The 65,199-nt window shown below is 37.0% G+C and overlaps 2 protein-coding genes across 2 annotated transcripts; both read right to left on the bottom strand.

Annotated features, from left to right (window-relative positions):
- Positions 1 to 4,456: 4,456 nt before the first annotated feature.
- Positions 4,457 to 42,098, bottom strand: LOC139113966 (pro-epidermal growth factor-like). Its single transcript, XM_070675440.1, has 10 exons — positions 41,836 to 42,098; positions 41,571 to 41,724; positions 22,068 to 22,205; positions 21,599 to 21,734; positions 21,330 to 21,471; positions 18,957 to 19,103; positions 17,113 to 17,214; positions 15,721 to 15,864; positions 15,315 to 15,402; positions 4,457 to 4,799 (listed from the first exon to the last, which is right to left on the bottom strand). Exons 1-10 carry the CDS (start codon positions 42,074 to 42,076, stop codon positions 4,457 to 4,459), a joined length of 1,635 nt encoding a protein of 544 aa, XP_070531541.1. The 5' UTR covers positions 42,077 to 42,098.
- On the bottom strand, positions 32,677 to 34,746 carry LOC139115006 (low-density lipoprotein receptor-related protein 2-like). Its single transcript, XM_070676915.1, has 4 exons — positions 34,618 to 34,746; positions 34,363 to 34,504; positions 33,555 to 33,650; positions 32,677 to 33,145 (listed from the first exon to the last, which is right to left on the bottom strand). Exons 1-4 carry the CDS (start codon positions 34,711 to 34,713, stop codon positions 32,937 to 32,939), a joined length of 543 nt encoding a protein of 180 aa, XP_070533016.1. The 5' UTR covers positions 34,714 to 34,746; the 3' UTR covers positions 32,677 to 32,936.
- Positions 42,099 to 65,199: the final 23,101 nt, after the last annotated feature.

Genomic DNA, 65,199 nt, shown 5'->3' with positions numbered 1-65,199 from the left:
CAATTTTCAAATGGTTTTATCATCTTGATTATTAACTTTTAGGCCTACTTCTAAATTTAAAATCTTTGGGCTGAGATTGAAATATAGGAAACAGGTGTATACTGCTGTGAGGATGGCACTTTACGGCCATTCAAATTTCCCTCTGACAGACTCTATTTCCAACAATTTGTATTTCCATTTTTTCAATTTCCAATATACCAAATGTCCGAGTATCTTTTCATACTATGGCGGAAATAACTGTATCGAATCGGAGTTAAGGTGTAACATTTATCTCAGTGTGACCAAATGTATTTGGGGCGGGGCTTGGTTACGATAATTGGCACAAGATACTTTTAAAAATTAACGGGAATGAGGGACTGGTCAGTTTCTTCGGCCTAGGAGGCCCGTGGATTCATGGGGGTCACCCTGTTTTTCACTTTGGTGATGGGGTCACCTATTTTGAAATGCCCAATAAGGGGGTCAGTGTGTTTTTAAATTTCGACACGGGCTCATACTTGCCTAAAATGCATCAAATGCATCGTGCTAGCCATGAATTTCATCATTCAGTTTCATTTTTCGGCGGGCCTTCGGCGCGTAACTTTACTAATATGAGGTTATTACAAAAGTACCGCAAAGGATGCACGAGGACATTGGCGCAGCGTATCGCTCGACGCGGAGCGGAGGGTGATGCACGGCGCCAATGTCGTAGTGCATCCTTTGCGGTATTTTCGTGATAACCTTATTATTATACATCTTACATTCTTCACTGGGACATCAAATTGTCTAGCTGTGGAAACGCAGCTATCTGTTGGCGGGTAAGGCGTGGCTATGCAGGTCATCAAAAGGTCAACCCCGCCTTTTGTGCCCGCATAGCGGCGCACGCTACCCCGCCAACAATAGCTGCGTTTCCACAGCTACAAATTGTCTGAGTAGCTATATAGTGACCGTTTTAGTGCAATGTCAACAATTTTTCTTCCGATTTATAGTGCAAATGTAGAACGCTATCTCAGACGGCTTCTGCAAGCTCTAAGGGACTGGTCAGTTTCTTCGGCCTGGGGGGGGGGGGGGCGGTGGATTATTTTTTGCCGACGTCAAAAAGTGGCTGACCCCCCCTATTCCAAATTTTGAAAACAGGGTGACCCCTATTCCAAATTTCTAAAACAGGGTGACCCCCCCCCCGGGCGCGACAAAGGTAAAACAAAGATGGACATAAATTATATATATATATATATATATATATATATATATATATATATATATATATATATATATATATATATATATATATATATATATATATATATTATATTTTACATTTTACATATATTTATATTTTAAATAGTCATTCTATGTTTTAGTGAAAATGTTGACATGTCAGTTGTAAGATAGGAATTTCAAAGTGTCAATCTTAAAGTTTAAATACAGTACATTTTGAATGAGCTGTATTTGAATGAGCTGTGAATGTATTTCACACTTTCTCTGCTTAACCAGATGTCCTGAACTGTTGTACAGAAATGGATGTCAATCATTATATCAAAGAGGAAAAAGCAGTGGATCAAAAACTTTGTTGGGTGTTAAGACTTGCCAACCATCCAATTAAATCTACTGAGGAGCCATAGAGAGCTTTTTTAGCCAAATCTGATGTGTACAGTGTCTGAGAGGACCTTTTCTTGTGTAACATTGAAACCATAAAAGCACAGCTAATAATGACAAAAACTGCCTTTTTTAACTGCAGTGTTATTTTGTTCATAAAAAGCATCTTTCTACAGAAAACCTATGAAACAAAGGAAAATAATTGCATCAATGAGAAGGAAAGATATCTTGTCATTTTTCTATCTCTAAAATAAGTCACTGTATCAAAATATATGTGAAATATTTGTGCATGTTGCTTTCTCATACTGAATTCTCACAGAGAGAACAGAAAAGTATCAGGAATTTGTCATCCTTTTCATATGAAATGCAGATTTCATAATGGTACACTTTCACTTAGCAAACATCAAGATATCTCTGAAAGTATGGCGCCCGAAGGGCGCGCCAAAAAATATGAAACATCCTGATATCTCTGATATATATGCCTTGTATATTAAAGTCATGCACCTGAAGGGCATGCTGAAAGATGTATGATATATTAAAGTAATGAGCTTGAAGAGCACGCTGAAAAATATTGAACATACAGATATCTCTGATGTATGTATGCTTGATATGTTAAAGTTGGGCGTGCTGAAAAATATGACTGATTATTAAAGTTACGCGCCCGAAGGGCGCGCCGAAAAATACAACTGAATGATGAATTTTGTGGCTGACACTAGCATTTTAGGCAATGATGAGCCTGTGTCAAAATTCAAAAAACACACTGACTCCCCCTATTGGGCATTTCAAAAACATGGTGACCCCCCCTATCACCAAAGTCAAAAACAGGGTGACCCCCCCCATGAATCCACCGCACCCCCAGGCTGAAGAAACTGACCAGTCCCTAAAGTGTGTGTACTACACACGTACGTACAGAGCGCGCGAGGCTGAACAAACTATGACCAGTCCCTAACATCGTCTCACATACTGGAAGACAAGAAAAAAACTATTTTACGCGCTATCCATCAATGTCGCAAACTTGTACGGTGTAAAAATTGTGACAGCCATCAGCCAAATCAGAGTGCGGCATCCACATTTAATTTTATCTGATTAAATTTATTCATGATCAGCTGTCAATCTTTGTACGCAATGGTGTTCTCGATACAATGATCTGGGTACCCCGTCATAGTTTTTAAACCGTATGCCGGCCAACTTTATGAATTGCATACACAACCCTATCCAAATCTTGACCTTGAAGGCGATGATATCATGTTTGAGACAGTATCGTCTTACACGTCGTTCCCCGATTAAATCATTATGACAGTAGAGGGGGACTCCCCCTCCACTGTCTATGATTAAATAGGCGCAATTTGTGGCGCAATAAGCAACATCGCGCCAACGGAAACAAAAATTTTGCTACGTGCTATCACGCCAAACGGAGTTTGGTGATGCTATGAATGATAGGGTCGGCAGCTTGGCGGTCCATCGCGATTTTTCAATTTAGTACAGAATAGCAATCAAATTACTTGTCAGCTTGAAAGAAAAAAGTGTGATGTTGGCTTAGTGTGAAATACGTTCAAATTATGAATAGAAATGAAGTTTATGAAATCGAATTTAGGACGATCGGTGCTTGGTGGTCTCCGTTTTTAAAGTGAACCATTCCTAGTCTGCCCTGCGTTCAGTGATACCGAGAGGCGACATCGGACCTGTGCCCCTGCAACTTTCAGTGACCTTTCAAGAGTACACCCCTCACAAAACAAAGTCTATCGCTCTAAATACATCGTTATCATTGTACATTATACCATATAACGAGAATAAAAATTCGGGCATGACATCTGTGATTTAATTTCAAACTTCAAACTTATACGCATGGAAAGAACGGTAAAATTTCGCACTTGGTTGCAAACACATCTTTGTGGTAAATCACAGTGATATTGGGGAAAGGGTGACGGACATCGTTTTCATTACCAGAAAGTCGCAATGAAATGTTACCGTGGTAAAAGAGTGTTGGTAGACAAGTTTGCTACAGATGGGGACATGTGGATGCGCCATCGAATCATGCGATCTCTAAGTCGGAAGCAATCACACTCAAAGTCCAAGCCGAAATGACTAAATAAAATATTATTTGCTGATAATTGTGTGCAATTATCGTTACCGAGCCCGCTCCAGTACATTTGGTCACGCGGAGACAAATGTTAAACCTTAATTCCAACTCGATACAACTATTTACGCCATAGTATCCAAAGATGCTGCAGCCACGCCACAAATGAAAGGGAAAAATTGGTTATTTGGTATATTGGAAATCGAGAAAACGGAAATAGTGCATTGTTGGAAATAGAGTTTGTCAGAGGGAAATTTTGATGGCCGCAAAGTAGCATCCTCACCGAATATATCCTATTTCCTACACTTCAATCTCAGACCAAAGATTTTAAATTTGAAAATGGGCCTAAAAGTTAATAATCAAGATGATGAAACCATTTGAAAATTGAAAATTAGCTCCATTTCGATTTTCTTTTCTAAAGGTGAAAATTGGTTTATTGGTTGGCCGAAATGTGCCACGGATCCACACTCAAGTCTCGCTGTCTAAATACGCAGCAGGGATGAAGGTATCGTTGCATGTACTTTGCCTAGTTAGATCGCAACAAAATATTCAGGAGAGGAATCATCTATCCCGATGCATCTGCTGGTGTCTTTTATGCTAGGTGGTGTTGTTTCAGTAGCCAATGGCTCCCCGAGCGGTTTGTCTTCTTTGGTGCTGGCATCAGACATCAAAGCTAGAGTCATATAGTCATCGTGTGCCACCTGAAATTTCACCAAAGTATAGCCATTAGTAGCATCTCCGTCTCTCTCTTCCATACCTCTGTTCTTGATACCGTTGGCGAATATTTCAATAGGTGTGGCATAATCGTCATGTTAATCGTATCTGACAGAACGTCATGGGTTTGACAGTCAGTTGCAGCTGCCATGTTGGGATGGTGGTGGTAAGCTGAGAATACATTCTTGACATTGGGTCATAAGCAACCAAATTCAACTGTTGTGGTCTCTCGATACTTCGAATTTTGAGTTCAAGGTTCATCTGTCGTCCACTCTGCATATGGGCGGCTGAAGCGGACGCTGGGGACGCTCTAGGTGCGGCTGGAGCTGACGTTGGTGGCGCTATAGGAGCACCAGAGTATGCGTTCGATGATTTGTTTCTCAAGAAAATATCATCGAATGGGGTCTCAGAGTATCCAGATTTTCGTAAGATCTTTCTGAAGAACAAAATAAGACAAAAACACGATTTCGAAGCTGACGTGCATTACAGATACAACTTGCCGGGATTAAAACTACGTCTATTGTTTATTCTTACAGGCTCAAATCAATCTTTTGAAATGGTAATGCTCAGGTCTATTCTCGTTTTTGTGCTTTAGTGTCAGAGATGGTGTTTTGCAATCTACAAAATTTTTTTTCACATTCATGTTGTCAATGCAGAATTCGCCACGAAAGTAAAAGACAAATTTTGCTGTAACCTTTTTCCATCAAAACTTTCAATTTTCGTTTCCAAATAAAGATACTATATAACACTTATGTGGGATAACTCATGAGACAAATTAAAAATATGCTTGAAAAATTATTTCTGATCTATACAAAATTAATTCTAACACACTAAAATTAACGGAAAACATAATTTTGACCCCAATTGCCCCAATATACATTATCTTTATTATTCTTCCTAGAATGAAGGCAAAGAAATTACAATTACTTTTATCATAGAACAAATGTTAAAAGTTGTCACTTAGAAATCCATAAAATAAATAAAAAACAGTGAATTATGTTGTAAATAAAAAAAACTGTTCTTACCAAAATAGTTACCACGGCAACATAAAACAAAAATGAACATGGAATTCATGCTGTGATAAATACACTTAGGAGAGCATTTGCATAGTAACTGAGATTACTATTAATGGAATTCGGACAAAACTAAAATTTAAACGCACATAGGCTGGCCCAAAATATCCCTGTCGTGTAATATTTCTGTTGATCACTGGATTTTTACACAAGATATTTGGTTTTTCTAACTTAAAATATCCCTTTGATATAACACATTCTGTTGATTATGGACTGGATTTTAGGTGGAATCTTAAAGAAATGGTAATTTTACTCTTGAATGATTGCTATGGAAAGATCTCACATTAAAATGATTGTGACTTTTTTGGTGTGCCAGCCAGAAAAACCCTTATGCTCAAAATTTTACATCAATCAATAGTTATAAAATAGGAATTAGGGGAAAGATAAATTTTCAATCTCAAACTAGTTACCATTGCAACTTGAAACATTGAAATAAGTCTGGTAGATCCATCCTGTTTTTCACTTCTTGCACAAAATGAGCCACAGAAAAATTGATTTCATCGTTTGCCATTTGAAGTAAAGACGGTGTTATAACGTGTAAATTTCCCCTTTCAACTTCGCCTTCCAAAATACTCTTATTCCTTTCGTTTCTTCATCTCTCAAATAACTGTGCAGACCACTGCATCTTTTTCATGGTGTTTGCAGGCATGCTTTCAGCATAAATGTTCAACAAATCCGAGTCCGAAACTAGTGCACTGACGCGTTAAGTCTTATCGATCACTTTTGCCTTCACATTCAAGATTTTACTTTTTGGCCACCAGCCATTAATTCATCGCTATAAACAGACTGAAAAGCGTCGAATTCATGCAAAAATCTCTTCGAAGAAAACCCAAACATATCGTCATTAACAGAAGCGTTATTTGACTCGACAGGCCCTATATTTTGAGTCTTTTTATCATTTTCATTGGATTTCATTACCGCTTTTGCAAGTAGTGAGTTCAGCTAATATCAAAAACTAAACACTTTCTAGGGCCATAAATGCAATGTAGCATAATTATCCTTTCTTTTGAATATTGTCGCTTCAATAGGGTTTCTTACACAGATCCATCAAGTTGTGTCTTATGGTGGAGTGTACTTCAAGCCCCACTAATGCATAGTAGTTGTGCGATAGAAAACAACCAAGGCCCCATGCTATGTATCCCAGCAAAGAAATGACAACCTACGACAAACACTTTAATTTTACGTTCTTTGAAGTCATCGCCACACTTCAACGGGACGTTTCCGTGCGGTTGGTATGCTGTTTCGTCAGTAGGTCTTAATAATCCCACGAAAATTGCCACGTCATGATTTCTGTTGATTCCCCTTTAATCTGATTTTTGTCTTTAGGGCGCATTCCATACAATCAGTGAAAGAAGATGTTCCATATGTGTTGCACATGATGGGAATACACCACCCGCTGAAAAGTGTAAGGCACTAGAAAATATCGTACAGGTAATGTTTCTCTCGGGGTATGCCATGGTTTTTAATATGTGTTTGTGTATTTCGTATTAAATTGCCGAAATTTGTGCTTTTGGAGAGATGCATTTTACGCGGAGTATAAATATACAAATACCACCAGCTAACAGCTTGTTAGTTTGTTTGTATGTTTGTGTGTTTAATGTCTATTATTTACATTTGATTATGTGATACGCTGTTTTCAATTGTGTCTTCATGATATGCAGAGTGGGTCAAAGTCTAATGCAATAGTGGATAAGATATATATATATATATATATATATATATATATATATATATATATATATATAAGAGTCTTTTCATCATTTTTCTTGGATGTTTAGCCCAGCATTCCGCTCCTAATCTGTGAAATCAAACATTTCGATGTGACAAAGGGTTTCTTTGCCTCCTGAGCTTTACTTATATATTGGGTGCCAGGGTTTGTTATCAAAGGAAATGAACTGCAGCACTTCAAATGATGTAGCAATATAAAGATGTAGTAACAAATGGGTTCGTAGTTCTTTGTATGTTTTTGCACTGAAAATATAATCGACGTAATCTACGGCACTTTTAGGGTTAACATAAAAATCAGTAGGCGCTAAAATATAATGAGAGCATCCGAGATTTAAGATGTGGCATCTGTTTCCTCTCACGGGGTTTAAATTGAATTTTTAGCCGTTTCTATTTCCTTAATAAACCACAGAACATACCCGCCCGCCAACAGCAAACAAAGATTATTTATTGTTTATGAAAGGCACCTTGAAATGAAAAAAGCCGGGTCGGGTGAACCCCTCACGCCGAATGGACACCCGGGCCGTTGGAACTGACCAGACCTGAGGACAAAGTACCAACAAGTGCAGTTCTCTTTGTAATTTTCTGGCTGAACGAGCAATTCGACCGACGCGCCTCCGATCCCGTGTCTGATATGCGCGGGACGCCAAATCCAATTTGGTGGACTGCAATGAAGTAAGTTTTGGATGGGTATTGACTCTGTTCAAGTAGGTGAATAAATGTTCGTCTCGATCGTTTAAAATATATGTCGTTCGTATTTTGGTTTTACTCGGCTATTCATGATGCACATGTCTGCTTTCTGTTACCAACAGGAAAGCAATCGAGAAGTTTGAAAAATATTCTCGGCGTCTGTGGAATGGAATGAGATAAGCGAAACAAATAATCCAACTCAACAACAAGCCTTCCTGATATTAATTTAATGCAAGTTAATAAAAATACAAAAGGTTAGGACAAAAATACATAGCTGAATATTGCTCAATGTCTCGCTAAAGAAGTTATCATATCTCGGTTACAAGGTGGTTAACCTCAGAGTCTCACATTTTGTACTCTTGTTTTGGTGTAGTTTATTGATGTTAATTAAAGTTAGCATCTTATCCTCGAGGTAATCTTCCCCTAAAAGCTAAAAATTTACAACTTTGACACAACTTAACTTTAAACAAGAAAACTTTAAGTCATTCTGTTTGAAATTCACTAAGAATTAAAAAGCAAAATTTGCTATTGAAGAAAGAAATAGCAATATTTGAAATTTCAATAACCACTAACCCCAATAACGGCCCTTTGAGGAAAAGTTAGTATTTGAATGTCCTCCATTATTATCAAAGTAGAGAAAGTGGTACCAAAGTCGCCATCGAGCGACACTTGATAATTGATTTTAATATACTAAATTAGACTAAGGTGGTTTCCAGTGCATGTGTGTGCAAGAAATTTGATTTTGGAATTTCACCAAAATGTTGACATACTATACATGACAGCCTATGAGAAAACTATGAATATTTTTTCAAAGTACAAAACTAGCCAAATATGTGTATTCATAGACGTTTTATTATTGATAGTGATGTACTTAATTAGACTAGGGGGATTAACAGTGCATGTATGTGCAACAAATTTCATTCTTGAATTTCATCCAAATGTTGTGACTCACTATAAATTGTAGCAAAACAAACCAGAACTGTAAAAACAATTCTCGTCTAATGCGGAAGAAAATGTGATAAGCAAACACAAATCCTTCAACTCGTTACCTACTCAGCTCTTGATACCCGTTTCGCAAAAACTTTACTGAAAAGCAAACTGGATTAAAATACATAACGCGAAAAACTGACAGGACAGTATTGTCATCTTTGACACCTTAATTAAAACACGGATATCTTCCAACTTATATTGTAGTTAGTAATAGTAAATACATTCAGACTCGTCTTCGATAATTACAGTGTGAAATATTGTGAAAATACCAATCTCCAGGATATTACTTCCAGACATCATCTCTGATAGACTTAGTCTGCTTGTTTAAATAAGAGCACGGATATCTTGCCAGGTATGATATATGAAGTTAATAGGTACATTCAGATTCTTACTTAGTGTAGAAATCTAGAAGGCGACAACCCTTACAAGGCGGCCCATGATGAAATAACAAAGAGATTACATTTCTGTATATTTTTGGTTGAAAACTATAGTCATTACAGCTGTTTATATATTCTAACTGTGCCACTCTCTTCACGAAATTACGATGTCATGGGTACAATATACGAATGTCTGCTTATGCATTTTTATATGTAGCTGGAGTTAAAATATACTGTTCTCTACAAAATGTTGTAAAATACATCCATAACTAAAGTCGTCATACAACGAGAACCATCATTAAGCATGATTTAATTACCAGACTTCAGTATTTATTTGAGTTTCTAACTCTTGCAAAATGCTATCGTGCAGCTACCTTGTACTAACTAGAAAGGACTAGTTAACTGAAAAGACAAATCAAGGTTTTCCCTTCTCATTACCTTCTCATTAATCCTTAATTAGTGATTTCTGAAATAAACATACAAAAGAAGTGTATAAGAGATATAAAGCGCGATAATTGTATAACATGAACCTAGTATTTTAGTAAGGTTTAATATAATAAAAAAAAACCCTATAATACTTACTGTATTAGCATGGATTATTGCCTGTATTTTAGCTTAAGAGTGCATATATAGATGATAACAGTCACGAATCCATTTCTTGTATTCAGCAAGCCTGTATTCATGTGGATTCATGTGAATTCACGTGTATTATTCTATAATACAGGCAACTCATTAATGTGAATTTATCTGAATTATTGCGTTTTCATATAATAAAAAAAAGCGCAACGGTAAATTTGACAATAACATCTTCATTAGTATTTAGCAATAACATTTAGTGACTTCATGATGTCGACTCAAAGACATTTCAGCCACTGGTGTACCTATTTTGAGGTTATCCCATCAGCATTATTATCGACACGATCGTTTTCAACACTGAGCTGAAGTACGTTATCCGCAATCGAGAAAGCCTTGTTATCGAATGATGCAGCCGCTATCTTAGCAATTAGTCTTGACCTCCGCAAAATTCTTTCAGCGATGTTTCAATGTTCGATGACTCCATCAGACGTCACGTGGCGAGATGTTGTCGTGGTCAGATAAGGAGAGCTGCATCCTGGCTTAGCTGTTGCTGTCATTTACGCTCGGAAACAGTTTCGGCACTAGCTGGCTGTAATTACCCCCGCCGGCGTAACCTTTACACTGATAAACTGGCATCATGTAGTCGCGGTCTGCTTCTTGAGATTTCATAGAAGTGTGATCACCATTACTATACTGTCTGTCTCGTCCATACCTTCGTTCTCAACACCGTCTGCGAATATTTCAGCTGGTGTGTGATAATCGCCATTCTTTGCTGTAGCTGATAGCAAGTCATAGGTATGGGGATCTGGCAAGACTGTCATATAACAATCGGAATCTGCCAAGATTGTCATCTGAACGACGCCATAATTTCATTGTACATGCTGCGGCCCCTCGATGTGTTGAACTTTCAGCTCAGCAGGAGTAAGGAGTGCTTGGTGGGAAGGTGCTGCTGGTACGGACGCTTGGGGCGCTGAAGAGGCACCGGCGTAAGCGTTCTCATCCGATTTGTTTCCCGTGAAGACCTCATCCAATCACGGGCATTCAGTTGTTCTTAAATGATGGTGTATAAGCGTTTGATTCGGTATTATAGTTTCTGTTGCCGCTGGAGAACTTACATCGTGATTTAAAAAAATAATAGCCTCGACAGAAATGAGGTATCATTAATACAAAAGGGAATAGAAACAGTCGCATTCTGCTGGTTCATCCAATCGATTATTCTTTCTCTCACACCGGTCATTCTCCACCGCCGAACGCATGGCGGAGTTCTTACCAGCGCGTATTTACCGCAATGGGCCAAACCCGGAATTCGAATCGACCACGGTACAAACAAAGCCATGTGCGCAAACGCGCACAGACGTACGTGTATTTCCATACGCGTTCAGTACACATGTGGGTTTGTTTGTACCGGCATCACGTGATTATTTGGGCGTACTGAGTATGTAGAACGGCGTACGCATCGCGTCCTTTTTATTCCGGAGTAGAACCATTATGAAGCGCGTATTCGAAGTGCGGCGGAGAATGACGATGGTAAGTTGCTATGACTGCCGTGTACATGAGCTCGGTGGCTGGAATGGAACGTGCACGCGACGACAGCCGTGCACGCGAGTGCCTCTGAACTGCCATCTGCTGTCCCGGCCTCAGAAATGTTAAATATACAAGGGTATGCTCATATGAACATGGAATCTGACGATTTGCGTTACAAAAAAGGGGGACAGGTGGGACAAATACTAATATTATATAGGGCCCAGTCCTTGGTGTCGCGCCAGGGGTTATTAGATTAGAAATATTATTTGTATTATTTCATAATTAGTAATAGTAAGAGATAAAATAGAATTAATTGTCACTTGCTTTGTACGTTTGAACGGCAACAATGCCCAGTTTACCCAAGTCTACCCTCTGATACAAACAGTTCATTTACACATACCCTGCATGATCTTATGTTTAACGTTTAAAAATGTTGGACATAATAATTTTTATCATGATAACTCCCTATTGTGTTTAACAAAGGACGTATTGTGCCATCATTATCATTGCAAGAGAAACTGCACTGCCCAACTTCCACTTGCAAGCCAGCTGAAAACTGGCAATTTTTGCATCTAGTTATTGACAAAGAGGACACGTTCCAAAATTCAATCCCGGCATACTTTGCGTATGTCCTCGTTTATATGCACGACAGTTTTTCTCTTTTTCTCCGTTTGTCTGTTTTTAGGCGTGATAGTTACTTAAGCAATAAAGCACAACTAGCGACGGTTTACCACGAGATTTTGACCAGTTCACGACATATATGCACGAGCGATAGCGAGTGCATATATGGAGTGAACTAGTCAAAATCGAGCGAGCAAGCGTACGTACCCGTACATGTGCATGCGTCGTTCCGCCGCGTTTAGCATCGAAAGAATGCGGTCGATGTGGTCGCTTGTGACGTTCACGTAGACGCGGTCCGACCTTGATCTGATATTGTAGATAAGTCGGCATTTCAATCTGAGCGGCATTATGTTATAAATTTCTTACATAGTTATCATAAAACTTATCATCAAAGTTCGCATTTACATATAAGCTGCTTGATTTATCCAGACTATCAATTCAGAACAAAAGAGCGCCCGTGATCCAATGGGGCGTCAGAGTTTCTGCAGGCACTGAAGATCTTTCTGAAAAAGAAAATCAGACACACTTATAATGTGAAAGTCTAACTTCATCCCTTCAGACACTCAGAGATTACGGCAATCAAATTATAAAATTGGCATAATAAGATATTTGGATAATTTTGATTTATAATTACTGACCGAGATATGTTGATTAGCCATCCTAAGGCAAATTGAATCATACGCAAAACTATATCAATCAGTGAAAACGTCAACTGTATTGTAAAAACAAACGAAAATAACCTCCCGCATGTAAATAAGAGAAAGGATTTGAAAAAACATTAGAGACCGAATATTCTGTCTTAAGGTTCCAAGACAAGAAATTGACCTCTTTAATCTAACAATTCTCTAGTCGTTAATAAGCTAAGAACCCCAGGAATTTGCATTTTCTGAAAGCCTAGATATAGGGAAACATTTTGGTAACCACAATGTCACCATTGTTTACATAGCTATCACGTGACAGGTAATTTGCATAAACTTTCAAAAATCGGTTTTCCCTATGTTTTGTCTCAACACTTCAAAATATCTTACTTAAACTTGCAGGAATGGAAGCTGTTGTGTAATAAAGGGAAAGTGGCTTCACACATCACTCATCTCGTCTTGTATGTGCTTTGGTGTGTTTAGTGTCTGAAATGTTTTGGCTGTTAGTGTGAAAATTAACAAACGAATCGTTAATTTTAAAATAAGCCATGGCGAGACGTGGGCGTAGTCAGATGTGTCTTTGACAACCTTGATTCTTTTTTTTATTCCCACGTTTCGAAACCAGAGCGGTCTCTTCCTCAGTCGCCTAAGATATATGTATATCTTTTTTGTTTTATGTCACGTCGATATTGTTGATCTCCTGTTCTTCTAGCAATGAAGCCAGAATATTTATGTTTGGATCGTCATGTGTTCGTTCGTTCATTGACTTGTTCCTAATACAAAAATGCCGTGGACTTTGGCCTGTATCAGTATATCGCTAATGTTTGGATTTCTTTGTATGCGATGATCGGTTGTTGTGGAAATATTTCATTCAGGCTTAGTGTTTCGTCCTTGTCTATGTGTTCCCAGTTTTCGCACATTGCTGTTTTATAGCTTGTGTTCTTATATATGTTGCTGCTATAATTTTCGTTGTGAAGACTAGTGTTTTCTTTGTTTCTTCGTTTGTTCGCTTGTGTTCTATTGCGTAATTCGTGCGGCGAACTGTGCTTGCGATGTGACTGGACATTTCCTGTTGTTTTAGCCACGTTCGATTAATCTTGCATAAAGTGCATTGACCTTTGAAACAAAGTCATTTTTGTGTTGCAAGTTCTGATGTATCTTAGTGTTTCGCCTTTGATCAGGCTTTTAAAGCGTAGATTTCAGGTGGCCTGATGTTTTATGTAAGAATTAAAATCTGTCGCGATTTGTGTTTTTAGTTGTATGTTGAGTCCATCGAGACTTGTGTTTGAATTTGTCTTTTTTTGGTCAATTTGTGTCGCATAATGTATTGGATTTTCCTTCTCCTAATGTTTGCGTCTTGTATGAGATGAACTCTGTGAGGACGATTTGGTGTTGGGATGAATTTCAACCCTTACCCAGTGCATTGATTTTTGCTGTTGTTAACTTGTGTAATGATAGATTTTGATGAATCTAAGATTCGTGTTGTTATTTATGTTTATGCTATGTTCGGCATTTGTACGGAGTTTCATTGTGTTTGAGATAATATGGTGTCTCCTCTTGTACCGTCTTTTTCTGGCAATTTTGTTGTTTTTCCTTTTTCTGTGTTTGGTGACACAGTATTGTGTAAATTTGTATTTTGCATTTTTTCAGATTTTTTATATCTAGCTCAGTTTTTATTTGAGCACAATTCACCCCTCTAGAAGTTTTTCTGGCATAAAAATTGTTTAAAATAGTTTTAAAAAATTCTGAGACACATTTTGAAAGATCCTTAAAACAGCTTGCGCTCACACAGATTTCAGCCACATCTCAAAGCATAGAAACAAAACTTAAGGAAAACCGATTTTTGAAAGGTTATGCAAATTACCTGTCACATGATAGTTGTGTGAACAATGGTGACATGGTAAGCAAAAGTTTCCTCTATATCTAGGCTTTCCGAAAATATATAATTTCGGTGGTTCTGAGCTTATTAACCACTAGAGAATTGTTAGCTTAAGAAGGTCAATTTCGTGTCTTGGAAACTTAAGACCGGGCGAATTAAAGGTATAGAGTCACCTGTAATCTAAATATGCCCATATATGGTCAACGTCATTCCTTGGTATTCAAAATGCCCATATGAGGGCGCTGTTTTTAAAAAGCGGCCACCCGCTTAAAATCTGTGATTGGTTAGATTTTCCCTTTCATGGTAACTGTGGCAAAATTGGAACAGGTGACAGTATACCTTTAACTCCAAGCGCAATGACAATCGCGAATAGACTCGTTTACGATACTTTTTGATACCAAACATATTGCATTAAATGACAAGCATACTCTGAGTAGATTCTTCGGTTTAATGGAGATATTGAATTATAATGTCGAGCAGACTAGCATGAAAGCGTTCTGACCGTCAATTCAAATACATTTTACCCTCTGATTTGCACATGCGAGGAAAAAGTACCTGTCACAAATTTACAAAGTAGAATGACTTGAAATGTATTTCGAATAAAGACTAAAATATTCAATTTCTGAATGTTTTCATGTCATTTTAAGACGTTGCGGTCATCAGACGACCAAGCTAATACATTTATTTCCTTCGAAATTGACAAAAGCAATGACGAATACTGCATTTTGATTCTCTCCGAACAAAACAAAACAATGAAAGATAAGCAAATTAAAACGAAACGAAATGAATATTACACCACAACGAAAGAAATAATGAAACTACGAAAACATAGCGACTCCTCAACGGGCTACTCCTTACCCTCTGAATAAAACCAACAGAACAACCGCAACGATGACGAGGACGACCACAACAAAAGATACTCCAATGACAGCGCCAGTAGAAAATCCTTGAAAACAGAAGTTGACAAGTTAGGTTTAAATTTTAGGTACAAATGGGGTGTGTAAGTTCAAGATAAAAAGCAATTTCATGTTGGCTGATGAACTTTGTAGAAGAAGAAATAAGAGGTAACTCTTGTCTCTGCGTTTTTTTCCTCAATCACTGCTTCATAAAAGTCTCGCTAAACCATTTGTTTGGTGTTTTATCTACACTTTCCGTATACATGTTTACGCGTACAAGTACGGTGCTCATCAAAAGAAAATTCAACAATGTAAGCGAATTCTCTTCTAAAATAAGGGTTATACTTAACTTTTAGTAGAGCCCTTACCTCCGTTTTTAGGTTCTTTGTTTGGCATGTAAGTGTCACACACGTCACCTTGCCATTGTGAAGGACACGTACAGTTGAACCCGCCATCTATATCCGTGCAGATACCTTCATTTAGACAGGGCTCAGAGACACAGTGGAGTTCAACTGAAAAGTTTTAATGTGACTCGATTGGTTAAAAGAATAGCAATTGCCGTCTAGCTTCACAGAAAATTTTGCTGTTGAATTTGCTCACTCGAATTTCATGAATATTAGCTTTAGCCGTCTTCTGAAAGGCGTTTTTGATTAAAAAATCACATTTCACCCACAATTGTGTGATCTTAAATGCTATATGAGACTTTCAAGAGCCAGTAGTTAAAAAGCAGTTTCGATTATATTTTTTCACAATCTTTACAATGTACGTCATTCGCAAGTTCTTGTTCTACTCCCAAAGTCATGTTGATAAACCGACTATTTAGTTTGTCAAAACAGCGTCTATATTTGTAAAAACACTTGCATTTTTTTACTTTTGAATTTCAAAGAAGACCGGAATTCATTTGTCAGCAATAACGATACAGTTCACCCGTGGGGAGGATTAGTTGACAAACGGAATACTGTGCTTCCGATATGCTCTTGGCGTCGAACAATAAAGTGCATTTGATTTTATAAACACAACAAGCGAAAGAAATCAAAAGGTGACAGCTGCTAACACTTAAAGTTCATCTGAAGGACGTTCTCTTTTCATCTCATTCTTATACTGGATACATCGATTATTGCTGTGTACATTAAGCAGCAGTTCGATTACGCTAGGCCGTTAGCAAGAACGCTACTCGCAGTTTACTTATGTTGGGACAAGATATTCAATAATTAATATAGTTGTTCATGTATTGTAAAACACTTTCACAAGGCTTAAAATATCGGTGATTTCATCTTTGCAATTGAGAATTACAAATTGTTGTACAAAGCGACTGCCCTGTTCCTTTTTAGCCCATTGAAGCTAAATAGTATACAACACAAGTATGGTTATCGGTGGCGCGTGTGAAAACAAACTAAATCACGGTCTTCATTAGTCTCAAAAAACCCCAAAAACGCTCACTACAAAATTTCAAACATTGGCGACGATAGCACAACCTCAATTGCTACTCAAACATTGCTGCCGAAAAATAAACACGTACGAGCCCGAATTTAATCGATAAAAAGCCATCACCAATTACTGAAAGAGAGACATTATCAAAGAAATGTGGCTCAATAGCGGAAATCCAAAACATCTATGGGAAGTTCGAGTGGTAATTTTGGTAGGTGAAATGAAAATCGATAGAGCTAAATTTGGATTTAATTATAAGCAATAAATAAAGACATATTACGAAGTCCGACAGAGATCTTTGCTGCTAATGCTCCACTCTCAGAGTTCAGTACTTGTAACAGGGTTGTCTATGGCTCTGATGTAGCCGGAATTACACGTAAAATCACTAGAGCGACCATTTATATTATCGCACTGAAAGACCAGTTTGCCGTTGGCTATCGTGAGAGGACATAAGAATACGGTCAAGTAACAGCATTGGAGAAAATAAATCATAAAAAACCTAGTACTCATTTGCATGCAATTGATGAGGGTAAATGAAGCATTTTTCTCATTTCATAATTGTGTGAAAAACAAATAATTAATTGGCCCATTACTTGTTCGTGGCCGTATTGGTCGACCAAAATCACATGTTTGCAAAAGACCCTATTCTGTATTTAAAAATCCTGATGCTGTTAAGTGTTTGAATGATATCCACGACAAATATGTTGTCGTCCCTGCTGATAAAGCTGCCAATAACATTGTATTTGTCTGTAAGAAGTATTATTTTGAATGTCTTATAGACGAACTTGGTGTAACTAAGACCTCCACCAATTGCACTTACAGACAATAAATGTTAAACCAATCCGAAAATTTTGGCAAACCATAAGTCATTCATGGATAATTTTAATATTTCAACAAAGGATGACCATAATAAGTTGCCTAGCTTATACTGGATACCAAAGCTCCACAAAATACCTTACAAAGCTAGGTTTATCGCAGGATCTTCAAACTGTTCAACAACACAGTTATCGAAGATACTGACTTCTGTTCTTTGTACTGTTAACGGGGACTTAAACGGGGACTGTGATGTTGTCTTTTCTCGGAGTGGTATAAATCAAATTACTAACTCTAAAGTGTTTTATGTCGAGAAAGACATTATCAGCATGCTTGATTTCCTCATTGACAACATATTTGTTGAATTTGGAGGACACATTTTCCAACAGTGTATAGGAATTCCTAAGGGCACTAACTGTGCTCCCTTGCTTGCCGACTTATTTCTGTTCTCATATGAGGTAGAATTTATCCAGAACCTAATCAAACAGAAAAGGTCTCTGTAGCTAGAATTTGACTCTAATGGTCACCTAAAATCTACTAGGCTATATGATTGAGATTATTTCAACTTTAGTATACTCAATTTTCCACACCTCATCTGTAATATTCCACTCCCACCAGCTTATGGGGTATACATTTCCCAGCTTATTCGATATGCAAGAGCATGCAGTTCATATGGTGATTTTATAGAGAGACATGGCCATCTCTCTTACAAACTGTTAAATCAAGGTTACACCAGAGCAAGACTTGTCTCTACATTCAAACGCTTTTTTGGCAGGTATCGCAAGCTGGTAGATAAATACAATATCTCTCTTCTACAATGCTCGCTGATGGCATCGGTGACATATAATAATAATAATAATAATGGGTTCTTATATAGCGCACATATCCAAAAGTACATGTGATCAAGGCGCTTTACAATTATTATTACCCCTGGTCACTGGACCTAATATGATACCACTCAACTCCCTGGGGAGCAAACAACAGCTCACATGTGCAGCCAATCTACACAGCAGAGCTAAACGCACACATTACAACCACTGTCCTACCAGGTACCCATCACTCCTGGGTGGGGAGAAACAATGAGGAATAAAGTGCCTTGCTCAAGGACACAGCACCATGGCAAAGCGGGCCTTAGTTAGTGACCACTACCTATCTGACTTACAGATTGATATATGGCGGGTGCCACATGTGGAGCATGATGCGCTTACTATTTTCGAAATACCTGACATCACTTCTTGGTCTTTTGGCCAGGGGTTAAAATATCTTTCTTTCAATAATTTGACTTTGTTGTGTACTGTCTATTACTGTCTGTTCTGTGCTGTTTTGTGTCTATGTTTACAACTATTGTCTTACGAATTCTGACCTAGTGTTATTGGATTATGGATTGGTATGATTGCGATTATTGTATTCATACCTGGAGTGCAGCTTGGTTGAGAACAAACACACTCTGCTCCATATTTCGTGTTGATGCAGATTTCATCACATCCTCCGTTTGAAACATCACAGGGACCTTCATAAATGAGACATATATGATTTTGTTTCACATAAGATATATTAATCATTATTTAAATGTCTTATTTGTTAAAATGAGTCAGCTTAAACCTACTGTACTGAGTAGGGGAACACAAAAGAGTACCTTTTTCACAATACACGCTTTTGGGATGAAACGTTGCCATATCTAAAAACTTTCCTAGTTAATAATATATACACCTTCAACTGATTAAAACTGTGTCGACTTGGAAGGGCAATTATGTTCAAGAAGCTAAATCAAACTCTATCGACTGCTAGTCTCCGAAAAAATGAACGTCGAGAAAAATTAAAATGATTTAGCAAGACGTCTTATGTCTCTCAACATACATCTCCTAGTCAGGCAATAACAAACGAAAGTGGTAATGATAATGACGATGATGGTGATGATGATTAGGAGGAGGGGAGGACGATGACGATGATAATGGTGATGATATTGATAATGATAATGGTCAGAGGAAGAAAGACATATAGATTATACTGATAATATTGATGAACAAACTTAAGTAAAAATGATAATGATATATTCTCACGTCCCCAGTGCGCTGGGAGTGTGAGAACACAGTGTGAGAACAATTTGTTCTCACACTCTGTATTGTTGCGCGACCGAACACCTCGTACGTGAAACGTATCTTGATTGGTCAATTCTGCTCAGCTCCTAGTTCTCTGTACGAATTATTTGACGAATAGAACATCGCGTAATGTACAACTGGCACTATAGGGGACAGACGACTGAACCGCAGAGTGAACAGGTTGTTCTAGATTTGAGTACGGTCAGCGCGGCGTCGGCAACAAATACACGGAGGATGACCGCTTTTATGTTGTAACGGGAGAATTCAGGCCATTACAAACCTATCGGCTATTTACGCTCGTCGACATATTTTCTGGAGAGGAACTGACTTGACAGCGATACAGTTAGCGAAAGACTTCGATGAGCGAGCCATTTGCACACGAGGCTGTAGCAGACGACAGCTTTCACGAAATTCACGCAATGTCATCAACAGATGGCCACCAGAGCTGTTTCGCAACATTTTCCTCAGATGACCTGGAGAATTTTGTGGCTGACCAACATAACAAAATTGCCATATCGGTAATATACATGTTAACGTGTTTGATATGCTCATCAATGAACGGAACTTCATTTTTCTTTGCGGAATGATACAAATGAAACAAGTGCAATCGTGTGCTGGTTTTTGATAGTATAAACCTACCACAATAAAATGCAATTTTCTAAAGATATTGGAGGGACGTGAGAAAAATAATCCCACACCCCAATGGGTTGGGATGGAATGTCTCACACTCGTTGGGGAATTCTGTCTCACACTCGCCTTCGGCTCGTGTGAGACAGAATTCCCCAACTCGTGTGAGACATTCCATCCCAACCCGTTGGGGTGTGGGATTCTATTATTCTCACATTCCTGGCGACTGGGAGTGTGGGATCGACAGTGTGGTCAAAATCGATCCCACACTCTAAGAAACCGTCCCATACTGTGCAGTATATAATACACGAGCTGTGATAGGGTTATTTAATAGCGTTTCGTTCCACGCGCCAAATATTATCCAATGGCATGATGAGTAACCCAAGGACCAGAATTAAAAGTAAGCAGATCAGAGTACGGGCGCAGACGACAGCATTGTCATGATTTTGGATAACGTTGTACGTGACCCGGGATGGTGACAGACTCGCTAAAAACCGGACAAATTTTCCAAATAACTGGTGAACATAGGCCACTTGGAACATATGGCTAATTTATTTTTTCTTTTGGACATCTCGTCTGTAGCAGAAGTCGAAGTATCCGCAGAGTTCGCCTGTAAGTGACACAGAATAGTGTAGATGTCCACGAAGTAGGATAGTTGCCCATACAATGAAACATTCAATGTTTCCGGTATGAATTTAACGCATTTTTGGTCATGTGAGAAAAAAAATCTCACACAACAAGGACCTGGGATTAGATTTCTCACATGAGTTGGGGATATTTTGTCTCATTTGAGCCGCAGGCTTGTGTGAGACAAAATATCCCCAACTCATGTGAGAAATCTGATCCCAGGTTCTTGGGGGTGTGAGATTCTATTAGTCACATATTTCTGCCACTATTGTCTAATTATTGTCTACATATGATAATCCTTTTAATCATACACTCTCCAATTTTAATTTCTTGTTTAAATGCCTGCAAAGATACAATGCACAACTTATATGTAGAAACCATACCTTGAGAAATCGGCTGCAAACTCTCATGAAAGAACTTCATGGTTTTCATCTCACCAGGAAAACCTATACTTTTAATAAGACTTTTATTTGGTATCTCAAACACTCTCAATGCATTGCCAACTTCAGTAGCGTACAACAAGTCCTAATAGAATAGAACAGAGAATGAGTTTGACGTCAGTGCGATTAACTTTAGAGTACTTAACGTGCATAAGACATACAGTAAATATGGTGACTATCAGGTTAGATTAAATTTCCCCAACGATACCTACCTGAAATATTGCTAATCCTGTGAAGTGGAAAAACGGGTCATCTACCAAACCTGAGTAATTGTAAAATACTTCTCGCCCTTGACCATCAAGATCTATAGATTCTATGAATAAAGTTTCACCGTCAGCCCAGTAAATCCTACGACGAAAGAATAAAAGATTATAAAACGTCACTGTATTAAAGGCTACCCAATTTGAAATAATGTGACTCAGTACAGGACGACAAAACCCCATGGCATGAAGTTGATATAGACGAGAAATTTCAAAAAGCCTGTGGTCAATAAATTTTCCTTCGATTTTTTTTAACAACATGGTTTTAACATTCACGCTTTCTGTATTTTAATCAATATTATTTTCACCTTGTTTGCAGAAGATACATCTTGTCATGCGGAAACTATCTTGCAAGCAATTTCTCCGATACACGGACGTGAATTTGTTATGTAACTGGGAGGAAGATTTTATTCCTTCAAACCTGTCATTCCGCATGTCTATCACCAAATGTGTCGGTGACTCTATGTCGGTATTCACAAGAACTCGTCGATCTCTTCTTCCAGACAGATCTGTCCTTTCAATCCGTGGATTAGCTCCGGTATCAGACCAGAATAGGTACCTGCATATTTTGGAAAACGAGATACATTGATAGGCTATTTTGATGTTATAGATTTCAACACAGATCCCCTCCCGAGAGTTCATAACTTTATACATTTTTAGGGAGAGATGTTGATTGGTAAGGTGGCTGTCATAAAGAAAAGGCCGATATTTTTCCCTTTACATTAAAATTGTCCATCATATATGTTGATTATTTTACAAATCTTTCCTCGGTTAAAGGGCAAGGCGACTGGAAAGTTAGCCTGTATTCACACGCCTTTTGGTGATGAATGGCATACCAATTAAGCCGACCGACTAAGCAGCGACAAAATAGATGTTCGTGAAATCACATGAAAATCTCATGAATCTAATGTCACACGAAAACGTTCTTACTGTTCGGAGCGTGGACAACTATGGCTGTAGGACGGCTGATGTCGCTGTCGACCAAAGTTGTTACGTAGCTTCCGTCAAGCGAGGAGATCACGATTTCACGTCGTTCGGCATCGGTGAAGTAAAGATTCGATGCAACCCAATCGACTGCGACTCCTGACGAAAACAGAACAATGACTTGGATTGTCTGTAATATCCATTTGGAAACAAGATAATAACAGAATAACATTGGAAATTGACACGTTTTGATCACGCATATACAGTGGCATTTGTCTCACCTCGTACGTCAGATGATGGCAACAGTATTATGGTATCCATGATTCCGCAGTCTCTAATCTTACTCTCCTTACATATGTAACATAGCCGACACGTACAATACTAAAAAATATAATGCGTACACGTCAACATCCAATTCTTCAGGTTCAGCGTTTGAAATGCACCAATACAGTGGAGTAAGCTGGTGGGCCACATAGGGTTGAAAGGTACAAAGACCGCTTCCTTCCATAGAGAATATCATCTCGTGATCGTATATCAGGCTGTTATCTGTAACAGATGAACGGAACATGCGACCTTTGGGAAATTTACAGAATAAAGTGTAGTTTCGATCACACAGTTTACTGTCACACACAACCATGCTTATGCTATCTGGTTGTAAGTCGTAGCCCTCTATGAATTTCAGCAATCTCAATAAAATGCCTTCCGTAGATAAAATGTGTTGGTTAGCGGATATGAAATCTTAGCACTGTGATAGTTATACATTCGAGTTAATTTTACCTCGTTCGCATGTTTCGTTGTCAGCCTGCAACTGGTGTCCATAAGCACAGAGACATTTGTGGCCAGCTGGATCACTAACACAGAGCTGATTACATCTAGCGTTGTCACATGGAGCTGATGAGATGAGACCAGACCGAACCATGTCATAGAGAAGTATAAAGGACGATAAAAACAGTTGCGTTTGAAACCATCTTGTTTAAATACAAACAAGAAAACATTTAAGTACCCTGTGTTGAAAGGATTGTGACATCTGCTTTAGTTATATCACGTACGACAGAGATTCAGCTGTCAACAACAAAGACAAAACAAACAAAACAACAATAATAATGTCGATAAGTACAATAACAAGAATAATATACTACTAATGTAAAGAGTAAAGATAATCATGATAACAACAACAACAACAACAACAATAATAATAATAATAATAATAATAATAATAATAATAATAATAATAATAATAATAATAAGTAGGAGTAGTAGTAGTAATAGTAGTAGTAGTCGTAGTAGTAGTAGTAAAAGTAGTAGTAGTAGTAGTAGTAGTAGTAGTAGTAGTAGTAGTAGTAGTAGTAGTAGTAGTAATAGTAGTAGTAGTAGTAGTAGTAGATAGTAGTTACAGTAATAGTAATTACAGTAGTACTATTAGTTGTGTTTTTGTGCAGATGATCTATTTATTTCTTTCATTAAAATAAATTGATTATTTTATTGGTAATAATAGTGGTACATTGTTTTCAAGGTAAGAATAAGAAAAGTAAGCGACAGCAATGAAATATTGATGTGTAAGTCTTTTAGTGACCATTCTGCTTTGGCTGATTTACATCCGAATAACATATCACTCCATTAGGGACGTCATGCTGCAGTATTATGGAATGCGTCAACTTCCTGAAGTCTTGAGGCACTATATGAAGGCGATTATCTTCTCTATCGGTGACGAAAAATCCAAACTCCTGAAGATGAATGCAGAACACCATTTCAAGAAAAGTGTAGCTTCATAACAATGGGCAAAGCTTGCAACGGAATCAATTCAGTACTAAGGCGATAGATCCTAGCTTAGAAGACCTACTCATGCAAAGGCATCATAATGAATGGAGACATCAGGTGATATCGACATTTGTATCTTAAGTGCTCAAGACAAGCAATATACCTTGGTGGTGAAGGGTATGATTTCGATTCATCATAGTGCTGTCGTAAAAAAAGGTAAAATTTGATGGCAAGGCAATTGTTTTACTTGTCTGAACAGAGTGCAAATGTGGCAACATCAAGACTTCATATCTCGCTTAGAACCAAATACGCTCCGAAAGACGCATCTTGGAGTGTCTGTGCGATGAATAATATGGTAATTTTAGAGGAACTGCATTTATTTATAAGAAGTGCATCATATTCCACTTACGGGATCTACATCTAGTGAAAACAAGTTTCCTGAATCGACAACCTGCTTCAGTACGATAGGATTGGCATTTTCGTTGTTCAGGTCGAGGCTCACTATGTTGCTATGACGACTGTCTATCCAATACAATCTGAAAAAGCAATGTACGGCTTTAATTTTAATCAATATAGCAAATATTGTTTTACATGTGAAAATCGTCATACGAAAACTGTCGAGAAAGGATTTTACCTAAACGTTAACACAAATGTCTGATAGGTTCAACCCTCTATCAATAATCATATTGCTTCATCAAAACACACGCAACAATATGTATGTATGTATGTATGTATGTATGTATGTATGTATGTATGTATGTATGTATGTATGTATGTATGTATGTATGTATGTGTAAATCTAACTATCTATCAATCTTTTTACTGTCTGTATATATTCAGATAAGAATGTATAATTTTTGTTGTAATTCAGGGCAAGAACAGATATTGAGGCTCTCAATTTTTCTCAATACTGTTCAGGTCTACCATTTGTGGGGGCCAATCTTTAAGATCGTGGTGTAAGAAGTTAGAAAAATTGTAGTTTTCAGCATAGAGTTCACACAGGGATGGCGGCCATGTTGAATTTCAAATACAGATAAATATTAGATAATGTTTTCGCTAGTGACAAGAATTCAACGATGACTTCGGTTTTCCTCAGTCTTGCTTGATAAGAGTATGGTTGACATTTCATTGAGGAAAGTGTAGCGGAGGTTTATTTTATCAAGTCTTTTACTTTCAAGGCTGAAGCTTTCTTCAATAAGTGGCGGCCATGTTGAATTTCAAATACAGATAAATATTAGATAATGTTTTCGCTAGTGACAAGAATTCAACGATGACTTCGGTTTTTCTCAGTCTTGCTTTGATAAGAGTATGGTTGACATTTCATTGAGGAAAGTGTAGCGGAGGTTTATTTTTATTAAGTCTTTTACTTTCAAGGCTGAAGCTTTCTTCAATAAGTACATAAACGTAAGAATAATGCATGAAATTCTATAACTTACATATTATCACCATGATCTATTGTCAGGGCAATAGGGGTACCAATAATGTCTGAACCATATGTATTCTCGTCTAAAAGTAGAGTTCTATCCTCACCAGCAAGAGTCGATCTTTCTATCTTTTTCATTATTCCTATATCGCTCCAGTACAAATATCTGAAACAATAGTAATAATGTTTGCGTAAGTTCATGGTTCCGACATTTATGTCCTTTGAATCGAATAAGGTTGGGCTGACATGATATGATGATTTGGAAGTGGAAGTCGGTAGTGGTGTCGGTAAAGTGACACTAATGAGTTACTTTTATGTAATTCAAGTCGGTGAGAAAAATGTTTAAGTAAGATGAAATATTCAAAAAGTCAATTACCCAGTCGACGGATTGCATGCGATTCCAGCTGGATGGTCCAAATCAGTTGTTATCAGTGAACGACGGTAAGACCCTCCACGTTTGAAACTTTGATCCACTTATACACAGCGTCCGTCCAGTAGGTGTTATTTGCTAACCAGTCAACCGTGATGCCCTCTACTGCTGCTGAAGTACCGCTGTACATCACCCACTGAGATTGATTACTTCCGTCTAATGTCTCGCCAAAAATAAGTTTGTTAGTCTCATCACTATAAAAAATTCTCGAATCCTCATAATCGAAACCAAGGGATGTGTATATTTGGACAGAGTCCGCTCTGATCCCATATCGAGTTATTTGCTTTGTTTCGACAATCTCATCGTATATCTGTTGCCCAGTGCCATTTATATAGCTGATCGTTGACACAGAACCCGTTCTATACTCAGCGAACATGATTTTCGGGTGTATTGCGTCTTTTTCAACATTTTCTGCATTTCCAACTGTCGAACAAGACAAAGGACATTAAGCAGTTATCATATCAAAGCATATATCTATAATAAGCACCAAAAATGTAATATCCTGACATGAAAAATGGATGGACATATACACATCCATCCATCCATCCATCCGTCCATCCATCCATCCATCCATACATGTATACATAGAACATGCATGCATGCATGCATGCATGCATGCATACATACATACATACATACATACATACATACATACATACATACATACATACATACATACATACATACATACATACATACATACATACATACATACATACATACATACATACATACATACATACATACATACATACATACATACATACATACATACATACATACATACATACATACATACATACATACATACATACATACATACATACATACATAGACAATAACAAATCTGAGCATATTACATGTTCCTAGAAGAAAACTAGAAAAACACTATAACAATGTGCACAACAACAGTAGTATATATTGATCGCAATTAAAAATAATGGTAAAAAATCGCATTGGCTAAAGCAGAAGCGGCGATGACGAAACATAATTTATTCATTCTTCCTGGCCTTTGAAGAGCACGTTGACTGCTCATGCTCAGCTGTTATGAGCACATGACCGACCAAGAGCATCCTTGAAAAGTTAGGTCGCCCTCATGCGTTTAATTTTGGAGAAATATTTATACCTTCTATTTTAACGCTCTCAGCAGAAAAAAGACTTGATTTATGTTTCAATCCGGGTACTTTTGTAATGTTGACAAGTTAACATTTAACAACTGGTCTATGTATTATATAAATAACATACAGACTGAAGTTGTGCAGTCCAATGTCCCTGTGGCACTCCCGAGTATGAAATCGAATTCTACAAAGTCTGAAGAGGAAATAATTGGGCTCGTCTCGAAAGTTCGCATCACCATGCACAGCATGATGATTTATGAAAACTTGAAGAAGTCAAACAATGGTCGTTTGCAATGTCTCTGTAACAAGCTTAAGTCAAATACAACTTTAACCTTGAATAGAAATTGTTATTGGAAGAGGTAAACTAGGGACACATTGATATAAATGAATTGATATACTACCAGCAATTACTGATAATTCAGACAACCTCAAAGGCAACTTCAAGAGAAAATACTGGCGCTGAGCTTTGAGTTAGCACCGCTATGCCACCAAAATAGTCATTTTCTGTGTCGTACAGTTATTTTCCAAACTTTACATACCTTTTAATTTGACATAATTTAATTTCAAAATAAAACCTCTTACTTTCAGTCTTGATTTTGAAGGAGAATGATTTAGAATTTCTTAAGGAGAGATTTGAAGAAAGTATAACCCTGTTCCAGGGAGATTTGAAGTCGCTGGCAATAAACTGTAAAAGTCTTCAATTCGTTTTTGTTTGACGCTCATGTTGCTCGAATTCGCCGTATCCTTACAATTTTTGTATCGTTGGATACCTCCCAACTTCAGAGAAAACTTAAAAACGAGAGACTTGTCCATCAACAGGTGTTATGAATTAGTGGGAAACGTATGCAGCCTTCGGTTAGTGATAATTTCAAGTTACCCGTAGTCCGTGGGCTAGAGGGGGTCTACGTGCACCCCCACAGGATAACAAACCTGTATTTTTCAGAACCCTTGGGATCCCTTGAATACGAAATGGAATTTTAACAGAAAAAATATAGGGACGCAATAGCTGTTATGGTCATGTTTTGAAGGGTACCGCAAAATCACGATTTTCCAAGCCAAATGCATTTTCGTCAAATCTGTCTTCTTGTAAGTCATGTGCTGAGCTCATTTTTTAACATAACCTCACTTGTTTGGTATCATTAGAAAAGAAATTTATTCTTATTTAAGATGACATATTGCATTATGCAATATCTTCTACAGTTTTTGTCAAATATAACCAAAATTTACCCCTTACCCCAAAATTTAACATTACAAATTACAGAAAATCTCAAATTCTACTAATTTTTTAGCTAGGCATAATAAAAAATGCAATGCTTTGTCTGAAATATTTTTCATTGATACAGGGACATGTCAGAATTATGAAATAGACTTTTAACAGAAAAAATATTGCGAATCTACATCTGTAACAGTCATATTTTGAAGGGTACCGCGAAATCACAGTGTTGCAGATTTGCATGCATTTTTGTTAAAATTGTCTTCTTATAAGATATCTGCTGAGCTAGTTTTTGAATATAACCTGGCTTGTTAGGTATCATTAGAAAGATAATTTACTAATCTTTAGAATGAAATATTGTAACATGCAATATCTTCTACAGTTATCATGATATATAACTAAAACTTACCCCATACACCAAAGTTTACATTGAAAATTTCAGTCATAGCTAAAACCAAATTCTACCATTTTTTAGCTTGACAAAAAAAATCTGGCCGTTTTTGCAATTAAATCTATTTTATTTGGTACAAGGACATGTCAGAATTATGAAATAGACTTTTACAGATAAATATTGGGAATCTACATCTGTAACAGTCATATTTTGAAGGGTACTGCAAAATCATAGTGTAGCAGATTTGCATGCATTTTTGTTAACATTGTCTTCTTATAAGTTATCTGATGAGCTTGTTTTTGAATATAACCTGGCTTCTTAGGTATCATTAGAAAGATAATTTACTAATATTTAGAATGACATATTGTAACATGCAATATCTTCTATAGTTTTCATGATATATAACCAAAACTTACCCCATACCCCAAAATTTACATTGAAAATTTCAGTCATAGCTAAAATCAAATTCTACCATCCTCTTTACCTAGACATATAAATTCCGGCATTTATTTGTATGAAATCTATTTCATTCGGTAATGGGTCATGTCAAATATATAAAATAGACTTTTAACTAAAAAAGATCGGAATTCTGTAGTTGTTACAGTCAGATTTTGAAGGGTACAGCAAAATCTCAGTATTCCTGACTTGCGTGCATTTTTGTTCAATATATCGTCTTTTAAGTCATCTGCTGAGCTTCTCATAGAATATAATTAAGTTGTTAGGTATCATTAGTATGATTATTTACTAGTCTTTAACATGCAATATCTTGTACAGATTTTTATGAAATGTGTTCAAAACTTACCCCATACCCCAAAGTTTACATCAAAAACTACTGTCATAGCCGATGTCAAATTCAAGCAATTTTTTACGAAGACATAAAAAATTAGGCAATTTTTTGTATGAAATCTGTTTCATTTTGTACTTGGACATATCAGAAATATGAAATGAACTTTTAATAGAAAAAATATTGGGATTCTATAGCTGTAACAGCTGTATTTTGAAGGGTACAGCAAAATCTCAGTATTCCTGATTCGCATGCGTTTTTGTCATCTTATAAGTCGTCTAATGAGCTTGTTATTGATTATAACCAGGTTTGTTTAGTATCATTGAAAAGGTAATTGAGTAGTTTTTACAATGAGATATTGTAACAGGCAATATCTTGTATAGTTTTCATGGAATATGACCAAAACATACCCCATACCCCAAGGTTTATATTGAAAGTACTGTCATAGATAACGTGATCAAATTCCGTGAATTTTTAGCTAGACATGATAAAAATATCTCTGTTTCGGTATTAAATCTGTTGTATTTGGTACTGAGTCATGTCAGAAATGTGAAATAGACTTTTAATAGAAAAAATATTTGGACTGTATAGTTGTAACAGCCATATTTTGAAGGGAAATGCAAAATCGCAGTACCGCAAACTGGCACCTTTTTTGTTAAATTCTTCTTCTTGTAAGTCATCTGCTGAACTTATTTTGTGACACAACCTGGCTTGTGAGGTATCATTAGTAGGGCAATTTATTCTTCTTTAAGATGACATATTGTAATATACAATGTCATTCATAGTTTTCCTGGAATATGGTCAAACTTTACCCCATACCCAAAAAGTTCAAATCGCAAATTACAGCTTATCTTAAATTCTACCATTTTTGCTGCACATAATACAAAAGGCAATTCTTCGTTAAAATCTGATTCATTTGTTACAAAAGTATGTCACAAGTATAAAATTAACTTTTAACGGGAAGATGATACAATTTAGTAGCCATTTGGATCATTTTTGGAGGGGAACCCATATATTGCAAATGTATGTGTTTCGGCAAATTTGCCCTGATACCTGGGTACCCTTCCAAATATGATCCAAAAGGCTACAAAATCATATTATGTTCCTGTTAAAAGTTAATTTCATATTTGTAACATACTTTTTTAACAAAACACATATTTCATAGATTGCATACAAGCATTGCCTTTGGTATATAAAGTTGATAAATTGTAAAAAATGGTAGAGTTTCAGATTTGCAGTAATTTGCTGTGTAAACCTTGGGGTATGGGGTAAGCATTGGTCCTGTTTCATAGAAAGTAAAGACTAGTAAATGACCTTGCTATTGATACCTAACAAGCCAGGTTATGTCAAAAATCAAGCTCAGCAGATGACTTTTAAGAAGACAGATTTAACAAAAAAGCAAGCGAGTTGGCAATACTGTGATTTTGCGAGACCCTTCAAAATATAGCTGTTACAGCTGTAGAGTCCTAATATATTTTCTGTTAAAAGTCTATTTCATATTTCTGACATTCCCCGTATTAAATAAAAAGATATCATATAAAGCATTGCCTTATTTGTTATGTCTTGCTAGAAAATTGGTAGAATTTGACGATAGCTACGAAAATAATTTTCGATATAAACTTTGTGGTATGGGGTAAGTTTTCGTCATATTCTCTGAAAACTATATAGGATATGGCATATAACAATATTTCATTTTAAACATTAGTAAATTAGCTTTTAATGGTATCAAATAAACATAGTTATGTAATAAAATAAGAGCAGCAGATGACCTGCAATGGGACAAAGTTAACAAAAACCACATGAGTCTGCACTGCTGTGATTTTGCAGTACTCCACAGAATATGCCTGTTACAGCCATAGAATCCCAATATTCTTTCTGTTAGAAGTCTATTTCATATTTCTTACATGTTTCTGTACCAAATAAAATAGATTTAATAGCAAAAACGGCCAGATTTTATATGTCTAGGTAAAACAATGGTAGAATTTGGTTTCAGCTATGACTGAAATTTTCAATGTAAACTTTGGGGTATGGGGTAAGTTTTGGTTATATATCATGAAAACTATAGAAGATATTGCATGTTACAATATTTCATTCTAAAGATTAGTAAATTATCTTTCTAATGATACCTAACAAGCCAGGTTATATTCAAAAACTAGCTCAGCAAAAATCTTATAAGAAGACAGTTTTAACAAAAATGCATGCAAATCTGCAACACTATGATTTGCGGTACCCTTTAAAATATGACTGTTACAGCTGTAGATTCCCAATATTTTATCTGTTAAAAGTCTATTTCATAATTCTGACATGTCCCTGTATCAAATGAAAAATATTTCAGACAAAGCATTGCATTTTTATTATGCCTAACTAAAAAATTGGTAGAATTTGAGATTTTCTGTAATTTGTAATGTTAAATTTTGGGGTAAGGCGTAAGTTTTGGTTATATTTGACAAAAACTGTAGAAGATATTGCATAATGCAATATGTCATCTTAAATAAGAATAAATTCCCTTTCTAATGATCCCAAACAAGTGAGGTTATGTTAAAAAATGAGCTCAGCACATGACTTACAAGAAGACAGATTTGACGAAAATGCATTTGGCTTGGAAATCGTGATTTTGCGGTACCCTTCAAACATGACCATAACAGCTATTGCGTCCCTATATTTTTATGTTAAAATTCCATTTCGTATTCTAGGGATCTCAAGGGTTCTGAAAATACAGGTTTGTTATCCTGTGGGGGGTGCACGTAGACCCCTCTAGCCCACAGACTACAGGTATTTGAACTGACTTCACAAAAGGTGGGCCAACATGAAGCTGCTAGGAGGTTATAGCTGAATGATTTAAATTATCTGCAGCAACGAGAGGAGTTCAGGAAAGCTAAGCGGTTATGTCCTAAAATTTCCTATTCAAATACACTGTCTGTGTTTTTCATGAAAACCTTAAAAACCTGAGCGGGTGGGGACGCAAAACAAAGAATTTAATACTTTCAACTTATGTAAAAGTGCTTACCGAAGTGATACCGCGGGACGGTTTTGAAACATGGCACAACCTAGATTTTGCAACTCAAACATTGCCGCCGCAAATGTACAAGTAAGCGCCTGAATTTAATCGATCAAAAGCCATCAGCAAGGATTGAAAGAGTGACATTTTCAAAGACAATGTGGCTCAATAGCGGAAATCCAAAATACCTCAAAGAAGATTTGGTGGTAATTTTGGTAAGTGAAATGCAAAATCATGGAGCTAATGGGAATTTAATTATAAGCAATAAATAAAGACATATTACGAAGTCGACATAGATCTTGGCTGCTAATGCTCCACTCTCCAAGTTCAGTGCATGTAACAGGGTTGTCTGTGGCTCTGATGTAGCCGGAGTTACACGTGAAATCACAAGAGCGACCATTTCTGTTATCGCACTGAGAGACCAGTTTGCCATTGGCTATTGTTAGAGGACATCTGAATACTGTAAAGTAACAGCATCGGAGAAAATATGATACATTTTGGAAACGTTCAAACACAAAAATACAAAATTTTAAATGTTGTGTAACAATGATGTTATTTTTGTTTTCATATTTTTTTAAACTTTACTGATATAAACCAAATGGCATAATTTGCCATCGCTGATTCATTTGAATACTGTTTGAGGTTCCTATATCTGCATGTCAAACGCAAAGTCATACTTTGAGGATTATCAGAATTTACTTAGGCGATATAATGTACATAAACAGCTGGGCTGCATTAAAGTTGATATCTCAGAAGTGTGGCAAATCATAAAAAAGCTAGTACTCATTTGCATGCAATCGATTGGGTACATGAAGCATTTTTCTTGTTTCATATTTTGTGTGAAAAGGAAGAATTATTGGCCTACATACCTGGAGTGCAGCTTGGTTGAGAACAAACACACTCTGCTCCATATTTCGTGTTGATGCAGATTTCATCACATCCTCCGTTTGAAACATCACAGGGACCTTCATAAATGAGACATATATGATTTTGTTTCTTCAAAAGCAAGATATACTAATCATTATTTAAATGTCGTATTTGTTAAAATGAGTCTGATAATTTTTCTGTACTATGTAGGGAAACACAAGAAAGTATCACAATACATCTTTCGGAATAAAACGTTGCCATAGATTAAAAGATAATAAATTGGAAGGAAAACTGCAAATAATTGATAGGGCTGTCTTTCGTGGTTAAAACATATGCACCATCAGCTGATTACATTGTGTTTACTTGGAAGGGCTACTATGTTCAAGACGCTAAATCCAAACGCTATCGAGCCCTTTGCTAGTCTCCGAAGAAATGAATGTCAAGAAGAAATCACAATGTTTTAGCAAGACTTCTTATGTCTCGCGACATACATATCCTAGTCAGGCAATTACAAACGAAAGTGACAATAATGATGACGGTGATGATGATGATAAGGACGAGGAGAAGGAGCGGGAGGAGTACAGCGATGATGATCATGATAACGCTGGTCAGAGGTTAGAAAGAGACATCAATCATACTGATATCGATGAGTAAAGTAAAAATGATAATGATATAGTCACATATTTCTGCCACTATTGTCTAATTATTGTCTACATATGATAATCCCTTTAATCATACACTCTCCAATTTTAATTTCTTGTTTAAATGCCTGCAAAGATACAATGCACAACTTATATGTAGAAACCATACCTTGAGAAATCGGCTGCAAACTCTCATGAAAGAACTTCATGGTTTTCATCTCACCAGGAAAACCTATACTTTTAATAAGACTTTTATTCGGTATCTCAAACACTCTCAATACATTGCCCACTTCCGTAGCATACAGCAAGTCCTAATAGAATAGAATAGAGCATGAGAGGACATCACTGTGATTTATCTTGGAGTTCGACATACAGTAAATATGATGACTGTGAGATTTCATTAAATTTCCCTAACGTTGCCTACCTGAAATATGGCTAATCCTGTGAAGTGGAAAAATGGGTCATCTACCAAACCCGAGTAATTGTAAAATACTTCTCGCCGTTGACCATCAAGTTCCATAGATTCTATGAATAAGTTTCACCGTCAGCCCAATAAATCCTATTAAGAAAGAATAGATTCTAAAGTCGCTCTATTAAAAGCTGCCAAGAAGGTTATTTAGTACAGGGCGACAAATGGCATAAAGTTGATAAGCGATGAATTTCGATTTTCTTAACAACATGGTTCTAGCATTCACTCTTTCTGTATTTAATCAATATTTTCACTAGACATATGAAAACAATCTGGCAAATTGAAGCAATTTCTCTGATACATGGGCGTGACTTTGTTATGTAACTAGGAAGATTTTATTCTTTCAAACCTGTCATTCTGCATGTCTATCACCAAATGTGTCGGTGACTCTATGTCGGTATTCACAAGAACTCGTCGATCTCTTCTTCCAGACAGATCTGTCCTTTCAATCCGTGGATTAGCTCCGGTATCAGACCAGAACACATACCTGCATATTTTGGAAATGAGAAGCATTCAAGAGGCTATTTGATGTTATAGATTCCGACGCAGTCCCCCTAGAGTTCATAACTTTTTACCTTTTTAGGGAGAGAGGTTGATTGGTAATGGTGGCTGTCATAGAGAAAAAGACCGATGTTCTTTTCTTTTAACATTAAAATTGTCCATCATATATGTTGATTATTTTATAAGCATTCGAGAATATCGTCCATCTTGCGTTAAAGGGATATCTTGGCAAGGCGACTGGAAATTAAGCCTGTATTTCACTAGACACAGATTTAAAAGAGAATTGAAAAATTATCTGATAAATTTGTGATTTTGCTGTTTTGGCTACAATTTCAGCTAATTTCTCACCGTGTAATGTCATTTTATGTGATATCACAGAATAGTCGCCATTTCACATACTGAATGTAAATTAATATATTTCTGAGTATGAGGCTGAACTCGATAAGTGCCTATGGCAACTATTTTCAGTCTTTTTGTAACGTGAAAGTTTGTATGATTATGCCAGTGTATTTTTCGCCATAATTTGAATTCATTTGACATGAAAGTAAATTATTATTGTACTTGGGCCTCAGCCCAAGTACATTTGTTTTCATTCCGTGGGAAAAAACTCTGTAAGGTATAACCATTTCTGGCTGAGACCAGGGAGGGCAAAATGTCTTGGCTTCATCTTTCTTGGCATAATAAATGGCGTAATGATGTTAACTGAATGGAAGTGCTGCTCTCAGCCAGTCTTGAATAAGTGAGATGTAAATATTAATGCTTCTCCATCTGAGTTTTTTGCCACAAAATCTTCTGAATATAATCAAAATGTGCATCGAAATGCAACAATTAATGCACCCTCCGTTTCCTAGTCGATGGCACGACCCTTGCTACACCCACTGGACGAGCCAAAGTGGGAGGGGTAATTTCAGTTTGGTCGAACAAGAGGGCTCGAGACCAGAATTTAACATTTAAACTTGAAACATGTTTAATCGCTGACAAGATGTGGACTAGTGTTAATCAAAGTAAAAGTGTGAAAAGGAAAGGTTTTATATCCCGGACACAATGAAAAACATTACGACTGGAAACTGTACCCCCAGTTGAGAATAGTAATGCCCACAGCGATGGAGAACACTTATCCTTGAGCTGAGAAAACCAGACCATCATTTCGAAATAGAGCTGCAGATTCGAGAAGCTCGTTCAAAATAGCTAGGTACACTCCATGAAGGGGTGGTTTCGAGTTTTGAGGGCAAATTTCGCCTCCTTCATATAGAAATCGTACGTTTGTTTTTCCAGGAGAACACACCATTTGACACAAAATTTGCATGTAAAGGGGTCGCCAGTAAGCACGTGGTCAAATCTGGCATAAGAAACAATATGAAATGTTGGGTAAAGCCAGCCCAAAATAAACTGATTTGAACTTTTGTGTTTTGTAATTTATACCACTGCAGTAACATTACCTTTTTTTGACAACATCACACAATGTAATACGTTTTGAAACTGAATACTCCGACGTATTCTGTGTCTCCTTTGCTAAAAAATATGGTATGCCGATTAAGGAGATAATGATGTAAGGAGATAATGACGTCAAGACAGATTTGTAGTGCGTTTGGTCCTGGATGGTGCAAGAAGTTTTGTCAAGGTAGCTTGTGTATTTATTTCCTAAATGGGAGAGATTAGGGTCGATCTAAATGAAGGCCGAAGAATGTTATGATACTCTAAGCAAGCTGAACTCTAACGTGAATGGTTGGATAATTTGGAGGATGTCTAGATGATCTCGTCTCATTAAGATTATTTGGCGGTCAGTATTGAATTTCAACTGCGTCACAAGTTTGCGAAATGAGTATTCCGTCGAACGGTCAACAAACGATATTTTAGAAATCTGGAGACATGGCACATTGCATTTTTATTTTAGTATTTTATATTTTACAAAAGATTTAAGAAGCAATGATTTTGTCGAAAATTCTGAAAGAAATATAGGAAGATTTGATCGCGAACACATTTTCACTTGGGGTCAACTAGCCCTGCGTACGATGCTGTGTGTTCCGCTACAGCTAATCGCCCCGCTCACCACAGCCCTGCAAAGACCCGTACGTAGGGTCGGTGACTTCAAATCCATTTTGGGACTTGACGTAAAAAGCCAAATTACTGCCGAAATTCAGCGTTCTTGGGCCCAAGTCGTATCCCAGCCTACCTCAGCTACTCGATCGCTTCCAAAAATGAGTCTTTTATTCACTTCTCGTAAATAACCGTCGATGTCGGCAACTCTCTCGCTAGCCCTGCGTACGATGCTGTGTGCTAGCTGTAGCACATAGATCGTACGCAGGGCAAGGGGTCAACATGGGGTCGCAGCCATGTTGCCTCAAAACTTATTTCTGTCTGCACTCAAAACTCAAAAATGTCGGATATGAACCTGAAAAATCGATGCAATTTTGTCAAACTTTTGCGAAATTTCAGCCTATAGACAAAATTTCATCTAGGTAAGGTAAATTTACTGAAATTTGATTGACAAATAATCCTGAGCTTGAACGTGACAGCTCGCCTTCTCCGGGAAGTCAAGCATCCAGCTGCCCATACACAGTTGCCCATATGGCCAGGTTTATGAGATTGTTTTCAAGCGACGGCGGCAGGCCGTACGTGGCTCTGGATATGAACCTACCGCCTGTGTAGCTGTAATAACTGTTGCGTTGTTTTTAGTGCCCACGGACGAAGTCCTGGGGGAGTTATAGGTTTGGTCATGTCAGTCCGTCCGTCCGTCCGTTCACGCAGATATCTCAGACATGCCCTAGTCAATTTCTTTCAAACTTTGCACAAGAATAGTACCCAACCCCATACAGATGCACGTCGATTTGTTTCAAAATGCGATCAAATTTGGCCGTGTTAGAGGACTTTTTAGTTTACAACTCCATAGACTCCCATGTATAAGGCAGATCTCGATAGACTCCCATGTATAAGTCAGTTCTGCATAGAATCCCATGTATAAGGCCAAGAAAAATAAAAATTTAGTTTCTCATCGTATTCATATTGCCTAAAGGATGCAGTGACACAGTATTTTGTCCCCACGGATAAAGTCCAGGGGGCTTATAGATTGGGTCATATCCGTCCGTGAGTCCATCAGTGAGTCCATCGGTTCACGCAAATATCTGAGACATTTTGACAAAATATCATGTGACCTTGGTGACCTTTGACCTCAAATATACATTATTGTCCATAACTCAGTAACCACAAGTGCTAAACCTTTCATATTTGGTATGATGGGACACCTTATGACGCCGAATATTGTACCCCATTAATTATGCGCATATCTAATTTTGAGCGAGCCAATAAGGCTAGAGGTCTGATTTTTGGTATATAGGGATAAGTTAACAATATAATTTGTTTGACAAAACGTCACGTGACCTCAATGACCTTTTAGCTCAAATATACATATTTGTCCACAACTCAGTAACCACAAGTGCTACACCCTTCATATTTGGTATGATAGGACACCTTATGACACCATATATTGTACCTCATTAATTATGCGCATATCTAATTTTGAGCGAGCCAATAGAGCTAGAGGTCTGATTTTTAGCTCACGTGTGTAAACACGTGGGCTATTGTCATAGCGATGTCTGTCTGTCTGTCCGTGTGTGTGTGTGTGTTAGTGTGGTGTGTGTGTGTGTGTGTGTGTGTGTCTGTCTGTCTGTCTGTCTGTCTGTCTGTTTACACGATAACTCAAAAACGCCTGAACGGATTCAACTCAGATTTGGTACACAGGTACCATGTGCTACTTGCAAGAACTGATTAGATTTTGGTTTGTGTGGCTTGCATATTAATGAAGTTATGCAATATCGTTTTTTTCCATACAATGGTTTCCCTATGGAGACGGTAATGACAGTGTAGACATATATCAAGAAATACTGCACAAAATTTCATGAAACTTTTCACAGATGACAATCTAAGAACATTATAATGATACTGTGAGTGTCATGTCAATTATCTTCTCATTTGCATAATTAATGAACTTTTGTTATTAGTGAGATAACTCTGAAATTCCTGCACCAAACTTGATGATACTTGCAACAAATATTGATCTGATATATATCTAATTATACTTCGAAGCATTGGGCAGTGTCAAGTTTATAAATAGCTCATTTACATATTTTATGAAGGTTTGTAATTAGTCATATAACTCCGATATAACTTCACCTAATGTGATGAAATCTGCTGCAGATACTGATCCGACTGATATCTAACTGTGGTGTAAAGCATTTAGTAGTGTAAAGTTAATTAAGGGTTCATTTGCATATTTAATGATCTTTGTAATTAGGTATATAACTCTGAAATTACGGCACCCAAGTCAGTGAAATTGGGTACAGGTATTGTTTGATAAATATCTAATTGTACTGAGAAGCATTTGGCAGTGTCAAGTTAACAATAGCTCATTTGCATATTTTATGAAGTTTTGTAATTAGTGATATAACTCCAAAATAGCTTCACCAAATGTGATGAAATCTGCTGCATATACTGATCCGACAGATATCTAATTGTGGTGTAGAGCATTTAGTTGTGTGAAGTTAATTAAGGGTTCATTTGCATATGTAATGAACTTTGTAATTAGTGATATTACTCCAACATTAAAGCATTAAATTTGATGAAACTTGCTACAGATGTTGATCTGATAAATATTTAATTGTGCTATGAATCATTAAACAGTGTCAAGTTAATGTAGGGTTTATTTGCATATTTAATGAACTTTGTAATAAGTGATATTACTCTGAAATTACGGCACCCAAGTCAGTGAAATTGGGTACAGATATTGTTTTGATAAATATCTAATTGTACTGAGAAGCATTTGGCAGTGTCAAGTTAATAATTAGCTCATTTGCATATTCCATGAAGTCTTATAATTAGTAATGTAACTCCGAAATAACTGCATCAAATGTGATGAAACTGCTGCTTTACTGATACGACAGATATCTGTGTTGTAAAGCATTTAATAGGATAAAGTTAATTAAGGGTTCATTTGCATATTTTTTAAACTTTGTAATTAGGTATATAACTCTGAAATTTCGGCACTAAAATTTTGTGAAACGTGCTACAGATATTGATTTTATAAATATTTAATTGTGCTATGAATCATTGAACAGTGTCAAGTTAATGTAGGGTTTATTTGCATATTTAATGAACTTTGTAATAAGTGACATTACTCTAAAATTACTAAATAAAACGTGCTACAAATGTTGATCTGATGGATATCTAATTGTCCCATAAAGCATTGAGAAGTGTCAAGTTAATTGACAGCTCGTTCGCATATTAAGTAAAGTTTTGTAATTAGTGATTAAACTCTGAGAGTACTGTCCGAAGTTTTAAAAAAAAACCTGCTACATATAGTGATAACATATATCTCATTGTTCTCTGAAGCGTACTACTATTAATGAACCTGTTGTAAAACACGTGAGCATATTCAGTTCATATCTGGTTGGTATATAGGAATAACTTAGCAATACAATTATTATGACAAAATGTGACGTGACCTCAATGACCTTTGACCTCAAATATATATATTTGTCCACAACTCAGTAACCACAAGTGCTACATCCTTCATATTTGGTATGATAAGACACCTTATGACACCACATATTGTACCTCATTAATTATGCGCATATCTAATTTTGAGCGAGCCAATAGAGCTAGAGGTCTGATTTTTGGTATATAGGAATAACTTAGCAATACAATTATTTTGACAAAATGTCACGTGACCTCAATGACCTTTGACCTCAAATATATATATTTGTCCAAAACTCAGTAACCACAAGTGCTACACCCTTCATATTTGGTATGATGGGACACCTTATGACACCAAATATGCACCTCATTAATTATGCGCCATATCTAATTCTGAGCAAGCCAATAGAGCTGGATGTCCGATTTTTGGTATACAGGGATAACTATAGGGTAGAAATCTAAATATGCCCATCTAAATATTGGACATCTACCATCGAGAACAAAAGAAATTCGGTGTAATTTGAATATTTAAGGAGTTAAAGCAATTTCCACAATAAATAAGAACCCCTGCCTCAAACTCCACAAAAGTTGCTAGACATATTTTGCCGTTGTCATGCCATTGCTTCGTTTAATAACCAGTTAATCAAATGCCTACTTGACAGGAGGAAATTCAAGACCATATTTGAATAGTAGTATATATTGTCCTCAAAATTACTCTATCACGGCCCAAGTACTCATTGCCTTCAGCAATACTGCCTTGTTATTATTATTATAATTATTATTATTATTATTATTATTACTATTATTTTAATTTTAAAGGCCATACGGCGATGACTGACATACCAATTGAGCCGACTAAGCAGCGATCGATAAAAGAGATGTTTGTGAAATCATATGACAATGTCATGAAATCAAATGTCATACAAAACCGTTCTTACTGTTTCGGAGCGTGGACAACTAGTGCTGTAGGACGACTGATGTCGCTGTCGACCAAAGTTGTTACGTAGCTTCCGTCAAGCGAGGATATCACGATTTCACGTCGTTCAGCATCGGTGATGTAAAGATTCGATGCAACCCAATCCACTGCGAGACCTGACGAAAAAAGAACAGTCGCTTGAATTTTCAGTGATATCCATTTTTAAAAAAATATCATTGGATATTGACACGAGTTAAACATGCATATACGGAGGCACTTTGTCTCACCTCGTACGTCAGATGATGGCAACTGTATTATGGTATCCCATGATTCCGCAGTCTCTAATCTCATTCGCCTTATATTTGTCCCATCATCGGCACGTACAATAGTAAAAACATATAATGCGTACACGTCAACATCCATTTCTTTAGGTTCGGCGTTTGAAAAGCACCAATACTGTGGAGTTAGCTGGTGGGCCACATTGGGTGGAAAGGTACAAAGACCTCCATCTTCCATGGAAAATATCATCTCGTGATCATATATCACACTGTTATCTGTAAGACAGGAACGTGTAGTTTTGATTACAAAATTAACTCTCACACACAGTCATGCTGTGCAACCTGGTTGAGAGTTTTAACCCTTTGTGATATTCAGCACAATTTTACAATGTAAAATACGTTTCGTAGATGAAATTTGCTCTTTAGCGAAGCTCAAATCTTAATGATCATTACAAATTCTAGTTTTAATTTACCTTGTTCGCATGTTTCGTTGTCAGCCTGCAACTGGTATCCATATGTACAGATACATTTGTACCCATCCCAATTACTAACACATAGCTGATTACATCCGGCGTTGTCACATGGGGCTGACAGGAATATGTAAGAAAAGTACTGTCGTTCATTATAAACATGTTTGAAACAAACGAAAACATAACGTACCCCGATGTCGGTAGAGCTGAACGGGACTGTGCTTTCCCTTTTGTCGAAAAGGGATTCTGATATAAGTAAAACGGAACCACAAGCACTACCACTACCACCACAACAGCAACAACTACAATGATAATAACTTCATAATAACAACAATGATTACACCAACAACAATGGCGTAGTAGTAGCAGCAGTAGTTGATAGTAGTTGCTGTTGTAAAGATCGGAAGGTGTTGGAATGTAATGGAATCACTGTGTATGTATGTTTACTGACCATTCTGGTTTGGCTGATTTACATCAGAATAAAATATCACTCCATTAGGTACGTCATATTGTAGTCTTATGGAATGCGTCGCTTTCCTTACGTCTTGGGGCACTATGTGAAGGTAATTATCTTGTCTGTCAGTAATGAAAAATCCAAACTCCTGAAGACGAATATAATAATAATAATAATAAATATAAGTAATAATAATAATAATAATAATAATAATAATATAATAATAATAATAATAATAATAATAATAATAAATATAAGTAATAATAATAATAATAATAATAAATATAAGTATTATATAGAAATAATAACGCGAATAATAATAGGTTGAATTTCCGAGAAAATTTCACCATAACGGTATTTTGGGTCGAAAAGATCAAATATGATATCGATTTCATTGCCCCATGTTTCCATGGAAACCATTTTAGGGGTTGAAAAGTTTTTCTATTCCATGAAAAGTTACTTTAATTGATATGACAATTACCTAGTGGGAGAGTTCGGGTCAGAGAACACAAAAACCAGACTTATCTTAATGTTTCGAGTTGCCATGGTAACTATTTGGGATTGAAAATGTTACTTTTTCCCTAATTCCTATTAAAGAACTATTGGTTGATGTAAAAAATTGATAATAAGGGTTTTTCTTGTTAGCACACCAAACAAATCACACTCATTTTAATGTGAGATGTTCCCATGGTAACCATTCAGGAGTAAAAATTACCAGTTTTTCAAGGATTCCACCTAAAATCCAGTAACCAACAGAATATGTTATATCAAAGGGATATTTTGGGTTAGAAAGACCAAATATCCAGTGTAAAAATCCAGTAATCAACAGAAATATTATACCAAAGGGTTATATTGGGTTAGAAAGACAAAACATGATATCCATTTTTACTGCCATTTTTCCATAGTAACCTATTTGCGTTTAAAAAGTTTTTCCAAATTCCATTAAAAGTAATCCCAGTTACTATGCAAATGCTCTCCTAAGTGTATTTATCACAGCATGAACTCCATGTTCATTTTCGTTTCATGTTGCCATGGTAACCATTTAGGTAACCACAGTTTTTTTTATTTACAACCATGCATATTTTAGATCAGGGGTATCTTTTTTCGTTAACCAGACAAGAAAAGGCTATTTTACGAGATTCTGCCCATGAAGTGAATTTTCTAGTCTTTTGATGTGTATACTTGCACACCTTTAATACCCAAGGAAACAGGTATAATGGACGACAGTGGGACTCAAAAGTTTTGTGAACCATTTACAACCCGTTTCACTCTCAGAGTTGTATGCAAATTTTAAAAGTCACCATGACAACCTGACAACAACATGGCCTTTTCAGCACTGAGACATACTGTAGCAGGGCTACAAATTGGCCATTGCCCTGCCGGGATGAGGCATAATTTGTGTCATTGTGATTGATACATTATTATCAAAATGCAACGAGAATGCGTTTTTATTGGCCATCGTTTCCTGTGCCTGTCATTCAAGTACGTCAGTTTAGATATTGAAACTTTGTTGCAAAGTTCCACCGCACGGCCGGTCGCCTTCGTAATTTCCAGAACAAAGTCACATGATGTGCCCAGCTGGGATTGACTGCATTTATGTACCTTGTCCCAAAGTGACGGACGGATCTTTCAACCTTTCAGCTTGGTGAAAAACGCATTTATTGATTTGCCAAAGGCCTGTGGATTCGCTTATTTTTGCACAAGTGCTACATGGACATAGGAAAAGTCCGACTCACCCTAGCCCTCTCGATTGTTGAATACAACCACAGACCATGATGAGAGTTCTCGAATCAAAAACTGTAGCTGTGCTCGAATACAAATGTCTTCTCATTAAATTACGTCATTCTTGATATACAAGAGTTAGCATTCCAAATCTGTCACCCTGTTTTTTCAAAGTTTGGAGAAGGGCTGCATTTCCATCTGAATGATTGAACGACGTGAAACGCAAAATTCCATCGCATATTATCCGGCAATATGTACACTGTACAGTAGAAATACTGTATCCGCTCCAGGTACATATAACTATAAGCTGATACTCCACAAATATGGCCACAGGCGGCGTGAACTTTCTGAAAGGATTTCCTAAACGTCCTACTTGTTACCTTAGAGACTCACATGTGATGTCTTGAAAAGTATTATCTGCAGTAATTGTTTCTGTCAACATGCAAAGCTGAATGACATGGTTATAGCACGAGACGCACGTTCACTCATTTGCGCATGCTCATATTGGCAGACTACACTGGCAAAAGAGTGCGCATGCGTAAAGTTATATTTGTAGCACAGATCTCGCGGAAACTCATGCCTTTGCTCTATTTCCATCCAAAACTTCCTTGATTGCTTACAATAATGCACATTAACAAAATAAAACGAACAACGTCAGCATAGAGGGTTCATGGTTTTCGCCACAACTACAAATGCAACGCTAAAGATAGTTTTACAAGGCCAATTACACTGGCATAGACTCTCCACAGTCGCTGTGCCTTGTTTTGTGCACGCCTACGACTGCCACGATGGACCTCCATTCGAAGGCTACGCTGTGCAGCTCAGCAGCTGTGAGCAAGCGCTGCGAGACACAGCGACTGTCAGTTTTTGCAAGTATATGAATATTCATAAGGGTAGTGATGTCAAAGGAACAACTAACAGGGCGAAAAGAATATACGTACGACAATTAGAAGTCACCCCTATCGACAAAATTAAAATAAACAACACCTCTTTTTCAGAATTCCCACAGCTTCAATGAACTGTTATTAGATTTCTATATAATACTTATAGCCCCTAAACTTGTTATAATAATAATAATAATAATAATAATAATAATAATAATTTTTAATAATTTTATTCTCGGTACAAATTATCGCGAAGGAACCACTGCCATGTCATACAAATTTCACGTGAGAAAAAGACTGAAAAATACTTGCCATAGGCACTAATCGGGTTCGGCATAATACTCAGAAAGACATTTATTTACAGTCAGTATATGAAATTGCGACTATTCCAAGATATCACCAAAAATGACATTACAAGATGAGAAATAGCCGAAAATTATGAAAATTATGGTGAAAATAATTTGTAATTTCACAACTGAAATATATCCCAAATATATACTCACAGGATCTACATCCAATGAAAATAACTTTTGTGAATCGACAACCCACTTCAGTGCGGCAGGATTAGCATTTTCATTTTTCAAGTCGAGACTCATTATGTAGCTATGATCACTGTCTAACCAATACAGTCTGGAATGAAATAAATTCAAGATTTACTAATTTAATGATAATAAGTGACTAAACAATCACACCACAATGATGGTGGCGATTAAGCATGGTAAGCATAGTCGATATCTAGTACATAAAGAGAGTTCAGAAATAACTCACTTAATTGTTACATACAGGTCACAAAGTAAAGAATATCGTCTGTCAATAATCACTATCGATTGTTCCATGTTCACGAGGTATATAAAAATTATGTATGTATGTATGTATGTATGTATGTATGTATGTATGTATGTATGTATGTATGTATGTATGTATCTATATATGTATGTATCTATGTATGTATGTATCTATGTATGTATGTATGTGTGTGCGTGACACTGTCTTATATGTCTGCTGTCTGTCTACAGTCTGTCTGTCTGTCTGTCTGTCTGTCTCGGCATGTTGTTGTTAAAGTAAAAGATTTAACTTATTGGCGCCCTCAGTTGGAACAATTAAGCTTTCTTTATAAGTACTTTGCTATACAAATAAGTAAGAACATGCATCCGGTGCTTCAACTTACATGTTATCGCTATGATCTATAGCCAGGGAGGTGGGAATACCTATAACGTCAGGACCATATGAGTTTTCGTCCAATATAAGAGTTCTATCCTCTCCAGCAAGAGTCGATCTTTCTATCTTTTTCATTTTCCCTATATCACTCCAGTACAAGTATCTGAAACAATTGTTTCACAATCATAAGAATACATGGGTAAACTTATATTGGCGACATCCTTGTCGACTTTAAAATGTAAACACTGCGGTTAATAATGATGGTGACGACGACGATGACGATGATGATGATGATGATGATGATGATGATGATACGTAAAAAATTGATAGAAGTGCCTAAGTGATGGTACGGTGACATTGATGGAGTACATTGATTTATTAAACTCCGTGTTATGTAACAGTAAAGCAAGTTAACATTTGATTACCCAGTCGATGGGTTGCATGCGATACCCGCAGGATGGTCCAAATTAGTTGTTATCAGTGAACGACGGAAAGTTCCATCCACGTTTGAAACTTTGATCCACTTATACACAGCGTCCGTCCAGTAGGTGTTATTTGTTAACCAGTCAACCGTGATGCCCTCTACGACTGCTGAAGTACCGCTGTACATCAGCCACCAAGATGGATCACTTCCGTCTAATGTCTCGCCAATAATGACCTTGTAAGTCGCGTCGCTATAAACAATTCTCGAATCAGCGTAGTCAAAGGCAAGAGAAATGAATTCTTGTTCGAAATCGATTGTAAATACAGTACGAGTAATTCTGTTCGTTTCTTCTAACTGATTGTATATCTGTTGGCCGGTACCATTGATGTAGTTGATTGATGATGCAAAACCTATGGTGTGGTCAGCCAGGATGAGCCTCGGGTGTATTGCGAGTGTTTCAACATTGTCGGTCCTCCAACTGTGGAGAGAAAAGAGAAAGGACACAAATTTTCATCAATAATATGCATATTAGGCAAGATAATAAAATATAAGTCAGTTTGGTTTGCTTTTTTTCTATTACACAAAATATAATTTAAAGATCATATTTTGACAATGAAATTCCAGATAATCTAAACAACCTCGGCCAGATATACATACATACAGACAGACATGCAGACAGACAGAGAGACATAGACAGACAGAGAGACATTGATACACAGATACATAGAGTCATACATCGATACATAGAATAGATGCATACATAGATGCATACATAGATACATAGATAGATACATAGATACATACAAAGTTACGTACACACACATACATACATACACACATGCATGCATGCATGCATGCAAGCATGCATGCATGCATGCATACATGCATGCATACATACATACATACATACATACATACATACATACATACATACATACATACATACATACATACATACATACATACATACATACATACATACATACATACATACATACATACATACATACATACATACATACATACATACATACATACATACATACATACATACATACATACATACATACATACATACTGAAAGGGGGAATCTGATTTGAAAGTTCAAGAACAAGTACATTGCTTAGAGCGACATTCAGTTCCCTCGAGATTGTAGACCGCTTTTCCGACGTATGTATACAGATATACGCGCGATTTCAGGTGAAAACAAGTATACACGGAATTGAAGTCCTGGACTTTTTAACTACAACGCTCTCGGGAGTTACCGATGCGTTTCCTTCTTTTATACGGGTACTTTTCGGTGTTCACTCACAGTGCATCTTGCTCGTGAATATTTATACTCACTGGACTTTGACAGAAAAGTGTAGTCAATTTGAGGTTATGAGGTTATAAGGTATATAAGCGAGGTTATTTGATTGCGGATATAAGATATCTTGGGTGAAAATTATAATATTTGGAGGGAAACAAAAACCAATCTTATATCCGCATCCGAATACGTGAGCACACTGTTTATAACCTCATAGCTTATGTTACATGTAATACAAGTGGACAATGTCGTTATTTACGACCGAAGTCGGAACGTAGGTTCAGGAGCCAAGCCTCAACACAAAACTTTTAAATGGACGTTTCAGAAGGGGCGCGCGTACAGTTGATTGTGTAGATTATTATACATGCTGTGCCTGTATTGCCATTCTTCTATTATTACTGATATGAACCCGTATTTTGACATGTTAAAAATACCGGAACTACTTACAGCTACGCGTACGCGTGACTTTTACTGGTATGTTCGTATATATAAAACAGCTGAGCGAATAAGATTTATGACACTCCAAAACATAGATAATTACGGTCAAAATTTTGTCATTTGCATTCACTTCGTGGGCATTGCACTTAGGTACAAGTACAGTTTTACCCAAGACAAACAATCGAACGCATTGAAAATTGGCACGTGTTGCGACAGACACGTTTTCATTACATGGCTGGATGTGAGTGCAAATTGTGCATTGATTTGAATAGGGGTATCCGGGGAGTTAGCGGGCCGGTGAACGATGTACTGGCCGGTTTCCATGGTTACCCGGTCCAGTGAAGCCCTTCGACGTTTTCGACGTCAAAGTAGACGCTTAACGCTAGGATGTAAAATATCCATGCGCGCAGTGCTATTTTGACTGTCGTTAAAATGTTATGTTGGCTGTCGATATTTGTAAAATTGTTTGTAAATGCCCATCATGTAACTAAATATCAAATAGCGTTAACTTTGAAGAGGCGTGTAATAAAAATATTATTGCTGAATACATGGTTTATGTGCCTTCGCAGCAGGACACAATTTGCTCTCCTGGCGTCGGGCAAATTGACACCTACTCTCGGGCATATAAACCATATATTCAGCCAATAACATAATCGCGCGGCTGGTCCCTTCCCATACGTTGTTTTCATGTCGTCTACGCTGCTGAAGATTACGGTCCTGGTCAATCCTGCATCATGTAAGATACTCCCAAGAAAGTCAAACTTTCGTTGAGCTTGTTCAAGCAACGTTTAGTTCTATTTAGGCAAACCGTAAACGAAAGGATACGTCGTACGAGCAGACAATGTAAACGTTACCCTTCAAGTGTTTTATTCGTACTGCAACAAAATCCGCATGAACGAGTTACGACATTATACAGTGCACTCAGTCTACGTTTTCCTTTATCCGCTCACAATTCCTTACTGATATGATTATTGCAGCATATTTTACGTCGAAGGACATGTATAATTCTTGGAGATAAACCGAGTGGTACGGCTTCTATATCCAATTCGCATTCATATATGTTGTAGAACTTGCTCAATGCTCTGCCTTTCGTACTCGATCCGACCTTGAAATCGAACGACGGCGCGAGTATTTTGATCCGATATTTGGCGGGTCTCATAACTTTTGCGAAGGGATGCGGGTATATTTCAAAACACGAAAAAACTCTGATTGACACACCCCAGCCTATGTTTTACATCTACAGCCACATTAAGCTGAAACATAAATGTTCTTCAAAATTGTGAAAACCTGTGTACTATAAATCTTCCCATGAGGTGGAATTGCCAAACAACGAAATAGTATCAACAAGTGATGCGGTTGCCATCATTCCTTAGCAACTAACTTTTTATTAGTACGACAATGAGCAAGCAAGATCGATTCCAGTTCATTTTGTCGCTAATTTTAGAACATCCGTAGCTAAAACAGCCATAATAAGTATACGTGTATGTTGAAAGGGTTATTACAAGAAGTGACCTCCTGAAGTTTAAAAAGTACATAAAAAGTACAGAGCTATCGTATACTTACACCGGAGTGTCTCTCACATATCAGTCAAGCGTGTTTCATGTTATCAACTAAGACTTATTTTCCAAAATTTAAATCATTAGCATTTATTTGACATAACTCGTTTTCAAACTAAAACCTCTGACTTTCAGACTGAGTCTTGATTGCGAAAGTTTCCTTAAGGAAGATGTTGTACAATGTACATCACTGTTCTAGGGAGGTCGACTGTATAAGCGGTCCTTAGTTCTTTATTAGTTGGCACTCATATTGCTCAAATTCGCTGTACCCTTATAACTTTTGTTTCGTGGGATTATTATTAGGGGCCCAAGCCGACCGGCTGGGACCCTATTGTTATTGTTGCTCAAGTTCTACTGACTTCCTCTTCTTCTTCTTCTGCCGTTTCTTTGCTCACCTAGATCTCTCGAACGGCTGAACGAAAACTTCTCAAACTTGCAGGGCTAATAGGAGCCAATTAGTACTCGTGCACCTGACCCTTAAAATTTTGATTGGTCATGTGACCTGGCGGCCATATTGGATTTTCCAAAAACCTAAGATGGCTTCTCCAGAAGACCTAGGGGTCCAGTCGATTTGAAATTTTTTGTATAGCAAGCATGATCTAAGGTCTTTAGAATTTGCAAATAAAATCGCATGCGGTCACGTGACCTTGGCCGCCATCTTGGATATTCTAAAGTACTCATTCAATCTTTAAAAATCTTCTTCTCCAGAACCAAAACACCGATTGAGCTCAAATTTTACTCATGTCATCCTTACAGTGATCTCTTTCAAGTTTGCAAAAATCATTTTGATCGGTCACGTGGTTTGGCCGCCATATTGGATTTTGTGAAATCACAATTTAATCTTTAAAAATCTTCTTCTCAAGAACCGATTCACCGATTGAACTAAAATTTTACATATATCATCTGAAGTGTGATCTCTTTCAAGGTTGCGAAAGGCGTTTGGATCAGTCACGTGGTTTGGCCGCCATATTGGATTTTGCAAAAAATCGTAATTTAATCTTTAAAAATCTTCTCCTCCAGAACAAAAACACCGATTAAGCTCAAATTTTACTCATGTCATCCTAACAGTGATCTCTTTCAAGTTTGCAAAAAGCATTTTGATCGGTCACGTGGTTTGGCCGCCATATTGGATTTTGTGAAATCACAATTTAATCTTTAAAAATCTTCTTCTGCAGAACCGATTCACCAGTTGAACTAAAATTTCACATCTATCATCTGAAGTGTGATCTCTTTCGAGGTTGCGAAAGGCGTTTGGATCAGTCACGTGGTTTGGCCGCCATATTGGATTTAGCAAAAAATCGTAATTTAATCTTTAAAAATCTTCTTCTCCAGAACCAAAACACCGATTAAGCTCAAATTTTACTCATGTCATCCTTACAGTGATCTCTTTCAAGTTTGCAAAAAACATTTCGATCGGTCACGTGGTTTGGCCGCCATATTGGATTTTGTGAAATCACAATTTAATCTTTAAAATTCTTCTACTCCAGAACCGGTTCACCGATTGAACTAAAATTTTACATATATCATTTAAAGTGTGATCTCTTTCAAGTTTGCGAAAGGCGTTTTGATCGGTCACTCGGTTTGGCCGCCATATTGGATTTTGCGAAAATCGTAATTTCATCTTTAAAAATCTTCTTCTGTAGAACAAACATACCGAATCGACAGAAATTGTACATGCATCATCTATAGTGTTATCTCTTTCAAGTTTGTGAAAGGCATTTGGATAGGTCACCTGGTTTTGCCGCCATATTGAATTTTGCAAAAATCGTAATTTACTCTTAAAAATTGTCTACTCCAGAACAAACACACAGATTCAATTGAAATTTTATGTATATCATCTAAAGTGTGATCTCTTTCAAGTTTGCGAAAGGCGTTTGGATCGGTCACATGGTTTGGCTGCCGTATTTGACTTTGCAAAACTCGTAATTTGATCTTTAAAACATTCTCCTCCAGAACCAATACACAGATTGAACTAAAATTTACACTCATAATCCCTAGTGGTAGTTCTTTTTAATTTCCGAAGCGCGTTTGGGTCAGTCAGAAGGTTTGTTCGCCGTATTGGACATAGCGAAAATCGCAATTTAATCATTAAAAATCTTCTTCTCAAAACCAACACACAGATTCAACTGACATTTTACTCATGTCTTTCTTAGTACGAGCACTTTCAAGTTTGCGAAAGGTATTTGGATCGCTTAAGTCGCCTCAAAGTTCATAAGGCTGCAGTTTAAAATCTCGTCAGTCAGAAGATCGATCAGTGATGTGTTATATTGTACACTTGAAAGTCAGAGACGGCACAACAGACTGCAATGCCGCTGTCAAATTCAGCTAGCAGTCACACGAACCCTAATCTCGGCCCCTTGTGTAAGGCAACTTTGGCGACAAGCTTTCAGAGCTTTTGTACGCCAGGTGACGTTGTCAAGTATACCGCCACGGAAGTACTTAGAGGAGTGTGCCACTAGCTTTAAGGGGTGGCCGACTGCTGTGATTAACTGAATAAGAGCGACAAGGTTCTGCCAGGGCACAATTACTGGGGTCTACGCACAGCTGATATGTGAGTGTCAAGGATCATAAATGAAGCTATTCGGGTAATTTTATATGTAGGTGTCTGAATGCACGCTCACTTATTCATCACGAATAAAAAAGAAAGATACATGACATTGCAAGGTGTGGTGATTTGTTTATGATTATCTATCAGACATGCATGGAGTGGCCCTTGTGCGTTATATAACTGAGAGCATGTAGCTGACTAAAGATGTAAAACAAGTGCAATCAAGCCCAGCTGTTTATGTCGTAAAGATCGCTGATACACATCGATTAAAACAACACCTTGTTTTATGAAGTTCTGTAGCTTGATCGTAATTTCACTGTAATTACTTTCTGCCATTGCACACCCGGTCTGTGAAATCGCCGAAATTTACCCGATATTTATCAGCGATTTGGGGACTCTAATATCGATACTAGACGATACTAGAATGACTTGGCCTGTGCCTCGGTTCGCCGGATCTGTGAAATCTGTGATATTTACCCGATATTTATCGGCGATTTGGGGACTCTAATATCGATACTAGACGATAGTAGAATGACTTGCCCTGTGCTTCGGTACGCCAGATCTGTGAATTCGCCGATATTTACTCCATGTTTGTCGGCAATTGGGGACTTTATATCGATAGTAGACGACACTAGAATGACTTGCCCTGTGCCTCGGCACGCAAGGTTTGTGAAATCGCCGATATTTACCAGATATTTATCGGTGATATGGGGACTCTAATATCGACACTAGACGATACTAGATTCCGTCAAATCGTGGGTAAATATCCGATATATCTCGAAGATTTCACCACCTTACTGTTCTGGTCAAACCAGACTCCCAAGGCTGACTCTGACTTCGACACTAGGCGATACTAGATTCTGTTTAATTAATCGCAGGTAAATATCCTATATCGGAGATTTCACCACCTAATAGATCTTGCCGAGCCAATCTAACTTCGATATTGCATAGTCTATTAGCCGTAACTATCGGATATCATATAAAAGTGCAATGTCGCTGTGTCCTCCCCCCTGGCGGCAGCCGGTGATAGACCAGTGCGAGAACGCACCAGAGTTGTCGACAACATGACAAGTTTTACTAAAGGCGGCAGCCAAGGAAACACGAAATCATAAGAAAACTTCTTGATGACAACGTATCAGTGCAACGGGTGTCGATCATTCTGATGTGATCGTTGACCCACCAAACAGGTTGGAGTCACTGAACCTGTGTTTCCTCTCGCTTTGAAATTTTTTGTAAATTTACGAATTGGGTATTGAAACTTTTAGTAAATTTTGAAATTCATAAGTAAACTTAACCGTTCGAATACGGAATATCATTCAATCAAATTCAAATTAAGTACAACATGTGCTTAGACAACACTATTTTGAGGTTTCGGGCCTTCAGCTCTCAATCAACTAGCTGCTTCCTTGCATTCGTATATTTCGAATCAACAATGAAAAAAATTAGTAAATCATCTAAAAAATTAGTAATTTTACGAAATTGAGAGTGGCAGAGGAAACACAGTGAACTGTTGCGAAGAGGCTGTTCAAGTTACGGATAAGTTTTGAAATCCGTGTTTGGCTGTAGAGGCCTGTGTGATTATGGATAATTGCGATTTCCACCATGCATGATATATTGAACAAGATCTCCAACGACTATTGCGGAAAGTCTACCGTGAATTGGAAAGTTAGGTCACGGCAACAGCATACGGCTTTTTTGACAACGTAGAGCGAGTAAGGCACTCCTGAACGGCGAAATGTTGGTGGCGTATTGCTGCCAACAAGCAAATATCCCTACTGACGTTAGAAACTTGTGTGCGTTGGCTTCCTTAATGATGAAATCGCAAGAATTTTCAGTGTACTGTGACGTGATATCGTGGCAGATCGTCCATGTAGCCGACACGAACACGAAGTGTCTGTTACCGGCATATCGTAAACAGGTTTTCAGAGAAGGCGCTCGCTCATCTGCCGAGTCGACGTACTTCCACATTCATGTCGTGCAAATGCCCAAGTCTTGTCGCGATATTTGAGCATTTAACTTGATCGTCAGTGAAACAAAAAGATGTTATTCCATATCAAAACATTATGTGTTTTTTATTTTAGGGTTCTGTTTACGTAATAGACATGAACATTTGGATTTATATCCGTGATTTCCGCGATATGTGGCATGATTCAAGCTTGCCATGAATACGCACTGACGTTTTTGGTCATGACCCCTGACCCAAGTGTCATCGATACGCTGTGCGCTGTCCGAGCATCGCTTGCTAAATTCATGGAGCTTGAAAATTGTGCTTTACCTGTAGGGGCACTTGCAAATTTAGTGGTCCTCTTATGTTTTACATTTTCCGATTCCAAGTTTTTTGTAGGTAATTTAATGAAAAATGAATACCATCTTTATGTCATTCAAATGTTGTAATGTTAGTAATAATTTAACAGAATCTACAACCATTTTGTCACATTCCATGACTTTTATCTCGAAAAAATCTAAACGTGTGATTGTCATAAAAAAAAAATCAAATTTGAGCCTAGTAACAGGGCAGAAGCTGCAACCGTTGATGATTTTTGCAATCTCTATCCAATATATCAACTACAGTTTCTTGCGGTCTCCCTACAGCAGCTCAAACACACAATGTTCAGTTTGTCGACAAAGCCTGTATATATAAATATGTATTAGGTGATAGTTTAATTAGAGTCCAGACTGACAGTCAGTTGTCAGCACTGATGCATGGTACACTGCATACACAGGCTGTGCTAGCAAGCTGAATACTGGACAGTTCAACATGCTGTTGAGAGTAGAACAAGAACACAGTTGTATAATAAACTGAACAAAAATATTGTCAAAATTATCAAAGTTAATACAGCTACTACCTATTGGCAACTGTCACTATCAGATACCGCCCTGCTACTGTAGTGTCACTGTTTATACTGCATACGTGAGCAGTGACAGAGATAGCTCTGACTCTGATATACATTGTAGTTGAAGAAGAGTTTGTGTCAAATGACGCTCATGATAGTGAAACATTACCTAAACAAGATCAGGCCAGAGAGCAACACAAAGGAAGAACACATGGAAATTTTTGAATTCTGGCATATGAGAATAATCAAATATTAAAGACAAAAGATGGGGTCACCATGCTTGATTTTCTAAATTTTTATAGTCTTGTCATAAAATTATACAAAAGTAAAACTTTGAAAAGTAAAGATGAAATGAAAAAATATATGACTGAATGGAATTATTTATTTTTTAACCAAATTTGCAATTATTACGGCCTAAATTTCAGAGATGATTACATTCATTTGATGGAATATTTTAACCTTCCAGTATTGTCAATTTTGAGTAGTATCTAATTCATATATGTCTTGTACTTTTGAAACAAATTTTTGGTAGGTCACCGTGCTCAGTTTAAGACGCCATATTTGATTTCGCGAAAATCGCAATTTATCTTTAAAAATCTTCTTCTCCAGAACCAAAACACTGATGGAAGTGAAATTCCATTTTTGTCATTCTTAGTGAGAGCTCTTTCAAGTTTGTGAAAGGCAATTGGATCGGTCACATGGTTTTGTCCCCATATCGTATTTTGCATGAAACAGGCAAATATGAGATGGTGTTCAAAATTCTTCTTTACAAGAACTTGACTGTTTTCAAGCTAAAATTTGCACATAATGTAATCAGTGCAAGAATTGGACACCATGTTAATCGCTTGGGCCCCGCCAACGCTGCTTGCAGCTTTAATTATTTATTATTATTATTGAAAATTCTTGAAAAACGCACTACACATACGTCACAGTGCGCTGTACAGAACACACAAAAGAATTAAAGCTGCAAGCAGCGTTGGCGGTCCCAAGCCTAATATTATATATAAACACACACACATTGACCTTAGAGAGGTGTCACATATCACCAACTACCAAGTCTGTATATGAATATTTAATGAGGTACTTTAAGAAGGAAATTGAACATGATTTCATAGTTACTGTTGGTTTTACTAGTAAACGTAAGTTTTACGCAAAATCCAATATGGCGGCAAAACCGCTTGACAGATCCAAGTGTCTTTTGCAAGCATGAAAGAGATCACTTCAAGGATGACATGAGTAAAATTTCGACTCAATCGGTGGTTTAGTTTTGGAAAAGTAGATTTTTGAAGATTAAATTGGTATTTTTCGAAAATCCAATATGGCGGTCAAATCACGTGACCGATCCAAATGTCTTTTACAAACTTGAAAGAGATCACTCTAAGGATGACATGAGTAAAATTTCAGCTCAATCGGTGTTTTAGTTCTAGAGAAGAAGATTTTTGAAGATTAAATTGGTATTTTTCGAAAATCCAATATGGCTGCCTTAGTCACGTGACTGATCGAAATGTCTTTTGCAAACTTGAAAGAGAATCACTCTAAGGATGACATGAGTAAAATTTCAGCTCAATCGGTGTGTTAGTTCTGGAGAAAGATTTTAATTATTAAATTGCGATTTTCGTAAAATCCAAGATGGCGGCCAAATCACGTGACTGATCTAAATGTCGTTTGCAAACTTGAAAGAGATCACTCTAAGGAAGACATGTGTAAAATTTCAGCCTAATCAATGTTTTGATACTGGAGAAGAAGATTTTTGAAGTATCCCATACTTTTCCCCATATAACGAAAATCAGGCCTCTAGCTCTATTGGCTTGCCCAAAATTAGATATGTACATATTTAATGAGGTACAAGATATGGCACCATATGGTCTCCCATCATACCAAATATGAAGGGTGTAGCACTTGTGGTTACTTAGTTATGAACATATACGTATATTTAAGGTCAAAGGTCATCGAGGTCACATGACATTTTGTCAAAAAAATTGTATGCTAAGTTATCCCTATATACCAAAAATCAGACCTCTAGCTCTATTGGCTTGCTCAGAATTAGATATGTACATATTTAATGAGGTACAGGATGTGGTGTAATAAGGTCTCCTATCATACCAAATATGAAGCGTGTAGCACTTGTGGTTACTGAGTTATGGACATATAATCGGATTTAAGGTCAAAGGTCATCGAGGTCACATGACATTTTGTCAAAAAAATTGTAATGCTAAGTTATCCCTATATACCAAAAATCAGACCTCTAGCTCTATTGGCTGGCTCAGAATTAGATATGCGCATAATTAATGAGGTACAGGATGTGGTGTCATAAGGTCTCCCATCATACCAAATATGAAGGGTGTAGCACTTGTGGTTACTGAGTTATGGACATATACGTATATTCAAGGTCATCGAGCTCACATGATATTTTGTCAAAAAAATTGTATTGCTAAGTTATCCCTATATACCAAAAATCAGACCTCTGGCTCTATTGGCTGGCTCAGAATTAGATATGCACATAATTAATGAGGTACAGGATGTGGTGTCATAAGGTCTCCCATCATACCAAATATGAAGGGTGTAGCACTTGTGGTTACTTAGTTATGAACATATACGCGTATTTAAGGATAAAGGTCATCGAGGTCACATGACATTTTGTCAAAAAAATTGTATTGCTAAGTTATGCCTATATACCAAAAATCAGACCTCTAGCTCTATTGGCTTGCCCAGAATTAGATATGTGCATATTTAAAGAGGTACCGCATATGGCACCATATGGTAAATATGAAGGATGTAGCATTTGTAGTTCCTGAGATATGGACATATGTACATTTGAGGTCAAAGGTCATCGGAGTCATGTGACATTTTGTTAAAAAAATTGTATCCCATACCTATCCCCATATACCAAAAATCAGACCTCTAGCTGTGTTGGCTTGCCCAAAATTAGATATGTGCATATTTAATGAGGTGCATGATGTGTCATCATAAGGTGTCCCATCATGCCAAAAATGAATGATGTAGCTCTTGTGGTTACTGAGTTACGGACATATATGTATGTTTGAGGTCAAAGGTCATGGAAGTCATGTGACATTTTATTAAAAAAATTGTTTTCCGTGGTTATCCCTATATACCAAAAATCAGACCTCTGGCTCTATTGGATTGCCCAGAATTAGATATGACTCTTACATAGGCCAGAATAAGCCATTGATATAGCTTAGCTGCAGAAGTATAGGGGAGGTCAAAGGTCATTGAAAAATCAAAAAATAATACTTTAAAAATCTTCTTCTTGAAATTTCATATATAGCATCTAGGTAGTATTGCCTATAAAGTTTGCGAAAAGATTTTGGATCGGTCAAATTTTATGGAAATGGGACGGTAAAAAACATTTTCATTTCAAAATTGTAGCCAGGTCACATGACTAATTAAAAATTCAAGGGTCAGGTGCACCACTTCTCATTGGTCCCCATCATTGTACCAAGTATGAAATGTTTAGCATAGGCGGTTTTCAAGTTCTAGGCTGCCGAAAATTGACACAAGAAGAAGAAAGAAAATTCCAACGAAACCATAGGTGCCCAAGCTTGGGCACCTAATAAGCGATTTTACAAAATACAAGTGACAGGGATAAAACGCACCACACGAGCAATCCTGCGCGCGGTGAAGAAATGTACCGCAAAGCATGAACAAATCACAGATAATACAGATTAAAAAGATAGGTTTTCAAACCGCGTTAAAAGACTCAACATTTCTTGCAGTACGAATCTCTACAGGTAACATATTCCACAACGATGGCGCACACACTGAAAAGGCCCTCTGGCCGTATGCCTTACTGAATTTTCCGCGAGGTGGAATCAGACGTAACTTGTCTGCAGAACGGAGATCTCTGGTAGGAACATACTGCTCTATCAGCTCTGTCAAATACACAGGTGCAAAGCCTTTAATTAATTTAAAAGTAATTATCTTTAATTAAATAGGTGCTTCAACAAGCAGCCAATTTAAATCAACTAGTACAGATTTAATATGATCAAATTTGCGACAACGGTTGACTAAACGTGCTGTGGCATTTTGAAGAGATTACAAGCGGCGAAGCTGATCTTTGTTAATTCCATAAAAGAGACTATTACAATAATCTAACTGAGATGTTACAAATGCGTGGATCAATGTCTCGGTAGTGTCCTGATCGAGAAGGTTACGGATCTTGCCAATTCTATATAATGAGTAGTAGCCATTTCTACAAACGTGGTTTATATGATCAGACATAGCACCATTCCTGTTTAAAATCGTGCCAAGATTACGTACAGAGTTTGAAGGGATGACATCAGTGTCGCCGATCCTAAGGCTAGATGTCCGTCGTATCAGATTTCAAGCGTGACGAGAAATGGACAACTTCAGTTTTGTCATCGTTCAGAATGAGTAGATTTGACTTCATCCAGCTACGTACATCGTCGATACATTCCTGAAGAGAGGTGAGTACGTCATCCGGTTGCCTACAAATAACATAGACTTGGGTGTCGTCTGCGTACATCATACAATCCAGACCATGGCCTTCGATGATATCCTCCAAAGGTGATGTATATAGTGTGAAAAGGATTGGCCCGAGTACCGATCCCTGTGGTACACCGTACTTCATTGTCGAACTGGACGATGTTACATTGCCGACTTTGACACACTGATTGCGATCTGACAGATATGATCGGAACCAGGACAGAACGGTGCCAGTTATGCCAAATCTTGATTGCAGTCTGTGTAATAGAATGTGATGATCGATCGTATCGAACGCGGCCGACAAATCTAACACGATGAGAATGACGTCCATTTTATCGTTTAGGGCACGCATGATGTCATTATGGACCCGCAATAGAGCTGTTTCGGTGCTGTGGTTAGGACGGTATGCACTTTGGCGCTTTGAGAACAGATTAAGGTTCCAAGACAAGAAATTTACCATTTTAAACTAACAATTCTCTAGTGTTTAAAAAGTTCAGAACCCCCGTAAATTGTATATTTTCGGAAAGCCTAGATATAGGGCAACATTTTGGGTTACCATAGTGTCACCATTGTTTACATAACTACCACGTGACAGGTAATTTGCATAACCTTTCAAAAATCGGTTTTCCCTATGTTTTGTTTCAATGATTTGAGATATGTGGCTTAATTTCATATGAGTGCAAGCTATCCTACAGGTCTTGAAAAGTGTGTCTCAGAATTTTTTTAAACCTTCTAAAACAGTTTTTATTGCCAGAAAAACTTTCAGAGCAGTGAATTTTACCATAGTTGATTTCATTAAATTGTGCTCAAAAAAAATAGGCAAGATATAAAAAATCTGAGACACACTTTGAAAGAGCGTTGTGACAGCTTGCATTTCAGCAAGTTTGAGTCAGATATTTTTAAGTATAGAGACAAAACATAGGGAAAACCGACTTTTGAAAGGTTATGCAAATTAGCTTGTCACGTGATAGTTATGTAAACAATGGGTGACACTGTTGGTTATCAAAATGTTCCCATATATCTAGGCTTTCAGAAAATGTATACTTTACGGGGGTTCTGAGTTTATTAACCGTTAGAGAATTGTTAGATTAAAAAGGTCACATTTCTTGTCTTGGAACCTTAAACCTGGTAAGATGGCTATGTAATTGCTGTACAACAATTCTTTCAAGAACTTTTGAAAGAAATGTAAGATTTGACACCGGTCTATATAGTCCTTGGGCTGAGGGGCCCACCGTGCACCCCCCCCCCCCAACATCCCTACTACTTGGGTATTTTTTTGTTCTTTAGGACCTGCTGAACAAGAAAGAGATGTAACATTGGATATTTTGGGATGCACTAGCTATCTGGGCTGGTTTTTGATTTGCATGTACCGCAAAAAATGGCGAAAAATGGGTAGGGGTAGGGGATACTATATCCTCCCCTACATTGAGTAAACTAGCATGAAATAGCACAAAACATACATTTTTGAGAAGCTGAGATTCTGTTCTTTATGAGAAATACCAACTTCAGCAAAATTAATTTGTGTACATAGAATAGGACGACTTTAAAATGAATTTTTTTGACAATTTTGAAATTTTTTACCCAAAATACCATCTAACAATTGTGATTTACTTGTTATTAAGCAATATTTTCACAGCTTTTTGTGTTTGAAATTATTTATTCCCACATATTAAACAAGAAAAAAAGTGTTAACATTAGATATTTAACTATACACTACTTCTCTTGAGTCAATTTTGAATTGCGTGTATCTGTATGGGGTGTGCAAAAGCTGGGGGTAGGGGTACAACATTCTTTCCTTGATGACGTAAACTGGCTTGAAAAGCCATATACCTAATAGTTTTAGAAAGCTTAGATACTGGTCTTTCTAAAATGCATAAAGTTTTAGTGAAAAAATATGACGTCATAGAATTAGATAACTTTAAATCGAGTTTTTTCTGGTAATTCAGTATTTTTAACCGGAAGAAAATAAGATAACTATTGTTTCCTCCTTATGAAGCAAATCAAACACATTTATGGATGTTATTTACTAATTGCAATGTGCTGAAGAAGAAAACAAATGTCAAAATTGGGTATTTACCATGCATTATTGTCTCTAGTCACTAAAAAGCAAGTTTTGCTACATTGGTATATCGTGAATGGGAATCGTGATGGGCATTTTATTGTTATGCAATGAACTAATGCACAGCCTTAAAAAGAAGACTCGAAAACGTGCACACATAGTCATATTGCCATTTTCTCCTTCAAGTAAATGGATTATTGACCACATGTCTATTGTTATCATTTAATTTTTAAAATTTTTCCATAAAAAAATTTTATTTAAGGCGTATTTGGAAAATTGTCTATGCCTCCTTGTCTTACTTTATATACAGCAAGCATTACCAACAATCTATTAGGCCAAGGCTAGAGGGGGCGTCTAGTGCACCTCCCCCCTCATCCCACAGGATAACAAACCTGTAATTTTCAGAAGCTTTGGGATCCCTAGAATAAGAAATGGGATTTTAACAGACAAAATATAGGGACTCAATAGCTGTTACGGTCATGTTTTGAAGGGTACCACAAAATCACGATTTTGTGACCCACGTGGATTTTTGTCAAACCTGTCTCCTTGTACGTGATCTGCTGAGCTTACTGTTTAACATGACCTGGCTTATGGGGTATCATTAGAAAGGTGATTTATTTTTCTTGAAAATAATATATAACAATATGCAATATTTTCTATAGTTTTCATGAAATAGGCCATAATTTACCCCATACCCCAAAGTTTTATGTCACAAATTACTGTCAAAACTAATCTAAATTCCACCAATTATTTACCTATACATAATACAAAAGGCAATACTGTGTATTAACTTTGTGTTATTTGCTACAGGTACATGTTAGAAACTTGGAATAAACTTTTAACAGAAAAAATATTGGGATCCTGTAGCTGTAACAGTCATATTTTGAAGGGTACCGAAAAATCACAGTATTACTGACTCGCATCGTTTTTGTTAAATCTGTCTTCTTGTAAGTCTTCTGCTGAACTTATTTTGAACATAACGAGGCCAATGGGGTACCATTAGAAAGTTAATTTACTCTTCTTTTTAAATGATATGTTGCAATATGCAATGTCTTCTATAGTTTTCATGAAATAAGATCAAAACTTACCTCATACTCCAACGTTTTATGTCGCAAAACTAATCTCAAATTCTGCCAATTATTTTCCTAGACACATTACAAAAGGCAATTCTTTGTATAAAATATATTTTATTTGGTACAGGGACATGTCAAAAATATGAGTTAGATTTGAAAGAGACAAAATATTGGTATTGAATGACTGTTACTGGCATGTTTTGAAGGGTACCGTGAAGTCAGAGTATTACCGACTCGCATATGTTTTTGTTAAATGTGTCTTCTTGTAAGTTTTCTGCTAAGCTTACTTTTTACCATAGCCTAGATTATGGGCTGCCATTGGAAAGACAATTTATTTTGCTTTAAAATGACATATTATAATATGCAATATCTTCTATAGTTTTCATTAAATAGGACCAAACCTTAACCCATACCCCGTACCCGAAAGTTTTATGTCGCAAATTACTGTCAAAACTAATCTTAAATTCTATCAATTATTTACCTAGACATAATACAAAGGACAATTCTTTGATTAAAGTTGTTTTATTTGATACAGGTATACATGTTAGAAACTTGAAATGAACTTTTAACAGAAAAATATCCAGATGCTGTAGCTGTAAAAGTCATATTTTGAATGGTACTGCAAAATCACAGTACTGCCAACTCGCATACATTTTTGTTAAACCTGTCTTCTTATAAGTCTTCTACTGAGCTTACTTTTTAGCTCACGTGTGTAAACACGTGGGCTATCGTCATAGCGATGTCTGTCTGTCTGTCCGTGTGTGTGTGTGTGTGTGTGTGTGTGTGTGTGTGTGTCTGTCTGTCTGTCTGTCTGTCTGTCTGTTTACACGATAAACTCAAAAAGGCCTGAACGGATTCAAGTCAGATTTGGTACACAGGTACCATGTGCTACTTGCAAGAACTGATTAGATTTTGGTTAGTGTGGCTTGCATATTAATGAAGTTATGCAATATTGTTTTTTTCCGTACGATGGTTTCCCTATGGAGACGGTAATGACAGTGTAGACATATATCAAGAAATACTGCACAAAATTTCATGAAACTTTTCACAGATGACAATCTAAGAACATTATGATGATACTGTGAGTGTCATGTCAATTATCTTCTCATTTGCATATTTAATGAACTTTTGTTATTAGTGAGAACCAAACTTGATGATACTTGCATCAAATATTGATCTGATATATATCTAATTATACTTCGAAGCATTAAGCAATGTCAAGTTTATAAATAGCTCATTTGCATATTTTATGAAGGTTTGTAATTAGTCATATAACTCCGATATAACTTCACCAAATGTGATGAAATCTGCTGCAGATACTGATCCGACTGATATCTAACTGTAGTGTAAAGCATTTAGTAGTGTGAAATTAATTAAGGGTTCATTTGCATATTTAATGAACTTTGTAATTAGGTATATAACTCTGAAATTACGGCACCCAAGTCAGTGAAATTGGGTACAGATATTGTTTTGATAAATATCTAATTGTACTGAGAAGCATTTGGCAGTGTCAAGTTAACAGATAGGTCATTTGCATATTTTATGAAGTTTAGTAATTAGTGATATAACTCCAAAATAACTGCACCAAAAGTGATGAAATCTGCTGCAGATACTGATCCGACAGATATCTAATTGTGGTGTAGAGCATTTAGTTGTGTGAAGTTAATTAAGGGTTCATTTGCATATTTAATGAACTTTGTAATTAGTGATATTACTCCAAAATTAAAGCATTAAATTTGATGAAACATGCTACAGATGTTGATCTGATAAATATCCAATTGTACTGAGAAGCATTGAGCGGTGTCAAGTTAATAATTAGCTCATTTGCATATTCCATGAAGTCTTGTAATTAGTCATATAACTCCGAAATAACTGCATCAAATGTGATGAAACTGCTGCACATACTGATACGACATATATCTTACTGCGTTGTAAAGCATTTAGTAGTATAAAGTTAATTAAGGGTTCATTTGCATATTTAAT

Source organism: Ptychodera flava, chromosome 16 (assembly GCF_041260155.1).
Source record: "Ptychodera flava strain L36383 chromosome 16, AS_Pfla_20210202, whole genome shotgun sequence".
NCBI lineage: Eukaryota > Metazoa > Hemichordata > Enteropneusta > Ptychoderidae > Ptychodera > Ptychodera flava.
This window is presented reverse-complemented; position numbering and strand designations above follow the sequence as displayed.

What these genes read in the sequence shown, in the direction of transcription:
- LOC139115006 (XM_070676915.1), bottom strand. Translation starts at nt 34,713, where the DNA reads ATGGAACTTGATGGTCAACGGCGAGAAGTATTTTACAATTACTCGGGT. An exon ending in CAGGATTAGCCATATTTCAG is followed by an intron (nt 34,505 to 34,617) that starts GTAGGCAACGTT and finishes CTATTCTATTAG; the next exon opens with GACTTGCTGTATGCTACGGA. An exon ending in TCAACCAAGCTGCACTCCAG is followed by an intron (nt 33,146 to 33,554) that starts GTATGTAGGCCA and finishes GTTACTTTACAG; the next exon opens with TATTCAGATGTCCTCTAACA.
- LOC139113966 (XM_070675440.1), bottom strand. Translation starts at nt 42,076, where the DNA reads ATGATATTTTCCATGGAAGATGGAGGTCTTTGTACCTTTCCACCCAAT. An exon ending in GTTGTCCACGCTCCGAAACA is followed by an intron (nt 22,206 to 41,570) that starts GTAAGAACGGTT and finishes CAAAATATGCAG; the next exon opens with GTACCTATTCTGGTCTGATA. An exon ending in CCATAATCCAATAACACTAG is followed by an intron (nt 17,215 to 18,956) that starts GTCAGAATTCGT and finishes CTCTCACGATAG; the next exon opens with CCAACGGCAAACTGGTCTTT.